A 70,257-nucleotide genomic window follows, 5' to 3' on the forward strand; every position below is an offset into this window, starting at 1 on the left:
GGTGCATGCGTGTCACTCTCCACCGGAACTCATACCTGACCCAGACCGAGCACTGCACCCGTGTCCAGCTGACAACCATTTCCTCAGAGTTGCAGGTGCCGACTTTAACCTCAAGTCTGTCAATGTGAGGTGGAGGTCGGTGCCTGATGATGCCAGCAGGACAAACAAGCAGAGATGCGGCGACCACAGAATCCTCCAATCTATGGCTACCACCCTCCGCCGGCGCGACACCCTGCCCCTTGCCTGTGCCTACAAATTGTGTCCATAAGGTTCTGAAGAGACTCCGGGAGCGAGTCCATTTACTGTAGGCAGTATAGGCCGATCGACCACTCCTCAGGGAGCATGCTCAGCAAAGTGCGAGCTTTTTCATCGCGAGCAGAAACATCTGAACCAGCATTTTCTGATCAAAACTGCGATTTCACACAACGCGATCGTGTATTCGCCAAAGCTGCGGTTTTCTGCAGCGTTCCTGACTGACCCGTACTACGAAGTTTGACTCGTGGGTGAACTCGGTACAAACAGGTAAAGACTCACCTGCTCTCATCTTCTCTGTTCCTCTTGGGGTGGTACTTCTTCGACAAACTTCTGGAGACACACAGGTGACACACACAGGTGAGACACACAGGTAGTGCAGACTTTTGGGGTTTCGGGTTTTATTGAAATGAGACATTAAGGTAACACTCAGGTAATCACAGTTTTACACACACATCATCTGCACTGTGAGTAAATCCAGGTACTAATGATAAACTGACTGATCAGGTATTGTTATTTATTTGAAGGAGTTTAAAGGGTTGTCTCCAAACCTCCTCACAGTTTGACTTTAACAAATGTGACAAAGTAATTTCAGGTTTTCCAGGAGTTTGACATGGTCGTGATGGTTCAGGTGTTGGTTTAAGGACTATACCTGATCTGTTTGGCGTAGCTCAGCTCAATGTCGGCGCGCTCTTTTACAAACTTAGTGTATCTCTCCAGGAAGTCGATCCCCCAGCTCGTGTGTTTCTCCAAGTTATCAAACTGATCCTGAAACAGCAGACTGATGTTAGTGTGACCTTTGACCTCTGACACTCACCTGAAGCACAGCATAAATAGCAGTTTACTCGCTGGACCCACTTCCTCATTTTATGTTTGACAGCGTTTTAGTAGGTAAAGGTGATGCTTGGACATGAGCTGAGCTGCGGTTTGGGGAAGGCTTTGGCCGATTACGACCGATTACGTCACAGCAACGCGCCGAAGGCTGTCCAAATTCGTCGACTCCTCCGAATGCAGCCGACAAATGCGTCCTCCTTTTCCCCGAATTTGAAAGATGGGTCGGGTGTGTCCTTCGTGGCCCACCATATCCCAGAATTCATAGCACGGCCCAGCCAAACTCCAGTTTCCAACAATGGCGGCCGCTACTAAGTTTTAAAATTACTCTTATTAATCTTTTTGGGTCACAAAATAAACTTTTAACATATTTTCAGGCGAGAGAGTAGCTGTGTAAACATCAAATATCTGCTCGTTTATCAAGATATCACATATTTGCAAAAGTGCTTCGCCGTTTTCGGAGACGTCTGTTACCCACCAGCTCGATAGCTCGCCGGGAGCTCGAGGGTCACTGAAGCCGCCGAGAACGGCACAACTCCCGACACATCATTTTCAGATCACCGCGGAGTTTCGCTGCTCGGGTTAAACGTGATATATAAGTCACTTAGACAACCTAAAAATGTTATTGTTGGGCTTTTTTCAGTGTTTTGTTTGTTCGTGAGTAAATCGGTTTGGCTGAGATTAAAGTTATTAGATTAGATTAAATAAAACTTTATTAATCCATCAGGTGGGTTCCTCCTTGGTTTTCACACAGCTGAGTAAACGTCAAACAGAAAACTGATTAAACAGAAGTGTGAGACAGTCGAGAATTTACGCCAGTGTCCTGTTATATTTTAGATAGCAAGGAGCAGACGGACGAGTTTATGAAACTCCACCGAGACAGTGGTGACGCTAATCTGAAGGCTGGACCGTCCAATTCCACAGCCGTTTACTTCCGGCCTACCCGACCTTCTGAGGACCCGGCCCACGTGAGGCCGGGTCCTCAGGAGGATGCAGCCCATGAATTTGGACACGACCAACGCCTTTATCCTGTCTTCCTTCTCTCACCCCAACCAATCACAGCAGATGGCCCCGCCCCTCCCTGAGCCTGGTTCTGCTGGAGGTTTCTTCCTGTTAAAAGGGAGTTTTTTCTTCCCACTGTCGCCAAAGTGCTTGCTCATAGGGGGTCATATGATTGTTGGGCTTTTCTCTGTATGTATTATTGTAGGGTCTACTGTACAATATAAAGCACCTTGAGGCGACTGTTGTTGTGATAAAACTGTGTAAATAAAACTGAATTGAACTGAGGCCACTTTATAAAACAGAAGGTCAGTCGGCTGCTTCTGGTGCAGCAGGAGGGGAGGCAGAACACCTGTCAGCAGGTTAGGTTCACAGATGCTGTTACCATGGTAACTCACTAGCAGAATCTGCTCCAAGGATCAGGACCGGACCCTCTCTAGAGTCTAGACTGTGTGTGTGTGTGTACTATGTTTACATATCTTTGTGGGGGCCAACAGTCACTTACGGGGACAAAGCAGCCGTCCCCACGAGTTTGAAGACATTTTTGAGACTGAAGATGTTTTAGCGTCAGAGTTATGTTTAGGGTGGGAAGCAGCTGGGAAAGCATTATGTCAATTAGATGTCCTCACTATGATATAAAAACGTGTGTGTCGCGAGTCGCGCGCTGCACCATCATGGAGGTTGTAGCTCGCGCTTCTGTCGTCACTCATCGTGTTGCTATGGCAGAGCAGACAGAAGAACGAGGCTGCGCGCGCGCGCACACACACACACACACATACACACACACAGACACACGCACACGGTTACAGGTTACCGGTGCGCAGCTCTCAGGTGCGGCTCGTGCACATACCCACAGCTCGGTGCCCCAGTTGCAGCTCATGGTTCTTCCTCTGGTCCTTCCTCGCGCTCTTCGTATCGGTACCGGTGATCAGCTGCTGCAGCCCACGGCACGCATCCTCCACCTCACCGACCTACACACACGGCGATCCGTCAGTCTCACCTCCACCTGTATGTCTCTGCTGCAACTGAGCAAGCAAAGAACGCGGTCACGCGCAGCACGTCCCCGGAGCACCCTTTGTCATCAGTGAGGAGATGCTCAGATTGCGAGAGTTGTGCGCATGCGTAGTAGCAGGCCCACCCTGCCTCTGCACAAAGCAAAGCGTGACGAAATTACCTGCAGCTGACGTTACATGTTCATGGTGATATTTGATCAGCAGGGGCGCTCTTCTTACAATAACTAAACTACACTTCCTGTTTGATGACGTCATGTCTTCCTTTTAGAGAAGAGGTTATTTTTTGCAGCACATGATGAGGTCAGACTGCAGGATTTCCAAAATAAGTTTATAACTCTCAAAACCCAGTGGGAAAAAAAAATGACAACACACACACACACACACACACACACGATCAAATCACATGCTGGGTTTGCAGAATGAAGAATTATTTAATACAGTTTTATTTATATAGCGCCAAATCACAACAACAATCCCTCAAGGCACTTTATTTTGTAAGGTAGACCGTACAATAATACACAGAGAGAAAAACCCAACAATCATATGAGCCCCTATGAGCAAGCACTTTGGCGACAGCGGGAAGGAAAAACTCCCTTTTAACAGGAAGAAACTTCCAGCAGAACCAGACTAAGGGAGGGGCGGGGCCATCTGCTGTGATTGGTTGGGGTGAGAGAAGGAAGACAGGATAAAGACATGCTGTGGAAGAGAGCAGAGAGGTCTATTAACCAGTGTTGGGAAGGTTACTTTTAACATGTACTCCACTATAAATTACAGATTACATGTCCCAAAATGTATTTTGTAACATATTCCATTACGTTACTCAATAAGAGTAATGTATTCTGAATACTTTGGATTACTTGATATATTATCATGCTTTTCACAACTACATGAATGTACTTTTGCTGTGTAATTTATTACTATTACTTAGAGTTGGATGTTGGAAGTTACAAGTATGAATTTTGACTCTATTTTTCTTCCTTTCATCTGATTGGTCAATGTCATGTCGATCACAAATGTAACAATCCAATCAGAGAACAGATGGGTTTGGCTGTCGGAGGGGCGCTTTTTTTTAACTGCAGGTCCTTGAAGGGAATAAATGCCCTTTTACACGCCAACCCAGCGTTTTCCTTCATCACCACGAAGGAAAACAGTCTGTGGTCGTCCGAGTTTGGTGATTTTTGTGTCACAGGTCTACGTGTTTAATACAGGGACTTCCACAGCCTTTTCAACAGCCCTGCGGACCGCGGGGTGGGGGCAGTGTTTTGGAAATGAGTCTTCATCACAAAGCTTTCTTCGTTATGAATTAGCATACATGTTTTTATTGAACATTTGAAGAACTAGCAAAGAAAACAGAAACTCTTGTAGAGGACATAAAGTCAGAGATAGAAACGACGAGGAGCAGGTGCATCTAGTGCAGGTAGAGCTGCTGCAAAAACCCACAGAGCTCAGCAGCCAGCGCAACAAACTCTGAATCCTTTGCTTTTAGTTAGCAGTTAGCATTAGCAGCACATCCTGCGTCTGATGTGAAAGGACTTTTATGCTGCGCACTGTGACTCACAGCCATGGTCCTGGGTCAGCCCTGACTTTGTGTTAAACTAATCCTAAAGTAATGATGTATTTCTAACCACTGATATAGCACAGCTTTATCCTTTCAACAGCTGCTGAAAGTTAGGGGACCTAGCTGCTATCGGATATTTATATAGAGATCCTCCAGCTTCAAACTGTATCACCCTTCAAGGACCTGCAGTTCAAAAAAGCGCCCCTCTGACAGCCAAACCCATCTGTTCTCTGATTGGATTGTTACATTTGTGATTGACATGTCATTGACCAATCAGATGAAAGGAACAAAAATAGGGTCAAAATTCTTACTTGTAACTTGCAGAGGTTTTTTTTGGCTAAGTCCACACACAAATCTTTTTTACACACACAAATTCTTTTTACACGTACAAAACTGATTTACAAGTACAAAATATTTATGACCACATTTTGAGCCCATATGTTTCTTCTTCATAAATGTACTCAAGTAAAAGTAAAAAGTATCGTGCAAAAAAGGTACTTTAAAAGTACATTTTTTCCAAAAACGTACTCAAGTAAATGTAACGGAGTAAATGTAACTCATTACTACCTACCTCTGCACTTCAGCAGACGTTTGTCACCAGAGCAAAATCACAAAGTGAAGCTGTTGTGAAAGCAAGTTTTATTGTAGCAGAGGAGCCAAATCAGCTGGTACCACTCTGAAGAGCTGCAGGATGAAGCTGTGCGACGTCGTGTGTCCAGACAAAACGCAGAGTTTGGCAAATGTGAGCCTGATTTAAGAACACAGTTGTGTGAAAGAAGCAAAAACTTCATAGCACACTCTCTTGCTGTGGATGAAAGTACAGACATGATGGACATTGCACAGCCGACCATCTTCATCCGTGGAGAGTAAATATTGGAAATTAAATTGATGCACGGGACAACGACAGGAAAAGACATTTCTGAAAAGTATTTCAAAGTGTAACCGACATGAAACTGCCCTGGGACAACAGATGGCGCACTGGTGTTGTGCAGGATGTAAGATCTAGTAAAGATGCAGGAGAACTGTACCGGTGAGTTAGCAGCAGATCACTGCATCACACACCAGGAAAGGCTGTGTGGTAAAAATGGAGCATGTAATGATCACCGTAACGCAGACCGTAAATTTGATCTGAGTTAAAGGTTTAAATCACCGTCAGTTTCAGTCTTTTATGTGGGAAATAGATTCAGAGTTTGCCAACATTCCTCATCATACAGAGGTCCGCTGGCTGAGTTGGGGAAAAGTTCTCAGTAGTTTTTGAGCTCAGCAAGGAAACCTGTCAGTTCATGGACATGTGTGATGCGGTGAAGGCGTTTCACATGAAGCTGTCACAAATGCACCAGTGCAGCCTGCCTCACTTTCCCTGTGGCAGTAATGTTGAACCAAGTCAGCGGACTTTGCTCCGTCTACATGCGGCTCCAACCTTGTGTTTGCTTTCATTTATTTTTTCTGGGGGTTTTGGCAGCATGTTCATATTTCTAACTTGCATAATGTTGACAGGATATATTTTTATGGAGAGCAAAATATTTAAAGTTAAAGTTTATTTTTTTAAGTTATTTATTCTGGAATAATATTTCTGTCTGTTTTTATTCATATTTATGTTTAAAAAACATTGATTTAGTGTGTTTAAAAAACGTTTATCTTGTTTGGCCCACGACCTAAAGTGTGCCTTGAGTTTTGGCCCCCTATTGAGTTTGACACCTCTGCTGTACACTATGCCGGGCACTTGGTTATGGCGCTCCATGTATGCCCTGCCTGCCAGCATCTTGCACCCTGCTGTTACGTGCTGGATTGTCTCATCTTTACACAGCCTGCACCTGGAGTCTTACTGGCAGTCAGGTTTCCCTGGGCAATATTATCAGAATTACCTTTATTTGGCCAAGTTTGTGCACAGAAATAAATTTGAGTCAACTTTGGGGGTTTTTGCATGCAGAAAGCAAACTTTGTAAAAATATATAAATAAATAAATTTAAGCCATGAACAGGCTCACGGCTCAGCAGACATCAATAACAGCTTCAATCACACATCTGTACAAAACAAACTTTATTGAAACACCTTTACATAAAGAAAAACTTTACAGATAAACAGGAAGTATCCTGTTACATGCGACAGGTGTCATGAAACGCCTCCAGGGTCCTAAAGTCCCTCCACGTGGGAGGAAGTCCGTCCTGCAGGAAACGGCCACAACGCTGACATGACGACTGGAAGAGCTTTATGTAGCTCCGCAGCCACGTCTGAGAGGGCGACACAAAGGGGTCAGAGACAGACAGGCAACGACAGAGGGTAATCAGATTACTCTGGTGCCCGATTACTCTCACCATGAAAGACCGCACAACGACGTCTGGCATCTGAGGCAGCTGGTAGTGCAGCAGGGCGGTGGTGGCGTGGTCTGTTACCTGCAAGCACCTGGCTGATCAGGCTCTGCATGCTAGGCCCACATATCAACTTCTATGCATCTGAGACTCTTACCTTCTGAAACACCTGGTACTGGGACTTGGTCCAGATATCCAGCTGACGAGGACAAAATAACAGGTTACCGTGGTTACCTGGGACACATAATCAGCTGTTACCTGTGAGGCGTTACCTCACCTTTCCATCCTCGTTGTAAACGTTTTCGTTGAATCCTCGAACGATGGTTCTGTCGATAAACAGCGACCGCATCACAACGATGGCCTTCAGCACCTTCCCCAGAGTCACCTGGGACGGAGACAGGTGAGACAGACACCTGTTACCTGATCTGAAAACACCTGTGGGCACAAAGTGTGTTTAAATGTGTATTCTACTACCAGCAGCACAGCCGACGTCCCGTTGGGTCTGAACAGCTCAATGGTCATATCAGGAAACAGCCTGCCGATGCGAGAGATGACATCATCCACATACCTGTGACAGGTGTGACAGGTGCCCGTGTGTTAGTGTGAAAACCAGGGGAACCGCTGCATAAAGGTGTGAAATAGTTTGCTGTAGCACTGTTGTAGTATTTTGTGCAATAGTACTCACTGTGGAGGCAGTACCAGAGTACTGGGTTGGACTTTGGGCCGTCTCTTGGCTGATGCTCCCATCTGATTGGCTGATCGCTTCAGCGACTGCTGGTTCAACAAGCTGGAGGCCAAGCTAGCGTGATACTGCAACTACACAAACACACAAACACACCGTGAGGTTTTGACGGTAGGCGGGGCCTCTAAACATGGATTAAACGTTTTCCTCACACTCAGACGCACACAGAGGCTTGTCACAACCACGTCTGTCTGCGGTCAACACTCGACTTTAACAAACCGAAACAAAACAAACAACTGAGGTTACAAAGGTCGTCCTTTGTGCTTATAACATGTGAAACAGTCGAATAAAAAACCTCACACGACAGAAGTCCAAACAGCGACGATAAAACCGACACAGCAGGTTTGTGTCCCATGGCATGTGGAGACGATCACACGCTGAGTTTAAACACTCGTCATTTTGCAGTGGGTGATTTTTCAGCTGGTTCGTGGTGCTGCCGCCTTCGTTGGGAAATCCAATCGACAGCGAGTCTCAAACTCCCACCGTCGCCATATTTCCCTATCTGGTATGATTGAAACACGCACGCTCAGCACGGTGTGTTAGGTAGAAGGTTTTCAGGTTGGGCGGGGGGATTAATGATGCATTCGCAGTGTGGGAGAAAAAAAAACGTGCAGACACCGTAATATTTCCATGGCAACCCATACTCGATGGTTACGATAAGGCCAATTTAACCATCGTATGTGGACAAACTCGTCAAGTATATTTGATATATGGCCCAGCCTTCACGCCAACATGTGTAAAAACAATTGTGTTGCTAGGCGAACCAGTGTGCCGTAGCTACCTTAATTTCTGTGGCTTCTCCGGTTCGAAGTAAAAGCGGTTATATTTCTTTTGATCCAACACGCCCCAAAAGCCAGTATTTGATGAATACAACAAAGTCATAAAATATGAGATGCACAGCGCTGATGGCACCGGGTCACCTGACTCAAACAGTCATCATGACGTGTCTGCAAACCCGCACATTACGGCGAACAAGAGGAACGTCCTGTTTCAGAGCAGCCAACAACAGAGCTACTCTCTGCTAAAGACAACGGACCGCTCATGAACGGCAGGGGACGGTGACCCCGCTACACTGACGCTCCGCTGTCGTCTCCTCCGCTCAGTTAGCTATGATGGTGCCAAACATGCCTTTCTTGAATTGTTAAATCTGTGACGGTGTGTTACAGCAGGGCTCCGTGTGGAAACACATGTCCAGGCTCAGGTCCACTTTGATCTCGCTGTGAACAGGGCGGTTGCTCTGAGGTCATCATCAGCAATGTTCCCTCTAAGCTGCGCGCGTGCGCACAGCTGCACGGTCTCTGCGCACAGAATAAAAAAATCTAACCTGAATTGAAATTAAAATTAAAACTTTAACAATTTTGTTTTGCAGTGTTAGTCAGTGACTGGCAGGGGTGTCCAAACTCCGGCCCGCGGGCCAACTGCGACCCGCGGGCTTCCTGAATTGTTCAAATAACTATAAAAAGTTAATGGTGAACTGGACTTACGAGTCCATTTTTAATTGGCCCGCAAGTAACTTTATAAATAGAATAGAATATGGCCGCACTTCAACTTTTGCTTGAGTGTATTGCACTTCTTAGTTTTAACACCAGGGGGAGCTACTGTTGATCAAGGCAGTTGCTCCACCAAAACGGACAATCACAGAAGAAATTTACCCCAAGTTACTAAACAGGTCAGAACCAAAGAAGCGAAAGAGTGAGTGCAGAAAATTTCAGACACGGTGGGAGAGTGAATATTTCTTCAAAGAATTCAAGGGGAAGTGTGTCTGTTTGATCTGCACTGAAACTGTGCCAGTTATGAAAGAGTATAATGTACGACGTCATTACGAAACCCAACATCAGGCCCATGCATCCGAGACTGGTGCTGAGCGAGAGCAGATGGCCTTTTTCAGATGGAGACCTCATAAAACACGGCCTCGTTAAAGTCACCGAAATAATGTGCCCTGAAAAAGTGCAGGACTTCAACAACGTCAGCGTGTCCAGAAATCCAGTCGTGCGACGCACTGAAGACTCGTCAGACAACATTAAACTGCAACTGTCTGATAAAGCTGTGCTTTTGATGTTACTCCATCGCATGCAATGAGAGCACCGACGCCACAGACGCTGCACAGCTGCTATTTTTTTGCGGGGAGTGGACGAGAGCACGAGTACTTTAGGTGAGTAAAAATATATCCCACAGTACCCGTGTGTTCATGTGCAGCTACACATGCTTCAAATATCAATAATGCGCATCAATTCTGTCACTACCCTGCTTTTGCGCACCACTTTCTTATATGCGTTTTCCTTGTTAACACACAGAGTACACACCGCTGTGCACAGCACACGTACACGCAAAGTCAGCTGATCTCATCTGATGCAGATCTGCTCCTTGATCAAGTGACATTTGTCCGGATTTTTGGCACGAGTGGCGTCGGATCAGCACCGCGGCTGGATGTCCCGATTTACATACCCAGCACAGCTGATACTCACCAGAATAATTTACTAAAATGATGCACTCCTGTTATTAAGTCCAGGTCAGTCTGTTAATGTTGATAACGGTTTCAAACAAACGTTAATAGATGTGTTGCTGAGCCTAATAACTTAAATAACAAACTTGAAATGTACCCGTCCCATCTTTATTGTTTTTCTCTGTGCTGTAAATCTTCTGTCCAAGAAGAAATCTGCTGTTGTGAGAATGAGCTACCAAAGCTTTTTCTGAATAAATCAATAAAGATCCATTTATGGAAAGCTGTGATGAAGGCAGTTTTGTCTTTAATTATATTCAACAATATAACATATTTGACCACTTTTAAGTGATTTTTCTAACTTTAATACACTAAAGTTAAGGTTATATACCTAATTTCTAGTAAGTGGCCCCTCCTATATTTTTATGTATGTGGCCCTCAGTGAAAAAAGTTTGGAACCCCTGCCGTATGTGTTCAGAACGATGCCACTGTATCCCAAAGTCCAGCCAACGATGCGATTCACATTCGTATATACGCAGCTAATCAACGTGGCTGACGGGCTATGACAGCGTCCTTATGTGCGACACCGGTGTTTTAGCAAAGCGGCTGATGTGGAGTGAAGTTAATGACAACGTGTACAACCATTGGAGATGTGAGCAGCACAGACGAACAACTGACGGACAAAGTGTGGACTTTATACCAGTTTTTAAATTGTGTTGATCGGCCACGTAAAACCAGAGTTATGATAAAATATCTGCAAGTGTCAGTGTGTAGTCAGCGTGTATCAGCGTGTAGTTAGCGTGTAGTGAGTGTGTAGTGAGCGTGTAGTCAGCGTGTAGTCAGCGTGTAGTGTAGTTAGCGTGTAGTCAGCGTGTAGTTAGCGTGTAGTTAGCGTGTAGTCAGCGTGTAGTCAGCGTGTAGTTAGCGTGTAGTCAGCGTGTAGTCAGCGTGTAGTCAGCGTGTAGTTAGCGTGTAGTCAGCGTGTAGTCAGCGTGTAGTCAGCGTGTAGTTAGCGTGTAGTGAGTGTGTAGTGAGCGTGTAGTCAGCGTGTAGTTAGCGTGTAGTCAGCGTGTAGTCAGCGTGTAGTCAGCGTGTAGTCAGCGTGTAGTCAGCGTGTAGTGAGCGTGTAGTCAGCGTGTAGTGAGCGTGTAGTGAGCGTGTAGTTAGCGTGTAGTTAGCGTGTAGTCAGTGTGTAGTCAGCGTGTAGTGAGCGTGTAGTCAGCGTGTAGTGAGCGTGTAGTCAGCGTGTAGTGAGCGTAGTCAGCATGTAGTGAGCGTGTAGTGAGCGTGTAGTCAGCGTGTAGTTAGTGTGTAGTCAGCGTGTAGTTAGTGTGTAGTCAGCGTGTAGTCAGCGTGTAGTGAGCGTGTAGTTAGTGTGTAGTGAGCGTGTAGTCAGCGTGTAGTCAGCGTGTAGTGAGCGTGTAGTCAGCGTGTAGTCAGCGTGTAGTTAGTGTGTAGTGTAGTCAATAGTTTTTGTTGTGTGTCAGAACAATGAGGCGACTGCTGAGTGTTACAGGTGTTACAGCAGTGACACATCTGCTGCTGTCAGGCCTGCAGGTATCAGGCTGTTGTTTCCTTCATCTCATAGTGACAAATTATTTGTGTGCATCAGATTTGATGCAGAACAGCTGATGTTCTGTAAATAGTTTGAAATGTTTGTTTAAAAACGCCTTGGCTGCATTTTTAGGTAAACAGCTGCAAAACACTTTGTTTGCATAACTCAGTTACTTTTTTGAAGTAGAACTATATAATTAATTACCCAAACATTGGTCATTATTTACTGTATTTGCAGACAGAGTTACAGACTCTCTCCCAGACCACAGACTCATCATACAGTCAGAGCTTTATAGAAACTAAATAAAGTTGTGTTTTCAAAACTGGAGTTGAAGTTATTTTTCCTTCCAATAGTGTGAACATACTGCACATGGACAAGATTGTTTTAATTTTCATTGTAAGTGGGAAAGCAGTTAATTAAAAGTAGTCTAACATAAATGCTGTAATTGTGATTACTTTAATAAACATGTAACTTGGATGGATTGGATGCTGGCGTGACCACAGTGCACACGTCTGCTGTTGCTCACAGTGGTCCAAGCTCAGGGAGTTTGTGTGTTCAGACACGTGAAACATTAGAGGGAACGTTGGTCATCAGTGAACAGGAAGTGCACGTTAGCGGTTACCTTGTTGGACCACTTGTATGCCTGCAGCAGCTGAGAGTACAGAGGAGTTTTATCCTGCACCGGGTCCAGACTCAGCAGACCGCTGTTATGGAGGGGGTGGGACTCTGAGGGGCGACCAACCAATCCGCTGAGACGCTCCAGCTCACTGACAGAGAGACAGAGAGACGGATTTTCAGTCACCAAAGAAAGTCAAACCGTAAAAACGTTTAGTGTTTAGGATTAAAAAGTCATAAAATAACAGTCAGAGGTCAGGCTCACTTCAGCCTGCTCGAGCATGGCTGATTACACTTAGACTCTCAGTAAACATGGACCTATAATCATCCTGACCATCAGCTGCTGTCTTGTCTCAAAAAAACTCCGAGTGTTGCTATGTGGCACGGAAAGTCGCCTTCAGTTTACGATGTATTCAGAAAATGAACTTTATATTTTAATAATTCCCGTGAGGAAGATGCATTTCTGCTCTGAAGATCCAAAATTCCTTTGGACAGTATTTCAACTTTCCACACCAACGACACAGAGACAGTAGGTGCTTGGCAGCTGTTAGAATCAGGAATCAGAATGCTTTATCAAGAAAAGAAAATTATGTATCTGAATGGACCCTTTTCTGTCAGCATGTCTTTGTGTATTAACTCTTAAATCAGCAGAAATATGAATGGACCCTGGTCTGTCAGCATGTCTTTGTGTATTAACTCTTAAATCAGCAGAAATATGAATGGACCCTGGTCTGTCAGCATGTCTTTGTGTATTAACTCTTAAATCAGCAGAAATATGAATGGACCCTGGTCTGTCAGCATGTCTTTGTGTATTAACTCTTAAATCAGCAGAAATATGAATGGACCCTGGTCTGTCAGCATGTCTTTGTGTATTAGCTCTTAAATCAGCAGAAATATGAATGAACCCTGGTCTGGGGGTTAGGGTGTTTTTCTGTAGGCTGGATCGTGACGGACAGTGTTTGGACTCACTTGAGGTCTCTGTTGACCGCCTCTAGGTTTTCCTGGAATTCGGATATAAACTGCTTCTCTCGGCCCTCCAGCGTCTCGCGGTTCTTCATGCCGTCCTTCAGGAACTCGAACACGCGGCTCACGCTGGAGCGCAGCGCCTGGATGCCGCTGATGGCGTGAGAAAACGCATCCAGGTTCACTCCGACATTCACCACGTCCGCCATCTTCTCTGCTTTTTCCCCCGGCTGCTGGCGCGCGTTGATGACGTTTAGGAAGTCGTTAAAAAAAACAAAAACAAAAAACGTGACTTTAACGTGACGTGGAAAGGCAATCTTACAGTCATTGGATGATGATGTAAATAAATGTAAAGATAGAAGGTTAAAGGTCACAGGTGTTTACATGCAGGGCTGGACTGGAACAAAAAATCGGCCCGGGCATTTTGACTAGAGACCAGGTATTATAGGAAAAACCATAAAGCCTTTGAATGAAAACAAACGCTGTTGTCACAGTGATGTACACTGTGTGTGGTACATGTATCAGTCTAATAAACTTAAACCTACACCATCCTCCCTATTCTGCTATTCTAAACAGTACCTGGAAGTAGACTGTTGGTCGTTAACCTCCTGAACACAACACATGGTGAAAACCTGAAATTAAGACAGAGACTAGAGGTGAGACATGATCATTACTGATGGACAGATTTAGATATATTTTCATAAAATTCATTTGCCACATCAATAAACAGCACGGCAGGGCAAAATATTTTTTCTAACATGGCAATCTTTAAAAGTGAAAGGAGACAGAAAGACAGGTGAGAAAGAAAAAACTTAATTGACTTTTTGATGGCATTTTACACACAGTACTGGGCAGTATCTAGAAAATGTGGGAAATACTGGCATCATACACACTACTTACTTCTGAAGAAATTATGATGGGACCCTAAAAAACTATGCACAATAATGGATTTCTATACATTTTACATCAGATGAAAACGTTTGTTGTAAGATTAGATAATTATTTTTAAAAGCGAGACATTTTAAATGAGAATAAGAAAGTATTCTTTGTGCCCCCCTCTCCTGTTAATGCCCTACCTGCCCCCTGGCAACACTTTGCTAGACCCGCCCCTGCACAGTTACCAGCTGTCAGCTACTTAGAAAAGGATCCTGGTGTTATTTGTCTCAGAAACAGATCATAACTTCAACTCATCCATGTCACCTAAAAGGTAAACCTGTTTCTCCATCACTGTTCAGCTCTGATGATTCAGTAAGGACATCTCCTGGTTTCATCTTCATGTTTCCCTCTCACCACATATCCAAACCCACATCATGACCAGCAGCTTTACAGCTGTGGCTCCAGCAAACATCAGCTGATACTAGAAATTAATGTTAAATAAATTCTAACAACAACTGATCAAGCTTAAACGTGCTGCTGTTGTTTAGCGCGACATCCACTGGTTTCCTGTTTCTGGCGCAAAGTGATAAACAAACAAGAGAGAAAAGCCGATCAGCTGATCATTGATCAGTTTCATGATTGAAGTAGCAACAGGAGAGAGAGGGGAGAGAATGAGAGGAGAAGAGGCAGCTGTGCAGCAAAGACAGAATAACTCCAGCTTTGTCTTTTTCATTGTAGCTGAAGTCCAGGACAAACTGTTCCTTTTCACCTCAATACGAAACGCGTAATATTTTCTCTGAATATGAGACGATTCCATTTTTTACGGGACGGTTGGAAACTCTACTAACTAACCTTATGAATAAAATAAGATAAAACAAGTTCAACATCAGTAACATCATAGCACCCGCCCAGCAGTATAGAAACTCCATCATGCTAGCTAGTAGCAGTACGAGTTATTGTAACTGACTGTAAAAAGTCAGCACAAGGAAAATAAACTAAACTTGGTTTATATCTGACCAGATAGACTGCAGGTCATAACTTCTTACCTGAAGTTCATTTCACCGCCTCGGGTCTCTGCTCCTCCTGCCTCCCCTTTCTCTCATCCACTCTGTGGAAGCTCCGCGATAGCCACCACCAAACAACTGAGTTATCTTTACACATCTCCCAGCATCTGGCCAATCCACCACCTTTCATTGTTTATACCGTTATGGAAAAAAGGAAAAAAAAAAACCATCGGCCCATAAAAACGAAAAATCACCATCGGGCATACCGGCCAGTCCAGCTATGTTTACATGTAACCGTGACCCTTGTTCATTCTGCTTCCCCGGAGACAAAAATCACCTGACCTCTGAGATTCTTAATGAGCACTGAAGGTCCGGGAACCGCCTTTTAACAGGAAGTCACCTCCAACTGGCCCAGGCTGAGGGAGTGGCAGTTGGTCAGGGGTAGGCCCAACCAATCTTCTGCCATCAGTTTTTAGTTTGTTTTCTTTTGCCTGTTTGATTTGGTTCTTTAGCCATCAGAATTATTGTCTGAAGGCCAAGATGCCCAACGGATTTACTTTACCAAGTGCATCATCACGGCCTTGCCATATCGGTCCATTGGATTGACCTTTGTTATTTATTTTATTTTATTTTCAGTAGTTAGAGACGGGACAGACATGACCTCAACAGGTGAAAAAAAGAAGAGAAAACAAGCAAAAAAGAGAGCAACATAATAAACACAACACCATTGCAATAATCTAGCTAAGTGTAAATAACAGTAAATACTAAATATTAAATGTTATTGTGCAGCACGCAGGGCTGACAGCGCACGTGCTTTGGCTTAGCAGCCGAGAAAGGTGCCTCAGTTGCTGCCCAGTGATGCCAGCCACGTGTGCAAGCTCAGCAGGTGAGTGAAACAACCCGTGGCTGAGAGCAGGAACTGGACTCCCAGGTGTTCCCACATTGACTACAATCTGGGATCTCTGGACTTCTGTGGAGCCCCCAACAGCTGTGTGAGGAGCAGGGTGGGGTTAGGTGTGGAGTCAGAATGGACTGGACGGAGCCGAGGTGGTGCAGGACGCCGTGTGCTCATATGTGGAGCCTCGCTGCAGGACAGTGGCCTTGATCCAGGTGTGCTGGAAGCACAGGGTGGGCTTGGGATGCATTCCTGCTGGGCGAAGCCTCAGAGGTCTCAGATATTATAAACTAAAACATGTGGCAGTCCTAAGGAGCCGACCGCACAGCAGTGATGCAAAGGAAGCGTAGCTCTAAAAATTCTCTTCAAACTAGCCAGTAAAAGCAGAAAGATTCCTGAGATTATAGGAAGTTTCCATCAGGATCTGACCCTGATGGTCGTTTTTGCTGTAATGCTCCAATCATACATTTGTTGCATATATTTTATAATTTAATCATCAGGGATCTTTTTACTGAGCAGCGATGTAACGTTTGGCTAAAAGGCTCTCACAGAGCTGCAGGTGGACCTGAACTAGAACCACCACATCATCAGCTCAAAGACTCCACCTCCTGTCAGACCGGGGGGCGTGGTCTCCGCCCATCGACCCATTCCTGGCCATTTCATTTATTTGTGACTGACACCTTTGTTTACCTGAGCAGGTGCAGAATATCATTTAACTCTCAGAGGAAAAAAGTTTGTTTCCTGTCAGGATCAGATGCCAGTCATGTGACGAGCGGGGTTATTCACCCCTCGCTATCAACCGTCAGATGAACCGTTTTACCACCTGATCCAGAGAGAGAGAGCGAGAGGGAGGGCTGAGCCATCAGAGCGACAGATCTCTGAGAGAGAAAAGAAGAGGGGACGAGGAGAGGGATTAGAGGAGAAACAGAAGGAGGCTCGCTGAGGAAGAGGAGGATTAACGAGAAGAGGAAGAGAACAAAAGGAAATACAGTAAGAAGAGAGGAGCTGAGGAGGAGGAATGTTTGATCGCCCGTTTAATCAGCTCATCAAGAATCAACTTGAAGACAGACAGGTGAGTGACTGTCACACAGACAGGTGAGTGACTGTCACACAGACAGGTGACTGTCACACAGACAGGTGTGCTTCCAGACAGACACACGGATGAAATAACCTGAGCAGGTGTGTACGAAGGTGTCTCAGGTGAAAACTGATCTGAAAGCTTCAGGTGATAAAATGATGATTTTCTGAAAGTAAACGAGACATTAGTGAGGAGGTGTTCCTAATGAAGTGGACGCTGAGCGTGTGTCAGGCATGGATCCCGCTCCGGTTTCATCAGCAGGAAGATTTTAATAAAGAGGAAGAGTCGGAGGACCGAGCGTCTCAGTTTAATCATCTCTGCCATCTCACAAACACAGACTCTGAGCCGAGCTCGGACCGTCTCACTTTATTTCTCCAGAGGCTGCAGGACGCTGAGCAACATCTACACACCTGCTCCTGCATGATGACGGCTGATTAAAGGCTTCAGGTAAACCGGCAGGTCACAAACATCTGGATGCTTTCAGTAGCTGGTCAGTGCTTCAGGGTCGCCGCTGGTTAGGGTGTTTATACTGGTAGGAAAAACTTGGCGACAAAGATCGTCACTTTGGAGGGGGGGGGGGGGGGGTCGTTGTCTGTGGGTTGTGGTACTTCCCTGCCTGAGGCTGAGAGATGGCACAATGCTCGGCTCCAGCTGTGGAACTGGACTCCAGGAAGGCGGGGCTGGATACTGCCCCGGTTTGCAGCTGTCCGCAGTGACAGGTGGTGGGCGAGGGGGAGCGGGTCTTCTTCTATCCCCAAGGTTCACGGCGTTTCTCTGGTGGATGTGAGCCTTGCTTCCCTGCGTGTTTGGGTGGGAGAACAGGTCTCGACTGGGGTTTGTGCGGACTTGTCCAATCACAGCTCAGAGTACTCAGGTCCTGTAGGGTTCGGTTGTCCTGCTGGGAGTCTTCAACGGTCACATGACCAGTAACAGTGAGATGTGACTGGGAGAAATGGCCTGCCCGGTCTCTGACTTCTTCACAGTTTGTCCATAATGAAGGGGCGCCTGGTTCCAGCTCAGCTCTGTGACCGATTCGTGCAGCTTCCTGTACTGTGCGTTGCTCCTTACGTTTCCAGGCCGAACAAAAGCAGCGCCTCCTTTATTAAAGGAGTAAAACACGTGAAAGCTCTCGGCTGAAGGCAACAACGTAGAAAATATTTATGAATAATTGGTGTGAATGCACAGGCGAGCTTCCAGAGACAACACAAGCCTGTGCCCAAAGGTGGCAGCTGCAAACAGGAAGTGAGGTCATTTTGAGCAGATTGTTTCCTGTCTGCGAACATGTTTGGTTCAAGTTCACATCGTACTCAACATTTGATGCTCTGTTTCTGTTCTTCCACTGCAGGCCTGTGGGCGGCGAGCAAAACCTTTAGCACACCATGACAACCACACAGAAAGCAGATGGTTGCCATGGTAGCCACCTGTTTGAAGTAGGCCTGGCAAAGCTGTAACTATGGCATGACCTTCAGCTGAACTTCCTGTTTGCCTGACAGTTCATCATGTCCCTCTCACACGCCCTCGCCCTCCTCGCCCTCCTGCTGCCGTGTGGACGGTGTCAGTTTGATGTCTGTCGATCTCTGCGTGGCTCAAAGGCGGGGCCTGAGTTTTACGCCTGTCAGCCGCCCCCCAACCAACATGAAGGAGGTGATGCAGATCAGAGTTGACCCCCCTGGGATCACCTGCGGAAACCCACCTGAGAGATTCTGTACACTGGTCAGTCTGACGCACCTGAACACACACACCTGATCACAAACCTGAACACACACACCTGATCACAAACCTGAACACACAGGTGACTCTGAGCCGACTTCCTGTCGCCTGTGTCACAGACAGACATTGTAGCTCCTTACTCTGCTCTCTTCATCATTTTCACAAACTTCAGTTTGTCAGATGAACTCCGTCCACAGGTTTCACTTCACACAGAGCTCGTGATTGGTGCAGCAGCATCTGAATTGTTTGCTGATGAAATTATTTTAAAGTTCTCCGACTACATTTAAATTGTTGGTGTTTCACTCATTTTAAACGTGAGCAGCTCGTTATCTTTCACCAAAACAAGGAAGAGTAGACGATCACCTGCCAAGTCATTGTATGACCTCCTGCAGGCGCCTCGAGCCACAGTTTGGGACCCCTCCGCAAACACACAGAGGACACGGTGATCCCGCTGGCTCTCTAATTGTTCCTTTGGGAAGCTGAAGTCCTGCCTGAATTATTGATAAATGTAACAGCTGTAATGAAGCAAAGACTAAAATGCTAATTGATTTCATTTGTGTCAGTGAAAAGACCCCGAGAGTCGGGACAGGAAGCGTCTCACAACATACGTGAAACACGCTAAGTTCAGTGGGTTACACAGGTGCAGTAACGTGATCAGAACAGGAACCTGGACGTTCAGACTGTGCAGCAGATGGACACTGGCTCCACTGAAAAACAGACTCAGCTGTAATCACATTGGGTGGAACAGTGGTTATGCCTCCAAGCAAGAAGGTTCCTGGTTTGAATCCCGGCTGTACCTGCACGGCTTTTCGCCAGCTTCCTCCTGAGACTTGCATGACTCACTGATCTGAAATCAGCTATGAAGTGTGGGAACAACTCATGCTAGTGTTTAGTTGACATGCTCAACTGGTTCAAAGTGTCGACGGAGCTGTTTACAGTTTTTAAAGTGAAGAGTGGAGTGTAGATACCTGCTATCTGTGCAGGTATCTACACTCCCCCAACATTCAATGACATCACACAGGATCAATAATGAGTTTACATTCAGACCACCACACGTGCTTTGAGTCAGACTACTGTAACAGTCTGTTAACGGGAATTAATACGCTTTGCAATCCAAACTTTCCAGGAACCCTGAACATGTTGCTCCAGCTTGCTGCTCTGCAGATTTGACTCACCCAGGTGATCGAGTGTTGGCTGTTTTTCACACTCAGCTCTGGAGTGAGCGGCCCGAGGAGCTCTGGCATGCTTCGTCAGGGTTTTCTATAAACTGGTCAATTTGAATGTAGGTTTGATGTTTTTGACATTCTTAGTTGAACTCAGTATTGTTTGTAACTTCCTTAAAGTTATTCATTACATTTGGAATAACAGTCAGTTAACTTTGGAGTCTAATTGGCTTATATTACATTGTGGTCACGCTGACAACTAAATACACAAGGATTCATTTTAAAAAACCTTTTATTTGGAACAAATTAGGTGATATTACTGAGACGTAGTAGTGAGTTTACTTCTGTCGTTGTCACTGGTGCTGATGTCAAAAACTACATCTAGTCAGGTGACCAAGAAAGTTAGCGACAGATCGAACAGTTTACCCAATTCCTTAAAACTCCAGAGAGGCCTGTAAGACTGCACCTCTGCTTCCTGGTCCCAACTCGGGATAGTCACGTTTTGGGGGGGTTGATAAATTTGGTGGGAGCTGCTCCATCCACAGCAGGATGGATGCCGTCTCTTCTAACAAGACCAGGGTCCTTCCAAATGTTTCCTAGTTATCTGATGTTGGACTCTGAGTTTGGATATTTTGGTGGAAACTACATGAAAATTTAAACACTTTCATGATCATCTGACAGGAACGAGTCTAACACATCTCCTTCAGCATGTATTTCAGGCTTTCGGCCCTCTTCGTGTGATTAGTTAGTGCTGGTTAGTTAAAGCCACTTCTCCTGCACACGGCAGCTGGAGTTAAAGGATAAACCTCAAACCCTAATCACATTAGCATCAGTGTTAATCCCTCTCTGCACATGTTAGAGTCTCTGTAAAGGTACAGCATACTGACCTTTAATGACTACACAAAGTATGTGTAAGTATGAGGCCAAGGTTAAAGGTCAACATTAATTAAACACAGGCAAACAGAAGCTGTGAGAACACCGCACAGTTTGTGTTTGCAAACGTCATCGGTATTAACCGCCTACAAACAGCATGTCAGACCAAATCAGGAAGCACCCGCAACAATAAAACTACAAACACTGGCCATGAAAAGCCACACCGGTGCTGGTCCATGTTCACCATTAATACTAGCACTTCTGCGCTGAAGTTAGGGTCTTTCCTCATCTCAGTCCACTCTGACTACCTCGAACAGCACATTTTTTAATCTCAGTTCATCTATGGTCTGTAACGAGCTTGGAAAGAAAAGCGTCTGGACTTCTTTGAGTTACTTGAAGACGTTTCACCTCTCGTACGAGAAGCTTCTTCAGTTCTAAGGTCAAATGGTGGAGAGTCCCAGAGGAGTGAAAGAAGCCGTCTATGTCCACTGTGAGCGACCATCTTTGAACAGAGGCGGTGGTTTACGACACCAACTGTCTGCCATCTATAATCCAGTTCTAAGATCCCTCCCAGACGCCTTAAAGCCCACTCACATCCTGGGCCATCTGACCTCAGGACATCACATGATAAGGTGGGGCCAGGTTTCACAACGAGCTCACCTGAAACCCTGGCTGATTGTGACCCACACCCAGTTTCACACCTCGGCTCAGGCGATTAGAGGATCATCAGGGGGTCAACGTCCCTCTGTGGGGGGAAACTCCCACTGGGTTTAAATCTGGGACTCTCCACCTTTGACCTTAGAACTGAAGAAGCTTCTCGGATGAAACGTCTTCAAGCAACTTAAAGAAGTCCAGACGCTTTTCTTTGCAAGCTCCTTAGACTACGATGACCTGGAGGACTGAGAACCTTCACAGACATGTGGTGTGTAACAGCAAATCTTTTATTAAACAGCTGCTGTCTGTATTTACTAAAGAGGCACAGTGTCAGCTCTTAATGGTGTGACTGGTGATGGAGCAACCTGTGGGAATAATGATTGCACAAACATGAAGGTTGCAGCAGCCACTTTAATGGAAAATGCACGTCTTATTTTATGATGCGTTTGTGACAATCGGTCCTAGGAGTGTTCGATTATTTGGAACGAGAAGGGGAGGTTTCGACATTTCTCCAACTCGGTAATAATAATGCTGGAGTTTTAAACTGCAAGCCACACACAAAAATGTGTCTTACTACAAGCAACAAAGTTTGTTGTTAAGCTGAGCTGATGGTTTGGAGTGTTTCAGGCTTTTAGGCATATTTACGTCTGTGCGTAAAAGCAAAGCTCTCGATTTCCCTACCCTCACCTATGTTCATGGGCTATGGGTAGTGACTGAAAGAACAAGAGTTCAAATAAAGAAGCAGAAATGAGCTTTCAGGGGGGCTGGCCTCTCCCTTACAGATAGGGTGAGGAGTTCAGCCATCCGGGAGGGACTCAGAGCAGAGCTGCTGCTCCACATCGAAAGGAGCCAGTTGAGCTGGATTGCGCATCTGGCAAGCATAATTACGCCTATTACAGCATAACCAAAGGAAGATTCAGGGTCAGCTGATCCAGCCCTAACTATATGTTTAAGTTTGAAGCCTAATCTTAAAAGTACAGTAGGAAGGCATGATGAGGTCATTAAGATAAGATGGGGCCTGATTATTTAAGACCTTGTATGTGAGGAGCAGGATTTTGAATTCTGGATTTAACAGGAAGCCAAAACAGGAGAAATCTGCTCTCTCTTTCTAGTCCCTGTCAGGACTCTTGCTGCAGCATTTTGGATTACAGTTTTTCTCCATTGGTTTGGCTCATTTCTTGAAACAGAAATTACATTCTCAAAATAACATGGACAAACCTCCAAACCTCTTGGCAAATGTTCACAACAGAATGGCATTTCTCATTCATTTTATCAAATGGCAAATGCGTTAGTACATGTCTCAATTGTCTCAGTGCATCTTTGCAAATGATTAAGTACAAGTAGCCTACAGTTATACAGTTAGCCCACATGTAGCACATTTTCCAAATGAATAGATCTTGTAGATCTAAACTGATTAGTTGATTCTCAGTCTAATGATCATTCTCTCCAAAACATGTCAGCATGATTTCATTGTATAAGTACTCGCATGCACAACCGTCTGTTCAATTGTCAAAATTGGTCAAGAACATAATACCATGAATACCATATATGAATTTCTTTGAATATTTGATAAACTGATGACAGTCATTGACAGTCAGGTGAAACTAGGTGTCACACACAGGTGTGTTCCATGTTTGTGTGCTGCCAAACACAGATATATAGAGCTTGACCAGAGCCAGTCCGATCTCTGAACATGGATAGACAAGGCCAAGCAAACAGACAAGGGGAAGTTCTTCCTCAAGGAAGAGGAGGAAGAAGAAGAAGAAGAGGAGGACTGAGAATGCGTGGTGGAGGTATAGGGGGAAGAGGAGGCCGAGGAGCGCGAAGACACTGTGCTGTCCCGAATGAAATTCGGGCCACGATTATAGACCATGTCATAAACCATGGCCTCATGGTTTATGACATGAGGCCATGATTTATGACATGAGGCCTAATGTGCCTTGCTCTACAGTCTCCTCCATTATCCAAACCTTTCGCAGGGAAAACAGGCATGTACTCTATGTAATCTATGATGGAATTATATGTTGTATAGGACAGGGCACTGTGCGTGAGGCAAAAAATGTATAACTTACTGTAGAGATTTTGTGTGCATCTGCCTACAGCGGTAGGTCTATACTAGCAGGTGGAGAGGACTAGTGGAATGTTTTGATACTAAATATGACAAGAAGTATATTGTACAAATTACTGTAAACTATGGAATTACATAATTTATACAGTTTAGAGAAGTATTCCAGTCACTGTGCAGCGGGAGAATGAGTACAGCGACCACTGAATAAGTCCTTGTTTTTTGATTTTGTGTTCATACAATTTACTACTGTAATGTACATTTTCTTTTTACATATGTATGAAACTTTCTTTTGCATGTGAATAAAAAATGGTTATCATTTCCTTGGTAGTGTGAGTGCAATCTGTGATGTCAAACCTTGGAGGCTACTCTTTTCTGTGGTATATTGTTGGTCCTCTGCCATAGTGACAAAACATCTAAACATTTTGTATGGCAGTACTCACACAATGCCAAAGGGATGATGCATTTTGGGGGCACTGACTATTCAGATTAGAAAGAAATGTAGTTTTGACACATGAGTGAACTGTTTTAGGGGAGATATGAGCTTTTGCAGGTGGACCATGTTGTTGTGATCAACCATCCAGGTTTATTTTGACAAAAGCACCAAGAATGATGAGAATGTCCGATCTGTGTCGAGGAATGAGCCAAAGCTATTGAGAAGGATCTTTGCCATTTTGGAGACACTGACTGTTTAAATGAGAAAGGGATTTAGATTGAAGCCTGAGTGAACAGTTTTGGAAGAGATATGAGCTTTTGCAGGTGAGCTATAGTGTTGTGCTAAACTGTAAGAGTGTTTTGCCAAATGATCTTAGAGTTTTAAGAATGTAATTTCTGTTTAAAAAAATGAGCCAAACCAATGGAGAAAAACTGTAACTGAAGGCTTTTCAGGGAGTTTTTAGGACTTCCTGATAATAATGAATTACAGTCGTCCAGCCTGGAAGTAATAAATGCATGAACTAGTTTTTCAGCGTCACTCTGAGACAGGATATTTCTAACTTTAGAGATGTTGCACAAATGGAAGAAAGCAGTCTTACATATTTGTTTAATATGTGCGTTGAAGGACATGTCCTGGTCAAAAATGACTCCAAGGTTCCTCACACTGTTACTGGAGGCCAAGGTAATGCCATCCAGAGTAAGAATCTGGTTAGATACCATATTTCTAAGCTTTTCAGCGCCGAGTACAATGACCTCAGTTTGATCTGAATTAAGAAGCAGAAAGTTAGCGGCCATCCAGGTCTTTATGTCTTTAAGACATTCCTGCAGTTTAACTCATTGGTGTGTGTTATCTGGCTTCATGGACAGATAGAGCTGGGTGTCATCTGCATAGCAGTGTAAATGTATGCTATGTCTTCTAATGATGCTGCCTAAGGGAAGCATGTATAATGTATGAGGTAAAAGTAAAAAGAACACAAATTCCTGATAAAATGTCTGTTTTCTGTGGACTTCCATCACACTCACCCTCTTTTCTCTCAATCAACCTTTGTCTTCGAGGGGCTCCTGCAACACCATGCCTGGGATTATAACGACTGTAATATCACTGAAATGTGCAGAGTCGCTGCTTTGAAGAGGCGTTGGAATTCTTTCAATTTTTCAGGAGTTACAGGAGCTACAGATGTTAATGTGACAATGACATTCTTGATTGCTTATAAACTTACAGCCCGTGTTCGTGTTTTATCAAATATTGGTGCTCAATGTGGTCTTTCCTCAGGAGAACCCGTACCTGTGCAGCGATGAGTGCGACGCCTCTAGCCCAGACCTGTCTCACCCTCCTCAGCTCATGGGAGACAGGGAGAGGGGTGGGCTCATCACTTACTGGCAGACAATCACATGGTCCAGGTTTCCTGAGCCCCTATTGGCCAACATCACCCTTACCTGGAACAAGAGTCTGGAGGTGGTCGATGACATTGTTGTTACCTTCGAATATGGCCGTCCAACCAGCATGGTGCTGGAGAAATCCATCGACAAAGGTGACTGGAAACCTGTTAAACACCTGTTCTGACTAATGTTTGAGAGATTTCCCTGAAACATTCTGCTGATCAACGTCACTGAAGAGTAATTAGCTGAGAGCAGAGTCTGAGGGGTATCATTCAGAAACCCTTGTCTCCTCTGATCCGTGGATGTGGGTGAAACAAAGTCATTTATGAAGCTTTTACAGATGGATTTTGTCTGGAGATGATTCTGAAACCAGGAAACAGGAAGTCACAAACACCGTGAACTGTCAAATAATCAGCGTTTGTGTTTCAGGTGTCACTTGGCAGCCGTATCAGTATTATGCCGACGACTGTCTCGAGGCGTTCGGCATGTCGCCCAAACGAGTCTCTGATTTAGCACCAAGTAACATTACCCGGGTCATCTGCACCGAGCAGTACTCCCGCTGGGTCGGCGCTAAGGTCTGTAACTGGACCCTGATGCTGGTCCTGCACAGTATGCAGAACACATTTGTACAGCTTATATTTATTTGTGGTTATCTGAAACTTCTCCTCACCAACAGGAAGAGAAATCTGTGGTGTTTGAGGTGCGAGCTCGGTTCGGGGTGTTTGCTGGTCCAAAGCTGATCAACATGGACGCTCTGTACACTCGGATGGAGACCACAAAGGGACTCAGAGATTTCTTCACTTTCACCAACCTCCGACTGAGGCTCCTCCGCCCAGCACTGGGAGGAACCTACGTCCAGAGAGACAACCTGCTGAAATACTTCTATGCTATTTCCAACATTGATGTTTTTGCCAGGTAACCAACAAAGACCTACCATAATCGAACTATAACTCAGCAACAACTGGCTACATTCACAAATGAGACAAACACGTCCTTGCCCTGCAAAGACCAACATCCCTACTGGGTAACAAACTAAACAACCACAAACAAACACTAACGTACCATTTCAATGCCAAAACCAGTTAACCAACCTCTATATTACAACCAAGACGAGCCAAAAGCCAGCCATCATCATCAGGCGTTCCCCAACATTACAGCCAATCACAAAAAGTCATGTAGGGGGGCAGAACAGAGCAGGGAGGCCAGTTTAAGAGGATTAGGATTTGAGATTTTGGAAAGAAATTGGACTACATTCAGAAGAATTTTCTTTAAAAGCTTACCTGACATCAGGGGGTTTTCAGCAAGTTTAGACATACACAGATGATCCATGGTCAAGCTGAACACTGTCACCATCTTGACATGACAAGCAACTCAACCAGTCCCACTGTAGCCCCGCCCTAAATCCTGGCCTGCTTCGAGCAGGACAAACTGTTGTATTCAGTCAGACCTGAAAGTACTCACTGCTCAAGGCTCGTACACTTCTGTCCAGTCAGACTCCTTCACAGCCAAGAGGAGTCACGCCCTGCTGGACATTAGAAAGAATGCAGGTTTAAGGAGCAGCGTCCATCTTAGTGGTTTAGTTTCAGGAGGAGGTTTCATATGAGTTGGTAAAAGTTCAGGTGAAGCTAAGCCCTTCTTTGTGTGTGATTCTCAGGTGTAAGTGCAACCTGCATGCATCTCAGTGTGCGCTGCGCGATGCGACACTGCAGTGTGAATGTGACCACAATACGGCTGGACAGGACTGTCAGAGCTGCAGCCGAGAGTTCACATCTCGCACCTGGAGACCAGGATCATACCTGCCCCTGCCCAAAGGCACTGCCAATGCCTGTATGTAGCTACACATGCACACAGACACGCACCTGCAAAGAGCAATATAAACGCTATACCTGTTTCCATTCATGTCCTTCTCAGGTGAAGCAACAGAACCTGCAGCCAGTAAGTACAGCTCAGCTGATTAGCTGCCTTAACTGTCTGTCTGCTCACCTGTCTGTGTTGCATCATGGCACTTTACACTTGTAAGCAACTGTGTGTTTCTGTGCAGCTTGTCTAAGGTGAGCTTTTAGCAGCTGAATTCACTTCACATTACATCTTCCCCGTCAGTCACATGATAGCAGTCTACAAGGAAAACTGGGATGTTAATTATGTAGTTAACAGATGAGCCGCTCATGCTCTTAGTCTGTGTAAGTTGTTTTAAGTTGCTAGTTGTCACACACACACTCATCCTAGGAGATGCAACCCTGGCTGAATAGAAGATCAGCAGATAAGCTATATAGATCAGTAGATCAGCTAGTGACTGACTTTTTTAGATCCGAGGAGTCAGCAGCTGAATTCTCAGATTTCTGGACAAACGTGATTCAAAGTTTCTGAGACTAAAGCACAGGGTGGAAACAGTCTGGGCTAAAGAGAGGATTTGTCCAGCAGTCTGTGGATTTAGCTGCATTAGAAATTGTTAGTGTCCATAAAGCCTCTGCAGGACACAGACCGGGTGTTTCTTACAATCACAGGAGATGAGATGTGGCTGGAGGGGGTGCAACAGACTCCAAACTAAACCCAGTGTTATGGCCTCAGCACCCTAAGCAGGCAGGACCAGAGATAATAACCCCATATCTGTTGACTGCTGATGAGCCATGGCAGAGATCAGGTGACTGAGGATGAGCTAGATGCATAAAACCCAAACTGTACGAACCTTGAGATCCAGGTTCAGTTGCAAAAGGAGCCTCTGAGCTGTGGTTCATTGTACAATGTTGACCTGTTGATGGTGTAAACAAATCTGTATAATTTCTAAAATAGCGCTGCTGTTCAGACTGTTAGGGGACAGGTATAAACATGTTGAGATTTGGGGTGCTGAGAAGGAGGTTTAGTCTCAGATTTAAAGATAGGACTTGAAGAAAATAAGCATCAAGACTAGAAGATTAATGACTCAAATGGTTTCTGTTGTTGGTTAGGGATTGCATGAGGGATGGGGGTTGATTGCAGTTCCACTAAGACCAGGTTTTGGTGTCCAGGGAGGCCTTTGAGAGCAGGTGGTTTACTCTGGAGTCTGTCAGCCTGACCATCTGCGTGGCTGTTATGAATATGTTCATTTATTGCACTCCCTTTCATTAAAACCTCCCTGGAGTCTCTTAGCTGTAAAAAGATCTTGTTTTCATTCTTTTTTCTGGTCTGGCTTCATGGTGGGACACACACAGCTCACCAGTTTATTTTTACAGCCAGAGAATTAGACTGGAAAGCCCCAGTACCCTGTTCTGCAGACTGTAGAGAAAAGATTACTAAAGAGACGTAACTCTTCTTCTCTGACAGCAGGTGGTGACTCTAACTCTGAAGCATCTGATAGACCTGCCACATCAGATGGAGTGACTGACAGTACTACTACTGCTACTATTACTGCTGTACCTGAGAGCAGGACGCCAACCGACACAAATACTGCTGTTGGCATTACTACAGCTACAACTGACAGAACTACTACAGCTACTGTTCCTACTAAAACTGACTTTGGTACCCCAGCTGACAGTACTACTACTACAACAATCAGTGACAGTAGTACAGCCACTTATACTGTAACTGACAGTACTACTACTACAACTAGCAGTGACAGTACTACAGCCACTTATACTGTAACTGACAGTACTACTACTACAACTAGCAGTGACAGTACTACAGCCACTTATACTGTAACTGACAGTACTACTAAAACTGATAGTAATACAGCTTTGAGTACTACTAACCGCATGACTGATAAGACTTTGAATGACCCAACTTCTCCTAAAGACATTCCTTTGACTACATTCATGTACACATTAATGTCTGATAACAGCACAGAGGGTCCTCTTATGGTTTCAGCTGATAGTTCTACTAATACTGGAGGCAATTCAAGTACCAGTACATACATGACTGACTCTAGTACTGTGACTTACTTTACTAGTAGTAAGGATTCAGCTGACCTTCCTTTAACTGCTATTGACTCTACCTCAACACTCACAACTGGTACAGTAGTTCTTACTGCTGTCCGTAGTACTATTAGTACTACAGGTTCTGTTGCCTTTACAGACTCATTCAGTACAGCTGGACCTACCACAGACACAGCTCCACCCAACACTCCACGTCTGAAGACTGGAGAAAAACCACCTCCCAGAGTACTAGACAGTACCACCAGCCGTCCTACCAGTACCACCCCCACTGTCCAAGGCAGCAGTACTGACACTGGAGGGTCTATCTCTGACCCACTGGGTCCACCCTATAACTCCACTTCAGACTTTGGTGTGCTTGGGACTGATATATCGAAGGTGGTGACCAGTGCTGTGTCACCTACTGTCGCAACACCATCAGCTGGAATTCTGCCTCTAACAACCATCCCAGAAACGTTTTCCCCAGGTGACGGGTCTCAATCTGAAGACTTTCTCCCCACTGGATCTGTTCGTATCAGTCAGGCTGGAGATACTCTCTTTACAACAAAACGTGATGGAATTTCTCTTCGTCCTGATATACCTCCTCTGGCTGTACCTCCTCCAGATCTACCACTGGAAGCTCCCTCTGTGGATATACCTTCTGCTCTTAATGAAGCCCTTCCTGATGTAATTTCTCCTGATGTTTTACTGGATGTACTATCTCCGGATACACTTTCTCCTGATGCATCATCTCCGGTTACACTTACTAATAATGTACAGCTACCAGAAATGCCCCCTCTTGATCTATCATCTCCAGATACACTCACTCCTGATGAAATAGTTCCTTTTGTTCCAACCCCCAATGTACTGTTTCCAGATGCACCATCTCCTCCTGCTTTATCTTCCCTCAATGTTCCAGCTCCTGATGGAGCTCCTACTGATATATCTTTCCTTGAGGTACCTACTCAAGAACTTCCTCGTCCTGATCTCTCTCTGGAAGGACCACCTCCTGACATACCTGCTCCTGATGTACCTCTTCCCGACCCGCCTTCTCGTAATGTATTTCCTCCCGATACACCTCCTCCTGACCTACCTTTTCCTGATCCACCTTCTCCAGATGTACTTCCAGATGGGCCATCCACTAAGACACCAGATACTTCAGTAGATTTTTCTCCTTCTGATGTACCTTCTCCTGATGGGGCATCTCCAGAAATACGTCCTCCTGATGCTACCCCTCCAGCTCCAGATATTCCTGTGGACTCCGTGTTGCCTCCCTATGGAGGTGGTCCTGTATCAGACACAAAGTCCGCTACTATAGATCAGTCTGACCCTGCTGGTGATTTAGCACCTGTTGACTTTACCTTCCCAGTTCCAGAAAACCCAAAGTCAGTTGGCCCTGGACAAGATTCAGGATCCGATTCTCAGCCCATGCCTGTGGTTGAACCTGGCAATGTTTCAAGTGACAATATTGAAACGCCTGGATCTAATTCTATCAATGCTGGACAGGAATCTTTTGCAGTAAAGCAAGACAGAGGAGAGACAGGAAATGAAAAATCTGAATCAAGTGGTCCAGATTCTTCTGTGCCATACAGAAACATTCCTAATGTGGATCCAAAAGTGGATCCAGGCAGTGAGAATCCTGCAGTAGATTCTACAGCAAACAAAAAGGAAAGAACGTCTTCTGGAGAGGAATCTGTTGAACCATCAGGAGGGTTGAAGTTTGAGGAAAAGACAGACTCGAAACAAGAAATGACAAGAGAGGCAACAAAGGAAAAAGGTACAAAAACAACAGATTAGGATTCACAGTCAACAGATATTAGTGTAGAAAGTATCCTTGTTGTTAATAGATTACTCCATCCATCAACCCATCAACCCATCCATCCATGGTAAATGGACTGATTCTTATATAGCGCTTTTCTACTTTCCCGGAGTACTCAAAGCGCTCTATACAACATGTCACATTCACCCAATCACACCCATTCTCACAAGCACTGACTCTAAACTTAGTGCTTTCTAAGTACATGCACACAAATTCATACTCTGATGGAGCAACTTGGGGTTAGTATCTTGCCCAAGGGGAAGGTACTGTTTCCATGGCTGAAAGTTTCAGTGATTAAGTGGAACCTTTAGAGATTTCTCCATCATGGCATGATTGGTCAGATTACTGACACTGGGCGGATTGTAGGTTTATGCAAATTTTGAAACCATTTTCTATTGAAGCATTAATGGCAGGTTTTTAGTGTGTTTTAGAAGAAATGTAAACAGAAAACATCAAAATTCTCATACAAATTAAGTATTTTATTTCCTTTTTGAACCAAGCAGTGCCTGAAGCCAAAGAGGAAACTAATGAAAAATCTAAAGCCGAAGGAGAGAAGGAGAAAGAGGACAAAGGCTATGAGAAGAAAGGTACAGAATGCAGTCACTGTACTGCCATACTGCCACCTACTGGCAGGTAGTAGTAATGTAACCCTCATGGTAAAAATCCTAACAGGATGAATAGATCCAGTAAACGTTGTGCTGATCCCTGATTGGTAGATCATGCAGTGGTGACCCTGACTTCATATTGCCATGCTTACTGGTTACGCACCTGGTTTTGTGTCTGAAGCAACCCAGAAGATCCTGATTCCAGGAGGACCAAAGTTCAGTCAGCTGTCCAAAATTGCCTATGTGAGCTTCCAGGGTAAGACCTCTGTTCCACCCATTGACTGTAGAAAACATGGACGAGCGTCAGCTCCCCAAAAATGAAGCCAAAACGTCTCTATCGCCCCCTGGTGTCTGGCTGCAGTATAGGTCATAAACCCCGCCTCCTCCATGTTAGCGGATGGGACTGGGGTCAGACTAAAATAAATTAATTCTCCTCAGATAATTTTTTTCCAAAGATTCTTTCTTTTGTTTTCAATAGTTGCTCATTTATGTCCAAGCAGTCTCCTTTCCCATAGGTTTGATTCTAATTCCTACCGCGGTGATGTTAAATTGGGGTGAAACGTCATCATAACAGCTTTGACTGGCAGCTGCAGTCACGGAGAAACTTGCGTATCTCTGTTCGGGAATAGCAGATAGAGCGTAGGCTCTGAGAGGACGCCCAGCGTTTACGCTACGAAAACACGACCGAGTGTTTTAACCTGACAGCCTGAGGTGTTCTTCAGTAAACTGGACTACCCGACAGAAGGACCCGAGGCCCCGCTGCACTGTTTCGGTAAGTTAAACGTGTTTGTAAGCTACTCCGTAACTACCGTCCTTAGCTAGCTCCTGAGACCTAGCTAGCTAAGATGTCAGGGTTCGTTTAGCTAATCCGTGCAGGTGAATGAATTTACTAAAGAAATCAAAAGAAACGCTCCGGGCTGCTCAGTCACTAATTATCGTTACTGTACTTTCATTACAAGTATTATACTGTAAAAGCAACAGGCTGCACCCTGCTGCAGCTCCTGTGCAGAGCTGAATATTAAAGATGTGCAAACAACAGCATGTTTTCAGTCTCCACATGTGTAAAGACAATAACGCCATTTTTTTAAGCTTGTACTTCAGTAACTCCTCATTAATCTGTAACTATGGATTAAACTGTAGAGCTGAAAAAAATGTAAGAGAAGAACTTCAGATCCTGAGTGTGTGAGGACAGAAGAATCAGCTTTATTTCAGATGTAAGAGATAAACTTTATAATTCAGTTTGTGATGGTTCTGTTGTCTTTGTGATTACAGGAGCTGCCCTCAGATTCAGACCTCAGCACCACCCAGTGACAGCAGACAGATCATCCAACATGTTCACATGTTAACTGTAAAATGAACTGATGAAAACAGTAGAAAGGTTAAAGTACCACACGTGCTGTAGTGAAAGCTGCAGCTGTTTTATTGATAAAGTTAAAGACAAAAAAAACAAAAGGATTAATCACTCATGTAACTGTGTCACTATATATCAGCATTAACAGGACCTCAGTTTGGTGTTTCACAAAGCTGCTGATCTCAGACCTGCACAGCTTCTGTTTTAAACACTTGATGTACTCAGCTGCATGAAGAGCATATGAGATTTTCTCTAACACAATTAAATAAAACCTGATGAAGGTCAAAGGTCGTCACTTGTATGTTGAACTACAAACTTGTGATCTTGAATTCTTTCACAGTTTTTTGCAGATAGTGTGTTATTTACCATAAAGTGATTCAGAGTTATTCATACCAGAGTAACCAGAGAGGATCACATATTTTTAAATATATAACTTTCTACAGGACTGAATATAATATCTTTATGTAAAAGTCTGGAGCCTCTGGGGAGTATCTGAGTATTTATAACATTACACAAACCAAAGGTCTCATCACAGTGTTGATGAAATGCTGGGTTTATCCATCTCCTGGGGCGGGCCTACGGAGGAGTGCTGAAGATTTCCCTGTGAGGGAGCTGCTGGTGAAGATCATGAGTCCTGCTTGATCAATGCCATGAGCTTCAGTCTTCCTGGTGTTTCTTAAATGATGCCTCTTACAGCGGGTCAACAGAACATCTGGCACAGGACAGCTGTGATGAAAGAAAGGGAAGAAGTTTCTCCAAACCTCTGGACCCAGAAACCCAGCTTGGTGCTGATGGTCTCCCTCACTAGTTTCTCTCCAGGGTGAATGTAGCTGTTGATATAATATGGACTCTATTATTAAATGAAAAGAACAAATTAGACTACACTACTGAAACCTGCTGCTGTTTTTAAAGTCTCCATGTTACCAGGCTGTAGAGATTTAAACAGTTTTAGATCCATTACACTCACAGTCTTATGTTAAAATCTCAAAGAACAGCATTGTATTTTTGATATTAACAGTAACTCTGGGCCTCTGTCGAGTGTGCAGCTGATCTCATCGCTGTCTAAAAATGGAAACAAAACCTAAGAAGTGCTGAATCCTTCAATAACACAGACTATTAAGAGTAGCAGGTGTGTAGCATCGCTAACTAGCTAGCAACAAGCCTCCAACACAGTGCGTATGCTAGCGGCTAATCTAGCAAACAAATTAATAACAGAGTGATTTTAGATGTTGTAGAACTATAAGATGATGAGCTGTGTGTCTTTTTTATAACAGTGACATGGTTGTATTTACCTTAATTTAACAAGTCGTCAGTCGCGGTAAACCAGCTAAAAACTGGAGCAGCCGGGCTACGTAAAAAGTGTAGGGGGCGTGTTTCCGGCCATGTACAGCGGGTGTGTGGGCGGGAGCGTGGCGCACTCCACCTCAAGTCACTAGTGCGCAGACTCTGGCTCCAAAAATGCAAGATGGCAGCCTCCACAAGTGGGATATTTTGGCTTCATTTTTGCACAATGGGAGGAGGCGGGGTCGCGTCGTCCATGTTTTATGGTTTTATACAGTCATTGGTCCCACCCTATACCTGACCCCACCCACCAAACAGACCTGGCACTGAAATAGACTCCTCCCCTAACCACCTCCAGATACACTGATGGTGTCCAGAATTTTTTTTTCACAAACTTAAGTAGACATTGACTCCTTCCTATCAGCACTGGTCATTGCTCTAACTCCTCCCCCTCTATTTCACTACGTGCCATGATGAGCACTAATAAAACAATGTCTCCCCATCAAAGTTCATCTTGTGTCATCAATCTATGTTTGATGTCCGGGGGGTGTGGGTGGGGCTGTGGGTGGTCCTTCTCTGAACACAGGTGTGTGTGTGTGTGTGTGTGTGTGTGTTTCCTTCAGACTGTGAGTGTAATGGTCACTCCAACCGCTGCAGCTACATCGACTTCATCAACGTGGTCACATGTGTGAGCTGTAAACACAACACGCGGGGGCAGAATTGTCAGTACTGTCGCCTTGGTTACTACCGAAACGCCTCGCTGCCGCTGACTGACGAGAACGTCTGTGTTGGTCTGTAACATGCACACAAACGCACAGACAGCTCACTGTGAAGTTAGAAACCTGTAAACATCTAAAAGTTGAACCGTAGCTCTGGTCTCGAGCTCTTCTATGACAACCAGGACGAACATGTAAAACTGAGACATCTCCTCAGATGTCTTCACACAGCTCTGACTTTATAAGATACCAAAGTGCATTCTCATCAAACGGCAGCACAATGTCCCACAGGTCAGAAGTTGTGTCATCACATTAGTTTATGTTGATATCTCACAGTGAGTAACCCATCTGAGCCAGAAGGTAGAATGGAGATCATTTATCTTTCAGGAGCAGGACCACACCTCTGCACACGCCCCGCCCTGTCTATAAATGACCAACCCCACTGCCGCACTGCGGCACTACGAGCTATTCATACGCATTTTTGTCAGTATGTGGGGATCTGCACAGGAGCCGCTGCCAGTTCCCAAACCACAGCTCAATTCATGCTCACGCCATCCACTGTTATCTACAAAAACACAATCTGTTACGTCCTGGTCTAGGAATACAGGAGCGCAACATGAGGGTTAAAAGGAAAGTGACCCCGCCCCGCCCCCCAGAGCCATATCCAGAAGCCAGTTTACAGGTTAAGGTGCTTTCATTGCTACGGAAAACTGAAAACTTTAACTCTGGGGTGAACACAGGCCAAAATAACAAACAAAGCAAGCTATTCCAAAAAGGGAGGTGCTACCTAAACCCTGGGAGAAACAAAAACCAACTCCCTGATTTAATAAACAAGAGCAAAAAGTACAGAAATAATAAGGCAGCTTCAGTGCAGTATCTACAACCTACACACAAAACTTAATGATTCTCACACACGGACGTTTATCAAAGATGAAGCCGAGGATGGTCTGCTGCTGGAGAGGGTTTTTAAAGCAGGCACTTGGCACAGGACACACGGAACAAAGTCCAAACACCGTGATCCAAAATATGGGCGGGGCCGTAACACTGTCCCACCTGAGGATGTGGTCCCAGCTAGTGAATAGATAGATGCTCTATTGATCCCACATGCTGTTACAGCAGCATGACAAAGAGGGAAAATGGTCCACTCCACAATAAACAATAACACAGTTGGAGTGCCACAGGTGAGGCCTTAGACTATGACAGAGCACAGGAATTTATATTTTTATATTTGCAACAGCGACACAAACAAAAGTAAGAGTGAAGTCAGAAGCAGGAAGAGTCAGACTGACGTTGTGCAAACTGCATGAATACGTCCTGTTTACACTGCACATGTGACGTGTTTGGGATGTTGTGTCCTCAGAGTGCGAGTGCCACGCAGACGGCAGCGTGTCTCCTAGATGCTTGGACTCGGGTCTTTGTCAGTGTAAAGACGGCGCCACGGGGAGGCGCTGTGACTCCTGTTTACCTGGATACACCTGGAGAGGAGGCGGGGCCGGCTGCACAGGTACACAGAGGGGCTGAATATGATGCGCCTCATTTTATCGATGAGCTAATTGGTGATCGATGATCTTTCACCATCAGCAAACGTGTGCGACAGTGAGCGTTTGGTCTGTCGGAATGGAGGAACCTGCGTCGACTTCCTGCGCTGCATCTGTCCTGAAAACTTCACAGGTAAACACAGCTCAGGTGGTGCAGGTGGGTTGGGAGATGCAATGATGTCACAGAACAACTTGATGATGCCACGTGCCCCTTCAGGTTTATTCTGCGAGCAGAGTGTGTGTCTGAAGAAGAACGGCTGCCTGGAGAACGCTGAGGACTCCGCCTCCTCTCTGGCGTCACACCTTTACCTGCTGACCTTCGCTCTGATCACCGCCACTTTCTGCTGACCCCACCCCCAGGCACAATGTCCCGTAATGACATCACCTGGGACGATGCGATTGCAACCAAATGTCTTTCACTGAACTTCATGTTTTTTTACGTTGTCGTACAGGATATTACATCACAATCTTATGACATCACATAAGGCCCTGCACGCTAAGACGATCATCACATTATAATTTTAGGAGATCAACAACAGGTCACTTTAACCTGACAAATCAGAGACAGCCGAACTCTGCAGGGACAGAGCTGCCTCAACCCTGCTCTCCCTCCAGCCCGTCCTCTCCACCCCGTCTTCTCCACCTCGTCCTCTCCACCTCATCCTCTCCACCTCGTCCTCTCCACCTCGTCCTCTGAATAATAAAGGTTTATCTTATCTCCCCCTCCTCCTCCTCAAGGACTCTAATTTGTACGGATGAAGCTCTACAAAAACATCGTCACCCATACTGCACTTGGAGCTCTGACTGGTGCATACGTCTGAAGATCAAACTGGGTGAAATCAGCTGATCAATAAAGTCACGTGTCCTCTCTGTTTCATGCAGAAATGTGATGAAGATTATTGACAAAGCTGCTGATCGCTCGCCCAGCTGCAGCATTGATAAATGGTGATTCTTTTTCATACCTTTTTAAAAAATATATATTTATGTTTTATATTCCCAAAGGTTGATTCTGTTCATCAGTGGGAGAAACGTTTCGTCACTCATCCAGGTGACGTCTTCAGTCTCAGCTGACTGCAGACAGTCAAACCTCCCCAAACCTTATAAACAGTACATTTGCATAATGACTGGAACTAAAAAACTAAACTAATACCAAAAACTGGTCCACCCCAAGGGTCGGGTCTCCCGACACAAACAGTGTAACATAGTGTACGCTGTTAAGTGCAGGAGGATTGCCAGGATTTATACATCGGGGAAACCAAACAACCCCTGGCTGAGAGGATGGCACAACAGAAGAGCCACCTCGTCAGGCCAGGACTCTGCAGTCTGTTCACACCTACAGGCCAGTGGACACTCTTTCAATGATGAGGATGTAACATCCTGGACAGGGAGGAACGCTGGTTTGAGGGCGGAGTCTTTCCCTTTCATTTACGTGAAAAGGGAAAGACCATCTCTGAATCGAGGAGGGGGCCTAAGGGTACATCTGTCACCATCTTACAATGCTGTGGTTGCAGCCAGATTTAAACCCAGTGGGAGTTTTAAATCTGGGACTCCCCACCAATTGACCTTAGAACTGAAGAAGCTTCTCGGATGAGAGGTGAAACGTCTTCAAGCAACTCAAGAAGTCCAGACGCTTTTCTTTGCAAGCTCCTTAGACGACGATGACCTGGATGACTGAGAACCTTCACAGACATACCTGGATGATTGAGCATGCATTAATGTGTTTTCTATTGTGTTATATTTTATTATTTGTTTTAATACTGACATGTTTAACTATATGAAACCCATTATGGTGAAGCTCAGGGATAGATAAGATAGTAATTACAGGTAGTTTTCTTAAACATGGCCTCTGATTGTGTTCCACCCTGTTAGGGACGTTTACATATAGACCAGAAATAAACATGTAAATATTGATCAATAGTGACTTTAGACAAAGTATGTCCCTTTTGGTAATATAATGTTTTATTCTCTGTAACAAGTTATTTAATAACATATACCACAGGTCTGTATTATACAAAAACCAATTTATTTTAACCCATGTTTCCCGACAGCGTGGAAAATAATTGCAGTTTTAAAAACATACATATTTGTGCATTTAATGTTCCCGTCTTCTCAACTTGGTACAAACATTTTCACAACGCTTATTGGTACTGTTCAGAGCAGACTATAACAGGATGGAACAGACTATAACAGGGTGGAGCAGACTATAACAGGATGGAACAGACTATAACAGGGTGGAGCAGACTATAACAGGGTGGAGCAGACTATAACAGGGTGGAGCAGACTATAACAGGATGGAACAGACTATAACAGGATGGAACAGACTATAACAGGGTGGAGCAGACTATAACAGGGTGGAGCAGACTATAACAGGATGGAGCAGACTATAACAGGATGGAACAGACTATAACAGGATGGAACAGACTATAACAGGGTGGAGCAGACTATAACAGGATGGAACAGACTATAACAGGATGGAGCAGACTATAACAGGATGGAACAGACTATAACAGGATGGAACAGACTATAACAGGATGGAGCAGACTATAACAGGATGGAACAGACTATAACAGGGTGGAGCAGACTATAACAGGGTGGAGCAGACTATAACAGGATGGAGCAGACTATAACAGGATGGAACAGACTATAACAGGATGGAACAGACTATAACAGGGTGGAGCAGACTATAACAGGGTGGAGCAGACTATAACAGGATGGAGCAGACTATAACAGGATGGAACAGACTATAACAGGATGGAGCAGACTATAACAGGATGGAACAGACTATAACAGGATGGAGCAGACTATAACAGGATGGAACAGACTATAACAGGGTGGAACAGACTATAACAGGATGGAACAGACTATAACAGGGTGGAGCAGACTATAACAGGATGGAGCAGACTATAACAGGATGGAGCAGACTATAACAGGATGGAACAGACTATAACAGGATGGAGCAGACTATAACAGGATGGAACAGACTATAACAGGATGGAACAGACTATAACAGGGTGGAGCAGACTATAACAGGGTGGAGCAGACTATAACAGGATGGAACAGACTATAACAGGATGGAACAGACTATAACAGGGTGGAGCAGACTATAACAGGGTGGAGCAGACTATAACAGGATGGAGCAGACTATAACAGGATGGAACAGACTATAACAGGATGGAGCAGACTATAACAGGATGGAACAGACTATAACAGGATGGAACAGACTATAACAGGGTGGAGCAGACTATAACAGGGTGGAGCAGACTATAACAGGATGGAACAGACTATAACAGGATGGAACAGACTATAAGAATAATAAAGAAAACACATTAGTTCTTATGGAGTCTTTTATTAGGTTTATTTTGACGATTAAATTTACAGCTTGTGAAGGTGGAGAGACGGGGGGGCTGGCCATCCTACCGGTGTCGGAGAAGAGCCAAAGTTAGAGCTGTTTACAGTTAATCATTTGTCAATAACCTAAATATGTGTGAAATGAGAACATAAAGGTACTCACCTTTCCTGGTTGCTTCTTGCAGGATGAGGAGCAAAAGCGTGAAAGCGGCTCAATCACCTGTTTAAGAGCTCCTGGAGCAGGCCAGTGTGCCAGGTTAGGGAGTGTGGATAAAGAGGTTTTAATTTAGATAGTGATGGGTGAAGCTTATGTTATTGGTTTGTTTATAGTACGTGTTGGAAATATGTATATGTTTGTTGTGTGCTTTAATGTTATTGTATGTTTATTTGTGTGGAGGGTTATGTTTTCATGTTAATTAGTTAAGCCCCACACTTGGGCTCACCTGAAAAGGTAGAGTATAAAAGGAAGCCATTTTGTTTAGTTGTAGTTAGTGTTTGTGCTGTTGTCATACTCCTTCATTAATAAAGTGCCAATCCATGGATGTCTTTTACTCCAGTCTCGCGTCATATTATTGGACAGAACCTCAGTAAACATCTACGGTTCATCTTTGCTTCTTATATATTTGTTCATTAAAAAGTACGTCAGAAACAAGAAACAAAATCATTAACAAAAAAAATAAAACATGCAAGCAGCTGTAAAATACCAGAATGGAACACACAACATCAAACATGAACAAGGACCAGTAACATAATTCAATACGCCACCTTTTTATGAAAGCACAGGTTGAAAAGTGGAACAAACCATTTAGGAATAGGTCCATACCATTAGCTTAGCACAGTTAGCAAGTTGTTTGCAAAAGTGAACCAAAAATATCCTGAAAAAAAAAGTAAAGTGAGAGTGACAGTTGAATCTTACCTCATTTTCCACAGTTGAATTCCCTCCAAAAACAAATGATGTCACTTCCTGTGTTCTCCCACAGGGGCTGTAGTTTCTTTAAGGCAATAAAGCACATGCTAACAGGGTGTAAAATTACTACTGGGACAAGTACTGTATGAAGAAAGAAGTAAATAAATTTTACCAGATTCAATTGCATAATAAAATAAAGTTTAGTATAGTCATCAAATGTGTGTGTGTATATAATAGAGAGAGAGAATAAATTATCCTCTCACCCCTGTGGGTGGTCAGCTTGAGGGTCCTGCAGTATCTTAGCTGTTCCCAGGACTGTGCTCTTCTGGACAGAGATCTCCGATGTTGTTCCCGGGATCTGCTGGAGCCACTCGCCTAGTTTGGGAGTCACCGCACCGAGTGCTCCGATTACCACGGGGACCACCGTTACCTTCACCCTCCACATCTTCTCCAGCTTCTCGTGTTCCTTCTTCCTGATGTTGCTGTCATTGGGAACCGCTACATCGATCACTACGGCCGTCTTCTCTGTTTGTCTACTACCACTATGTCCGGTTGGTTAGCCACCACCATTTTGTCCGTCTGTATCTGGAAGTCCCACAGGATCTTAGCTCGGTCATTCTCCACCACCCCTGGGGGCGTCTCCCATTTTGACCTCGGCACTTCCAGGTTATACTCGGCACAGATGTTCCTGTACACTATGCCGGCCACTTGGTTATGGCGTTCCATGTATGCCTTGCCTGCTAGCATCTTGCACCCTGCTGTTATGTGCTGGATTGTCTCTGGGGCATCTTTACACAGCCTGCACCTGGGGTCTTGCTTGGTGTGATAGACCCCAGCCTCTATGGATCTTGTACTCAGAGCTTGTTCTTGTGCTGCCATGATTAGCGCCTCTGTGCTATCTTTCAGTCCAGCTTTGTCCAGCCACTGGTAGGATTCTGGATATCAGCCACCTCCTCTATCTGCCGGTGGTACATACCGTGCAGCGGCCTGTCCTTCCATGATGCACTCAGAGCTTTGGGGGTGCTGAGCACCCAGACAGCTGCCCAGCCAGTCAAGATAAACTTCTTCCCTCTGTCAGTCCCTGCATCCTTAAATGTCTCCAGTTGTCCCAAGTTCTCTCTGACTGTCTCCTTGGTGCATTTAAAGCCCTGTTCCTCCCTGTTCCTCCCTGTCCTCGTCGCCTGTTGTCTTTGTCTCCGTTATCAGTCATCATAATTTTACCATCTCTGTACAAGTCCTCAAACGTCTTTATTAAATCATAAGATTCTTAAATTCATCAAGTCTCTCTGTGCCTGGGTCCTCGTCACAAAACATGACGTCACTGTTTTGTACATTTTAACACAATTTAATCCCACATTTGTGAAAGAAAAGCAAAACACTTTTTGAAAAGTTTGTAACAAAACCATCAAATCTGATAAAGGTTATTTAAATGCTGCAAAAGAAGAACGGATTGGGATAAAAAAAATACACATCCTAACCTTAATTAGTGGGGAAGAATAATGAATGATGCTCACAGTGAGTAAAAAAGCAAACTGAGTGCATGTTTGGACAGGGATTCACTTTTAATGTGTGTGTTTAATATAATACAGACACATAAAAATACACTCCAAAAATAGAGGAGTCCTTATGATATACAAATGTACAAAATATTAATATTAATATAAATTATAGAGAGAGACAACAGGAGTTATAAGGCTAATTAGCATCCAGTCAGTTAGCTAGTTAGTACCTTGGGCTTAATATCAGCACATGCAAATAAGCAGCTTCTCTCCGCTCTTACTACGCTCCGAACCGTAGTAAGGGGACCTCTGGCTAATATGGTGGGTTCGTGTCGGGCTCGTAGCTGAAAACTAGCTTTACTTTGTTGTCTGGGTCAACTTTGCTAGCAGAGACAGAGAGGGGCGTTGAAAGGCTGCTCCAACAGAACTTATTGTTTCAGAGGAAAACACGAACACGGTGTACAGTCGAGTCTTAACAGCTTACTTACAGCTGGACTACACTACCCACGAGGCTTCAGGGCGATGCCTGTGACACTTTGCCTGTTGCCTTCTTATTAAGTCATTTTTTGAACAATAATTTTTAAAAATATTTCTTCATGTCAGTATGCGGGCTGCAGATAGAGGTGACGTGGGCCGTTAGACTGAGACACAGACATCAGAGCCTCTTAATGCGTGTTTTGTTTGGTTTCCACCGGCGTGGAAAGCAAAAACAGAGAGGGCATAGCCAAACATATGAAACAGGAAAAGACCGCCGTGTAATCCCTTTATTTCAGCAAAGTAACTGTATTCTGAATACCACCTTTTTAAAAGGTAACAGAATACAGTTACTCATATTTTGTATTTTAAATAGGTAACGGCGGTTCGTGTACTCTGTTACTTTCCAACACTGACTGTGGGACGCAATGAAATTGAAATTGAGGGTGTGTCAACAAAAAGGTGTGTAATAAATAATATTTGAAATGCATTTGATTTATGTTTAAAGAATGGCAAACAATCACATAATTTATGACTTTGTTGTACATATTTGGCACGTTTTAGAAAAAAATCCCTGTGAGTGAAATATGTGGACACGAAACGTTGCTGCACACATACAGACAGGTAGACGCGCATGCGCCGTGTTACGCCGCACAGGCCACAGTTATTGCTTATTAAATACATTCCTGTGACGTCATCACAGCGCGTCACCAGCAGCTGACCCGGCAGCATGTGGCGGACCGGGGCGACCTTGGTGTTCGGAGCGGGACTCGGAGCGGCGGCGAGCCGTCTGTTGAGCGCCGGAGGCTGGCGTGAGGAGGGGGGAGCCGGCCTGATGAGCCGGGTCCCGGTCATCCCGGTACCGGGAGTCCCGACGGTGCAGGCATCAGAGCTGCAGGTGAGTGTGCGTGAGGTCATAGACTTCCGGCCATTTGCTTGTGTGTGTGTGCTCCAAAAGTGTCTTCTATCTAGTTTTCCTAACGTCGTCTCCTTGACCCGATGAGGAAGTTAGGAGACGCTTAAAGTCTCTGCTTAACGACGTGACGCCGGATCTCCGAAGTGTTAAAAACTACAACTTGCAGGAGACGGACTACAAAGCGCGCATCTCACTGTAGCTGTTTGTGAGACCCACAGCAGCCCGGTTCTCCAGCAGCCTCCTCTCATTGATCTGAGCTGCTGTTTTCACAGGGAACCTGCGCTCCCGCTGGAGCCGCTGCTGCTCACTGAACAGACCCTGCTGCTGTATGTAACAGCCAGTGGCGGTTCTACCTGTATTGCGCCCCGGGCGAACACTCCCTCTGGTATCTGCTTTGGACAGTGCTATCCTCTATGCTGCTGTATGCAGAGGCAGCAGGTTGAGTTAACCACTGAACCACAAGGCCAGTAATGTTGTGAGGAGGATGGAGCTGGACTCCGTTAGGGTGGTGTCAGATGTTGTCCAAGATAAGGACAATCATAGATAACACCTCCCACCCACTCCATGACATGCTGGCTAGTGACAGGAGCACGCTCAGCGAGAGACTGAGATTACCCACAATGCACCACTGACCGACTCAGGAATCATTCCTGCCTGTGGCTCCCTGCACAACTCCTGCACCTAACAGCCTGTGAACACTGCAATACTTACAGCCTTTTTACACTCTTTTCTACTCTGGAATATTCTTGTCAATTTTCTTGATATTTATTTATCATCACCTCTGTTGATCCTTGATATTTATAACTGAGTGATCTGTGTATATTAGTGCTGTTTCTTAAACGTGTAAAATCTGTAACATAATTTATTGTTTGGAGTTTAGTTTGTTACTGTTACTATATTTAAAATTACTTCTTGGAGCAACTGTAACACACATAATTTCCTTAGGCATTAATAAAGTATTCTGATTGGTTCAGGATGACCTGCCATTATCCAATCACACATCTGCTTACCTGCATCTGTTGCTCGTTTCTCTTCTTTTCTCTATTTTCTAAACTGAGCTCCTGATGGCTTTGAACGTTTCTTGTCCATCTTGGTTTTAATGTTGCACTCCAGTATGAACACAAATCCCCCAACCCGAGGATCACCACAACATAACCAAACACACCTACACCTTAGTTCACAGATTCACTTTGTCTAAGGTTTATTTCTGGGATTTCACACAACCCAGGATTCAAATCATGAATCCATGATGGGCTTGGATTTACAACATTATAAATGAAATGCGCTCTATTTGGAAGCCCCTCCCCTTTCGACGGCTTGTGTGAGAGACTTTAAATCATCAAACTGTAAATTATAAATGTTAAATTGTTATTGATCCTTTACCCCGAGTCCTAAAGTGTGTATTTATTTTCTTACTCTTCTTATATTTATTGTTTGTTTACTTGCACTGCTGTAACTGGAGCCTCGTCGTCTCGTCTCTCTATACTGGACTGTATGTAGCGGAGATGACAATAAAGTTTACTTTGACTTCAGCAGCGAGCAGGCGCACCGAGGGCTCGCGCTCACTTTTCATGTACAGAATTTCAAAAAAACATCGGTGCAGATTATAAGTCTGTATCATGATGTCTGGTGTTTCCGTGTTTGTTGCTTTGTTTTTATTTAATTTTATTTTGGTTGGTTATTAGACGCTGCTCCAGCCCCCGCCGCCCCGCCCTCTCCTCCCTGTGCCGCAAGCAGCAGGCGCACCTCGCAAACGGAGGCGCCCTTACTCCCAGCAAATGGGCGATAGAAAGCCGATCGGTGCCTCTGACATTCCCAGTATGTGCGGGCTGATGTCGGGGCAGCATCAGTACGAGCAACTTTATTTTTTCTTTTTTGCCGATGCCCGTGATGCCGCCGCGGGCTACTGCTGACAGCACATCCTCCTGTGACTGTGATGAAATGTGTTTGACGAGCAGCAGTCACTCAGCAGCATGATACAGTACAGAAAATATAGTAAAATATAATAAAATAAAATATAAAAATAGTAAGGAGCTAAATATTAGAGAGACATGGTAAAAGAGAAAAGATGACTAAATATATATGTATCTATAAATATAAATATATGTACACTAGTGATTAAATAAGAAAATCTTGAAAAGAAATATGACGGGAGGGCAGATGGGATATTGCACAGGAATGAGCAGCAGAAAATTACAGTATTGCACTTTAAATATAAATATCAATGACAATAAAGTGAAATGACCAGTGCAGATTAAACAGAGTACTTGTGAAGCTGCAGGGTAGCTTCTGAGTGCTGTGTTGTGTGTGTTTAAGTGTTGTGGTTGAGGTGTCGTACGGCTTGGTGGTAAAAACTGAGGAAGAAGATGTTCATATACTCTGGATTATTGGTCAATTAGTGGGAGGAGTCTCTGTGTTCCCGATGGGCTGATTGAGTGTGTCTCTGTGTCTAGGTGAGTCCAGGTAGCTCAGGAGCTGTGATGAAGTATGGCTTCCCCTCACTGGGCAACATCAAGACCAGAGAATCCTACGTCACCTCCTACGACCCCCGCACGCGCACTGCATCCTGGGTAATAGAGCGGCTAAACCCAGCCTCCCTGAGCGGACTGTCAGACAGGAAGTACTGCGAGTTCAAAGAGGATGACAGGTGCGACAGGAACAGGGCAGGTAAAGTTCATGTTCACATCAGAGTTCTCCCACCGGGCTGTGAAACACGGGGCACGTGGGCCAGAGCCGGCCCTCATGAGGTGCGAACTGGACTCTTTCTGCAGCTCCTGCTGAGATGCTGTAACAATCCAGCTGTGCGAGCAGAGCTGCAGATAAACACCGTGACCTCAACTGTGGTCCGTGCAGGTTAACGACAGGTTCTTCTCTACCTGTGAAGTTTGAATCCTAACGTGTAACATCTGTTTTCATTCATTGGCAGCGTTCACGCTTTCCACCGAGCGACCAACGACGACTACAAGGGGAGCGGGTTCGACAGGGGCCACCTGGCCGCAGCAGCCAACCACAAGTGGAGCCAGAAAGCCATGGACGACACGTTCTACCTGAGCAACGTGGCTCCACAGGTGAGACTTTTTACCTGCTCATCCAGAGTATTGATTACCTGATTGGTTCTATGGATCTCTGGTGTTTGTGAGCAGAACCCTCACCTGAACCAGAACACCTGGAACAACCTGGAGAAACTCTGCCGCTCCCTCACCAAACGCTACCTCAACGTCTATGTCTGCACTGGCCCGCTCTACCTGCCCAGGTAACCTGCTGCCCATCCTTCTGTGATGACTGAGGGGAGGGGCTTGGGAATGACATTGTCAGGTGCGTGTTTCAGGCAAGAGGCTGACGGGAAACTCTACGTTCGATATCAAGTGATAGGACGAAACCACGTCGCCGTGCCGACACACTTCTTTAAGGTGAGGCTCACCCGCCGGATGATGTCAGCACTCTTGCCCGTCAGCTGGCGATAAGCTCACCTGTCCCATGTGCCCTCAGGTGCTGATCCTGGAGCAAGCAGACGGCAAGGGGGTGGAGCTCCGTTCGTACGTGTTACCAAACGAACCTATCAGCGAGCAGGTTCCTCTGGAGCGTTTCCTGGTTCCCATAGAAACCATCGAGCGCACGTCAGGACTCCTGTTTGTGCCAAACATCATGAAGAGGACCAGCGGCGGCGTACGGGCCATCGCTGACAGATGAGCTGCGTTACCCACAATCCTCTGCTTCAGACTTCCTGTGATCACAGATCAATAACGTTCGAACGTGTTTATGGACTTAATTATGTGAACGATCGGTGTGAGCATTGCTTCTGATCGAACAAACACACAACATACCAAAACAATTTTATTTCATGTTACAAAGCACCTTCAAAATAAAAGTCTTTTTTTAACCCACTCCCCGTCCCAATTTCAAAGTGTGTCTATAAAGTCTGTCCACGGGGACGCCGCATGTTGATTGGCTGCAGGTCAGCTGTTGTCCAGCTCCACGTCGTCACTGAGCTCTGAGAAGATGTCGGAGAGCTGATAAAGCCTCTCCTTCTCCTCCTCTTCCTGCGCCTCCTTGGGCTCGCACTTCTTCAGTCTCTCCTCCAGGACAGGGACGGCTCTGCTCTGCAGGAAGTCGATGATCTCTGAGACAGACGATTACAGATTACTGCAGGCTCACCTGAACACGACACTGAAACCTGAATTACCCTGAACAACTGAACCTGAGAGCTTGCATGCTGCATTCAGGTGCTCAATGAAAACTGGGAAATCTGAGGGGTGTACTAATGCAAGGACCACACATCCAGGCTTTGTTTGAGCCCCAGTCTGAGTAACGCCTGGGATGCTCACCGCCTGTCTGTCCGCTCAGTTTGAGCTGCTCTACAGCTCAGCTGCTCCTGACCAGGTGAGCAGTTTAGTTACCAGTGAGATCGAACAGGTAAGAAGACTTCAGAGGGGTCGGGCTGTCTCAGGTGCGCTCCGGTTCGATGCTCGACATGACTCGTTTGTGTGGTTTGGTTTTGGAGAACAGATTCGGCGTGCCCTCGTGTTTGTGTGGACGGAAACAGGTGAGGTCACGTGACCCGACACTCGGGTCACATGATCGAAACTACACTCGGGTTTAATCTGACAGCGCGACACAAACAGGAAGTGGAACCAAGCTCGAGCTGCTCACCTGCGTACGACAAACTCGTCCAGTTTGGAACTCTGGAAACCTTCAACCTGTAAAACATCTTCTGAACACACATCGGCGTCACAGTCCTGAAACACACACACACACACAGGTGTGACAACACCGCCTGGACTACAGTCTATTGTGTACTTAATGCTAGTTTGACCTCACCCGATGATTCCAGCCACCTCGTCCCAGTCGATGTCCGCCGCGTCGTCCACATGCATGTTATAGAGCCTGAACACACACACACACACACAGTGACATCATGACCGGAGGTTTGTCCTGCATTCTCATTGGCTGCTCAGCGAATGATGGGTTCACTCACGTGTTGATGAGCTGGATTTTTGCGGCGTACCCCTCGGCACCGCGGTTGAACACTCTTCCCTTTGAGGACAGCTTAAACTTCAGCAGGGAGAACCTGGAAAACACCAACACCTGAGTTACACCTGAGGATCCGCTGCTGGCGTGGAACGTACCGGGTCTGGTTCACGTGAGCAGCGGAGCACCGACCACTTGAGACGGCACTGGATCCAGGACCGGGTCTCCACCTGCTCGCTGATCCTCTTCCAGGGCAGGTTGTTGCACAGCTGGTGTCTGCTCAGACCTGCAGGGCTCTGCTGGAACAGCATCTCCAGGTGAGCCCTGACAGCCTGCCAAAGGCGGAGCTTTTCCTCTGCAGTCCAGGTACCGCGACCCTGAGCTGGGTGTGAGCGCACAGACAGGTGAGTGTTTTCATGGCTGAGCAGAGGAATCTGTTCTACAGATCAATAACCTGCTCTGTCTCAGGTCACAATGAGCAGCTGGAACAAACCTGCAGGATTCTGGCTCGGCGCCACGACAGCAACCAGATCAGCCCAACAAATGGACTTTCAGAATAAGCATGGGGGTCGTTTGTCCCCTTGCTTTAAGTCACTAAAGATATCTGACCAAGTCGTCTAAGTACAGTCTGTGACTGACCACAGTGGAGTTCAGAGGTTAGGGGTCACAGGGAAGCTCACCGATGGTGTTAAAGCGTTTCTCCAGCGAGTAGATGCTACGGTCCATCTTCTCTGAGATCCTCTTCCAGTCGTTGCCGTGGAGCTTCTGCAACTTTGTGAGAGAGCATAGCTCATCCTCAGAAAACCTGAATGAACACGCCCACATTGTGTCAGGTGACCGTCAGGTTAACGAGTCAAACATAAACCCATGAACATGCAAAGTGACCTCTGACCTTCCCATGTTATTCCTTTCATCAAAAATCTTCTTGGCTCTGACGTAAACCTGATCACATGTCCGAGGAATCCCCTCAGCTGCAGACAGACAAGAAGATCAAAGGTCACACTGGGGTCACTGATTTTAAATCACAGCAAGACTTAATTATGGAGTTCCACAGGGTTCAGTGCTAGGACCAATTCTGTTTACATTATACATGCTTCCCTTAGGCAGCATCATTAGAAGACATAGCATACATTTACACTGCTATGCAGATGACACCCAGCTCTATCTGTCCATGAAGCCAGATAACACACACCAATTAGTTAAACTGCAGGAATGTCTTAAAGACATAAAGACCTGGATGGCCGCTAACTTTCTGCTTCTTAATTCAGATCAAACTGAGGTCATTGTACTCGGCCCTGAAAAGCTTAGAAATATGGTATCTAACCAGATTCTTACTCTGGATGGCATTACCTTGGCCTCCAGTAACACTGTGAGGAACCTTGGAGTCATTTTTGACCAGGACATGTCCTTCAACGCACATATTAAACAAATATGTAAGACTGCTTTCTTCCATTTGTGCAACATCTCTAAAATTAGAAATATCCTGTCTCAGAGTGACGCTGAAAAACTAGTTCATGCATTTATTACTTCCAGGCTGGACGACTGTAATTCATTATTATCAGGAAGTCCAAAAAACTCCCTGAAAAGCCTTCAGCTAATCCAAAATGCTGCAGCAAGAGTCCTGACAGGGACTAGAAAGGGAGAGCAGATTTCTCCTGTTTTGGCTTCCTGTTAAATCCAGAATTCAAAATCCTGCTCCTCACATACAAGGTCTTAAATAATCAGGCCCCATCTTATCTTAATGACCTTGTAGTACCATATCACCCTATTAGAGCACTTCGCTCCCGCTCTGCAGGCCTACTTGTTGTTCCTAGAGTATTTAAAAGTAGAATGGGAGGCAGAGCCTTCAGTTTTCAGGCCCCTCTTCTGTGGAACCAGCTTCCAGTTTGGATTCAGGAGACAGACACTATCTCTACTTTCAAGATTAGGCTTCAAACTTTCCTTTTTGCTAAAGCATATAGTTAGGGCTGGACCAGGTGACCCTGAATCCTCCCTTAGTTATGCTGCAATAGACGTAGGCTGCCGGGGATTCCCATGATGCACTGAGTGTTTCTTCTTCACTCACTATGTGTTAACAGACCTCTCTGCTGAATCATACTTGTTATTTTATTTTATTGCTTACTCTATTTAATTTGTAAAATATGTACACACACACACGTAGAAAAACATATTTAGTATACACATCCAGTGATGCATATACTATTATATATTGTACGTATGTTTATTAGTCTCAGATTTAGCCATTCTTATATTTTGCTTGTTTTATGTTATTGTATTTTTGCACAACCCTGCTGCTTGTGAAGCTCGCACACAAGAATTTCACTCGCATGTACTGTACCAGTGTACCTGCACATGTGATGTGACAATAAAAGTGATTTGATTTGATTTATTAATCTGTAGCTGTGTCCAAATTCATGGGCTGCATCCTCCTGAGGACCCGGCCTTCGCCGTCTACATGGGCCGGGTCCTCAGAAGGTCGGGTAGGCCGGAAGTAAACGGCTGTGAAATGTGACGGTCGAGCCTTCTGATTAGCGTCACCGCTGTCTCGGTGGAGTTTAATAAACTCGTCCGTCTGCTCCTTGCTATCTAAAATATAACAGGACACTGGAGGAAACTCTCGACCGTCTCACACTTCTGTTTAATCAGTTTTCTGTTTGACGTTTAGTCAGCTGTGTGAAAACCAAGGAGGAACCCACCCGATTAATAAAGTTTTATCTAATCTAATAACTTTGATCTCAGCCAAACCGATTTACTCACGAACAAACAAAACACTGAAAAAAGCCCAACAATAACATTTTTAGGTTGTCTAAGTGACTTATATATCACGTTTAACCAGAGTAGCGAAACTCCGCGGTGATCTGAAAATGATGTGTCGGGAGTTGTGCCGTTCTCGGCGGCTTCAGTGACCCTCGAGCTCCCGGCGAGCTATCGAGCTGGTGGGTAACAGACGTCTCCGAAAACGTCGCAGCACTTTTGCAAATATGCGATATCTCGATAAACCGAGCAGATATTTGATGTTTACACAGCTACTTTCTCGCCTGAAAATATGTTAAAAGTTTATTTTGTGACCCAGAAAGATTAGTAAGAGTAATTTTAAAACTTAGTAGCGGCCGCCATTGTTGGAAACTGGAGTTTGGCTGGGCCGCGCTATGAATTCTGGGATATGGTGGGCCACGAAGGACACACCCGACCCATCCTTCAAATTCAGGGAAAAGGAGGACGCATTTGTCGGCTGCATTCGGAGGAGTCGACGAATTTGGACAGCCTTCGGCACGTCGCTGTGACGTAATCGGTCTACAAATGCGACCTCAGGAGGAAGCAGCCCATGAATTTGGACACAGCTTTTGTCTCTCTTCCACAGCATGTCTTTATCCTGTCTCCCTTCTCTCACCCCAACCAATCACACAAAATTCACGGTTCGGTTCGGTACTTTGGTGTCACGGTTCGATATTTTTTCAATATAAAAAAAAATGTTCATGCCTTTTTATTAATTTGTCATTTATTAAATTTTCACAGCACATTCTGCACCACATCTCTGTGCGTTCATCATTTGTTTGAAGCCAGCTCGCCTCCTGCAACCACTTTTCCGAGAATATGCGCTTCTTTTGTGGTTCGGACTCCTGACGTTTCTTTGGAGGTGGAGGAACACCAAAGTAATTGCTTTGGTGTTCCTCCACCTCCAAACACCAAAGGAGCTTCTTCGACATCTTTAAGAGTTCTAAACAAATGTCTGTCCTCCTCCAGAAAATCTTATGGACGCAAACACGCGTTGCAACTTCTTATCTTGTGCGCGTTTTTTATTTTGACAGCGAATGCGCACCTGCGGACCACTTATGTGCAGCCCTGGTTATTTAGCTCGTCATATTGCAGCCACAGAAATTCTTTTGTCCATGAAACCATAAAGCTGCACTTTCTTTTTGCCTTATAGTCTGATTTGTCATAACTTTTCCATTTTGTGGTAAGCTTTGCTTTGGCTGTCACTTCTTCACGCTGACCTGTCTTATTTGGCTCAGCAGAACTAAAATATATATCCTGCTGCTTTTACACACGCACTAACATAACGCTCAGCGAGTCTCTGCGCGATCAACCTCTCACATGTTTAAGCTGCGGGAGATTTCACTTGTCATGTTTGCATAGTAAGCTAACGACTGATAAGATGACGTCAGAGGAATTGGTGCAAATTATCATCACTCACCAATCAGTGCTGTCGCTCTCTATACACAGTTCACGCGATTGCAAAGTGAAAGCAAAAAACAAGCGCAAATTCAAACGTGATTTCAATATGTCACATATTGACAGTGGCTCACCGATGCCAATGACATAATTACCCAGCTACATTTCCGAAAGAATGCAAAAGCATTGACATAGATTTTTCCTTCCTACGATAGCCTGATGGGCAGGGCAGAGATAGATTTTGGTAGCCCGACTGGAAAAATCGCTAGCCCCGGGACGTCGGGCTAGTGATTTTGCGAGCCCTGTATCTGATTGAGGAATCACTCATCTTTGGAAAAGAGAGTTTATTACAGAGAAATGTCTCTTTCCAAAATAAAAGCTCTACTATACGCTTCTTCTGGGCTATATTCTCAGCAGCATATTAAACATATCAGGTCCCCATAAGGAGAATCATGTGCTAACGGCTGTCTAAATGACTCGGCTAAAGTTTGTAGCATGCGTGCTTGTTGTTTTTGTCTGCTTCCACTTGTCTTTGCACTAGGATGATGTCAGAGTAAATGTGCAGTCATATTCGTTGTGTTCCCACTAGTGCTGTCAGCGTTAATCTGAAATGACGTTAACGCCACAACACGGCAAATCTCCGTTAATGAGCTACCGCGGATCGCCCCGTGCGTGGGGCTGGACGGCCAACACGTTAACGAGCTAACTGCGCTAACACACTAGTTCCCACCAATGTAATTGAGCATTGCTGGCACATCCAACATACTGTTTTACTTTAGTCCATGACGCGCTTACCTTCAGGGTCATACGTCACATGAAGACCAAAATAGTTCCAAACGCCAGATCTGAATGAGGGTGGGGGAGGTTCAATTTGACATGTTGCAACGAGCTTAGCTTCTGTCTGCTAGCTTGCCCTGCGCTCAGTGGATCTGCGCTCGACTACTCCGCCTAGGCTGCACTGTCGAGCGCAGATCCACTGAGCGCTCAACACAGACAGCATCGTCAGAAGGAAAGTTGATCAAATAAATTAAAAATGTTGTATTGTTCATACATATGCGTACCGAACCGAAAGCACTGTATCGAACAGTTCAATATCGATACGAGTATCGTTGCACCCCTAATATATATATATATATATGTACACACACATATATGAAACGCGCCCTGAGGTGACTGTTGTTGAATTAGGCACTGTATAAATAAAAGTGAACCCGACGTCGTTGTGCATTGGTTACGTACCGATGTTCTCCAGGAAGTGATGCTGTGCTTTCAGCCTCCTGACCTCCAGCTCCTGCTCTTTGAACCTGTGAGGAAACAGAAGCTGCTCCGCTGAGCTGATTCCCGTCAGAGCCAAGAAGTCGGCCACGTTCTGTTCGATTTGCTGGTTCTCAAGCTGAGAGTACCGCCCCCAGCGCAGAGACACACCTGGAGGAAGACAGGCGTTCACAGGGTTAGTGCGCAGTGCTCGTACCTTCCTGCTGGTGGCGTCTGCAGCGGCGTTACCTTTCTTTTTGAAGGCCTTGAAGCGTGCCAAGTCGTACCGCAGCAGCTTGTTGATCTGATCGGCAGATTTCTTCTTCACATGAGGAACAAATTCCTGAAGTTCCTCCAACAACTTATGGTCAAACCTGAAGCACATGACATTATCAGCTGACATCATCATTTCATCATAAAAGCAGAGACAACAAAGATGGACGCCGCATGAGGAGTCCACGCTGCTTCCTGTCTGAGCGTGCGGAGCCGCAGGTGTTAAGGTGCGCGTCACCCCAGCTTTGTTCAGTCTCTGATGTTTCTGTGTTGTGTTCACTGACATCTCGTTAACATGAACTTTATGAACTCACTCTTCAGGATCAGCTGCCGCCTCCGTTCTCCTCTTCTTCTCCTCCTCCTCCCCGTGACCCCCCGCTGCACCTCTCTGCCTCTTTGCAGGATTTACATTCTTCGTTGCCTTCTCTCCATTGCATGATGTCACTTCCTGCACACTTTCACTTTTCCTCTCCTCCTTCAACCTGTTCTTGACGGTTTGAACCGACACTGTTGCTGTGGCTACGCTCGCCATGCGCGCCGCCTTCTTCTTTTGTTTAGTCTCGCTGTAAGGCTCCCTTTCCTGTGATGTCACTTCCTCTTTCTTTTTCTTCTTTCCTCCCTCACTGCTCTTCTCCTCTTTTCTGCTCACCTGTCCATGAGGAGAACAGAACACCTCCTTCTCCTCCTTTCTCTTCTCTGGCTCTTTGTCCTCCTGTCTTTTCTTCCTTTTCTTCTCCCTGCTCACCTTTTCATCCCCAGTAGGAGGTGAGGGAGGAGCCAACAGTTCTTCCTCTTCTCTCCTCTTTTTTCTCTTTTTCTTCTTCTCCTTCCTGCTCAGCTGTTCACCCAGACCAGGAGAAGAGGGACCCAGTCCCTCCTCTGCCTCGCTGGTTTCCTCCTGTTTGTCCCCCCTCTGCTCTTTCTCCTCCTTCTCCCCGTTCACATGTGCATCTTCAGCAGAAGAAAAAGCAGAACTGAACACCTCCTCTTCCTCCGCTCTTCTCTTATTTTTCTTCTTCTTCTTCTTCTTCCTCCCCTCGCTGGTTTCCTCCTCCTCCCCGTTCACCTGTCCATCTTCAGCAGGTGAGCTGAACACCTCCTCCTCCTCCGCTCTTCTCTTCTTCTTCTTCTTCTTCCCCTCGCTGGTTTCCTCCTCCTCCCTGTTCACCTGTCCATCTTCAGCAGGCGAGCTGAACACCTCCTCCTCCTCTCGTCTCTTCTTTTTCTTCTCCTTCCTGCTCACCCGTTCCTCTTCAGCGGGAGGACTGAACAGTTCCTGCTCCTCCTCCTCTCCTCTCTCAGGAGTGTCGATGTCGATGGGAGCAGGAGACTCCTCGCCCTCTGCGCGCCTCCTCTTCTTCTCATGTGATGATGGAGGTGTCATGATGGGAGGAGCAACAGGAGGAGGCGATGGTCAGTTTGTGACAGAAGCTGCAGAAGAAGAAGAGGAAGGTCAGGTGTGCCAATCAGGACAAATAAACAGGACACGGGTGTGAGCTGACCGCCTGGCACAGGCGAGGCTTCGGTGTACCCGGCCACTTCACTTAACGCCCGCTGCCAGGGCGCAGGAAGCCGCTGCAGGATTCTCCTGCCGCTCAGACAACACATTTTGAAACGGCTCCAACATCACCTGTGCGTCTCGGCCCAGCCATCATTCATTATCAAAGTGTCCAAGCTCACGTGTGACAGCGATCAGGTGTGCTTCACCTGTGATATGATCTCCTCACCCCAGGAAGAGAAGCTCGTCTGTCTGACTTCAGATCACATGACTTCATTAGAGAGGGTGTGTGCACGTCGTCAGGCCGTGACAGCGATCAGAAACATTCTCGATCAGCAGAAAACCCGATAACGAGTCAGAGCTTCACGTATCACCACCCCCAGGACGGCCCCCACCTGTGGCTTCCCCCCAGAAAGACTCAATCAGCTCCAACCGACGGTCGGGACACATCTAGACCCCCTTCAGCTGGTTTAAGGTGGCGTCAGACAGGCGGATGTTGTCCGAGCTGGCCAGTCAGAGGAGCGTGCTCAGTGAGAGACGAGATTGCCCATAATGCACCACAGAACGACAGCGTGCACACTGCAGCAGTTACAGCCTTTGGCACGTCGTCCACACCAAAGTGCAGCTCAGTGTGAGCGGTTCAATCTGTGACGTGTGTCGTCGATTCACAACCACCAGGATTCAGGGTGCTTTTATTCAGCTGTGACATCACGTCCTCTGAGATTAACCACACAGCTCTCTGTACTCCTCACTGTGCTCCTTCACCTCTGCAACTCCCTCTATTCTTCCTCTCAATGCTTTCCTATTCTTCCTCATTTCTCCATCAAGCCTCCTTCTCCTGTGCAGAGGAAACAACTTCTCAGCTGGTTCCCTCAGCACCCAACCTGTAGGTAACTCCTCCCACAACCAGGAGCCCTTCAGCCTTCCTCCTCTTCCTCCTCTCCCCTAACCCCTTTTCCTCAAGCCCAGTGAGAAAAAGAGAAAAGTGGCCTTCAGTTCAAAGGAGAAGCAGGTAGGGTCAGATGACGTCACAGAGCACAAACACGTGATCTGTCACTGCAGACGCTCATAGTGGGCCCGTGCTCACAGCTGTGACACGCGTGTACATGTTTACAACAGTCACACAAACTGCTGCGCTGTGGCTGCGTGTAATCGGCTCACGGGTCAAACTCAGCCGTGGTATCGGCCGGTAGCTAGCGTTCTTCCTAAACTCACTCAGGTGTGACCAAAGGATCGATCGGGAGTAACGATCCCAGCAGCGCGTGGAACACGACCAGCTGACCAGCTGCCGTCTACCTGAGAGGAGACTACAGCGGGGTCAGGGGTCAACCCGCCTCAGACAAAGACGAGCTCGCGCTCCATCGCGAAGTCGCCGCTGAAACCAACCTGGCGCTCATATGTGACGTCACTAAAGAGCTCTTACCCAACGGCTTCTGTAAAAACCGAACCGGTCACACTGAGGGTCAGGGGTCAGGGCGAGTTCAGTTTAACGCTAACCTTAAAGAAAACGGAAGTGCTCCTACCTGATCAGGTGTGATCGATCTTTCTCGCGCTCTTACAGCCGTTAAACTTTGATTCTCGCCGACTCGCGCTCTTTGGCGGATGCACGCGGACGGCGGAACTCCCGCTACTTGTTTACGTCCTGTGTTGCAGCCGCGCATGCGCAGTGATGGACATGCTCAGTGGAGGAAGTGAAGCGGTCCCTCTGACCGAGTTTCCGGATTCGTTTGAGGGTTTATTTTTTCTATTGGTGCACGAAGAAGAGCTGATGGGAGCAGGCGCTCCATACAATACATGTGCGCTTCCATAAAAATAAAAATAAATAAAAACTACAATCAAACAAAAGCAAAGGGCACATTAGAGTTTACTAACAAACCAGTGGTTTAGCAGTGTGGGTGTGATCAAGTTCCTTTGAATACATGTGAAACAGAGCTGGAGACTGATTTAGTCAAAGATTAAAAGTGTCAAAAGCGCCAAATGTGAATTTTTCATCTGATGAAATACAGCCATTAATATCTCCTAGGAGTAACACTGACCTCTGTCCATCCGCTCCTTGTTATACTGTGATACAGTGAGTAAACTTATGATTACACAGCAGTTTCCAATGTATGAGGACCTGCCGAAGAAAAAGTGGATAGCTTAATTGGGATGTTTGTAAAACTAGAATCGCATCTAAGAAAAAAAAAACACTACACGCCTAACTTCTCAAACAGTACTCGAGGAACATGATTCCCAAACGTCTTTAGTAGAATTACCTCTAACCCGTCTCACTGTCACTTTCCGAAAACTTAGACCAAACAGTATGTTTGGTCTCTCCAATGAGGTCGTGCCCAGACCTCTACATTGGAGAGACCAAACATACTGTTTGTTATAATAATAATAATAATAATAATTATTATTATTATTATTATTATTATTATTATAATAATAATACCCACTTCATAAACTCATGGCACAACATAGAAGAGCTCTACATCTAAAGGTCAAAGGTCACTCTTTCGAGGATGCCAATGTTCACATTTTGGACAGAGAGGACAGATGGTTTGAAAGAGGAGTGAAAGAAGCATCTATGTCCACTGTGAGTGACCATCTTTGAACAGAGGGCGGGGCTTACGACACCAACTGTCTGCCATCTATAATCCAGTGTTGAGTTCCCTCCCAGACGCCTTAACGCCCACTCACATCCTGGGCCATCTGACCTCAGGACATCACATGATCGGGCGGGGCCAGGTTTCACAATGAGCTCACCTGAAACCCTGGCTGATTGTGACCTACACCCGTTTTCACACCTTGGCTCAGGTGATTAGTTAGAGGATCAAGAGGGGGTCCATTATGCCTCTCGGGTGGGACATTTCCACAGGGCTTAAATCTGGGACTCTCCACCATTTGACCTTAGAACTGAAGAAGCTTCTCGGATGAAGGTGAAACATCTTCAAGCAACTTAAAGAAGTCCAGACGCTTTTCTTTCCACGCTCCTTAGACTACGATGACCTGGATGACGGAGAACCTTCACAGACATATTTCAACAGGAAGTAGTTTTTACTCGCTCAGTGTCCTGTTGTGGCTTTAGCAGCTGCTCATAAAACAGCAGGTTAGGATGAAATGGAAATGGGAACATTTACACGATCTGCTCCACTTTGTTCACTATGTCGCTGGTCGGTTGTTATGAATTATGGGGCAGTGTTTTCGGCTCCCCCTTTCATGAAGGACGCTCCAGTTTGACCTTTGCTAAGGGAAGGGAGCAATAAAACAAGTATTGAAGCTCCTTTTCTTAGCTTCCTTCTGTTCTTCCAGCTCACGTCTCTCAGCGAGGAACCTTCCTGAGCAGAAAGGACTTTTGGCACACAGCTCTTTTTACCTGCACACACCTGTTCACCTGTCAGTTGTTTAACACCTGCTGCTGGTTCAGAAAAAGGACTCAGTATAACTAAACACCGTCATCTTTGGTCAGCTCGGCTGAGATGCTGATGAGTTTAGGTCAAAGTGACTTTATGATTAAAAATGAATAGACAGGATTTTAGAGGCGGCACAAACTGGAATAATGAGTTTGCAGCAGGCTGTGAGAAAGTTTATTTCAGCATGAAACACATTTGTTGTTTCAACACTTGGAGCTGATCAAAGTCTTAAAATAAGCTGCAGAGGAAAAAAAATAACCAATGCATTTATGTTGTGTTGAAGCTGGAACAACCAGTTTATTTCAGAGTTACTGAAACAACACATTTATCAAAACGTCCTTTAAAAAGCTCAAATGACACAACAGTGTGTTTGTTTTATTATTATTATTTTTATACTTAGTCTTTAGATTAGTCTTTAGCGTCGGCTGTCTCAGCCGGTCAGCAGCTGCGTGTTTCATGATCACAGTGTCCAGATCTACATCTTGTTAATAATTTTACCTCCTCACTACGTACGACTCTGGATACTGTAGCTCCGGTGAAAACTAAGGGCTAAATAATACTAAATAATCAGGCCCCATCTTATCTTAATGACCTTGTAGTACCATATCACCCTATTAGAGCACTTCGCTCTCGCTCTGCAGGCCTACTTGTTGTTCCTAGAGTATTTAAAAGTAGAATGGGAGGCAGAGCCTTCAGTTTTCAGGCCCCTCTTCTGTGGAACCAGCTTCCAGTTTGGATTCAGGAGACAGACACTATCTCTACTTTTAAGATTAGACTTCAAACTTTCCTTTTTGCTAAAGCATATAGTTAGGGCTGGACCAGGTGACCCTGAATCCTCCCTTAGTTATGCTGCAATAGATGTAGGCTGCTGGGGATTCCCATGATGCACTGGGTGTTTCTTCTTCACTCACTATGTGTTAACAGACCTCTCTGCACTGAATATCTGTTATTAATCTCTGTCTCTCTTCCACAGCATGTCTTTATCCTGTCTTCCTTCTCTCACCCCAACCAATCACAGCAGATGGCCCCGCCCCTCCCTGAGCCTGGTTCTGCTGGAGGTTTCTTCCTGTTAAAAGGGAGTTTTTCCTTCCCACTGTCGCCAAAGTGCTTGTTCATAGGGGGTCATATGATTGCTGGGTTTTTCTCTGTGTGTATTATTGTACGATCTACTGTACAATATAAAGCACCTTAAGGAGATTTGATGCTGTGTAAATAAAATTGAATTGAAATCTACGTCGCTGTCGCACCACTCCGAACAAATCCAGGTATTCTGGATCGATGTGTGGTCCTGATCAAAGGTCGCCTGCAGACAGCAACAGGAGGCGGCTTCGTTTGTCTGCAGTCAGCTGAATCTCTGGTCAGATTTGAACCATCGTCGCTTTTATGAGTGGGAGGGTGAGAAAGGTGTTACCAGGCAACAAGGAGGACAAACAGGATCAAGCCTGATGAAACTTTATTCAAGCCTCCAACACAGGAAGTGACACTTCTCTTTGCGATCAGACTTTTCCAGCTTACAGAGGTCAGAGGTCACAGAGAGGCTTCAGCTCCAGACGGACACCTGTGATTGGTGAACATGTCAGGTGTTTACAGGTGGAAGAGCCTGACATCACGTCTGTGAGCTGCATGTTTGAATAAAGTTTGACAGTGAAAAACAAGCTGAGATGTTTGTTAGAGAGATTATTTAAATCAGCACCACGAGGTTAAAGGTCACATTTCTGCAGTTACTACAGACTCAGGTGAGTACAGGTGAACACAGATCAGGTCACAGGTTCACAGGTCCAGGGTGACGTTCACAGTGTTTATCATGCGGTCAGTGAGTGCATCGTCAGCGTGTCTGCATTAGTTAGTTTGGGTTAGGGACCACAGAACAGACAGGAAGTAAACAGCTGCTTCCTGTACGGCATTGTGGTGGGAGGAGCAACAGCTGATGGATATGATGACCTCATTAAGGCTGTGTCCTTTTAAAGCTGAAAGTATGGGTTACTAAACTTCACTACATCTACCAGAATGCTTTGCATCCCCCCCCCCAGTCATGTGACTTAATGAGTCGTGTCCTGCGCCCCCAAGGGTCTCACAGTCTCTTAACCTCGACCACCTCTCGTTAACTTGTTAACCATCACTACACCCCTCACACTGACACGCGAGCTTCACGCCTCAGACCCACCCCTCACACCAAGGACCGTACACCCACACCTACGCCTCAGACCCACACCCACCCCTACGCCTCAGACCCACACCCACCCCTACGCCTCAGACCCACACCCACCCCTCACACTGACACGCGAGCTTCACACCTCAGACCCACACCCACCCCTCACACCATGGACCCACACCCACCCCTCACACCTCAGACCCACACCCACCCCTACGCCTCAGACCCACACCCACCCCTCACACTGACACGCGAGCTTCACGCCTCAGACCCACCCCTCACACCAAGGACCGTACACCCACCCCTACGCCTCAGACCCACACCCACACCTCACACTGACACGCGAGCTTCACACCTCAGACCCACACCCACCCCTCACACCATGGACCCACACCCACCCCTCACACCTCAGACCCACACCCACACCAAGGACCGTACACCCACACCTACGCCTCAGACCCACACCCACCCCTCACACCAAGGACCCACACCCACACCTCACACTGACACGCGAGCTTCACACCTCAGACCCACACCCACCCCTCACACCATGGACCCACACCCACCCCTCACACCTCAGACCCACACCCACACCAAGGACCGTACACCCACACCTACGCCTCAGACCCACACCCACCCCTCACACCAAGGACCCACACCCACCCCTCACACCTCAGACCCACACCAAGGACCGTACACCCACACCTACGCCTCAGACCCACACCCACCCCTCACACCAAGGACCTTACACCCACACCCACGCCTACGCCTCAGACCCACACCCACACCCACCCCTCACACCAAGGACCTTACACCCACACCCACGCCTACGCCTCAGACCCACACCCACCCCTCACACCAAGGACCTTACACCCACACCCACGCCTACGCCTCAGACCTCACACCCACCCCTCACACCAAGGACCGTACACCCACACCTCACGCCCTACTACACCTTCCCTACTCCAGCATCACAGGGATGCCCATGTTCACCTTCTAATGCAGTCAAACCTCAGCTTGCCCCACCAAACATGCCTCTCTTGGCCACTAACGTGGGTTTCCTGTGGGAAAGCCCACACCGGCATCCCCACTAGCCTTGAAGGGCAAATATGCTGCGGGCGCTGTGTGAGATAAATACCCACCCACACAGCCCCACTTACCCATCCACACAGAAGTTTGATTAAAACAAACTTCCAAACATCACATCAAACCTCAGAGTCCATCCAAGCATTCGTACAGAAACCAACCTGTGATTCCTGGTCATGTGACATGTGTTACAGGTGTGTTAGTAAAAATTAAGGTTATTTCTGACAGCAGTTTGTCCTACGTGCAGACGAAAACCCTCATGGCCCCACGTCCAGGATCACTGGTCCTGGTTTCAGTCTGAGGAGCCACACTCAACAACAAATGCTACTCCTTAAAGGGAACTAGTTCAGTCGCTCCACCCGATCACACTTGGGGCTTCATCAGTGATGATGATGATGACGATGGAGGGAGGAGCTAGCAGATTGTGCGTCCGGGTCCTCCTCGCTGTTCCTCAGCAGCAGTGAAGCTCGCTGCTCATTCATCCTCCTGGACTGGACCCTCTGGACCAAAGAGAAGAAGTTCTCCTGACCGTCAGGAACCGGAGTGAGCACGTCATCCAGGTCCGGGAGGGAACACCTCTGGTCCTCCATCCTGTCAGACTGCAGACAGAGAGACAGGTGAGGGCTGTTCTATCCTGATGACGAGATCAGCGTTGATCCATCCCTGACCAGTCGCACTCTTGTGACATACTGACAGAAAGTACTTGTTTGCACCTTACAGAGAGCCATCTTGTCATGGGGGGAGGTCAGTAAGTGGGAGTGGACCCAATGCAGACACAGACAGAAGCTCACATGGGTCATAACCCGTCTGGTAGCTAATGTAACACTACAAACATGGATAAAATCTTTTTATCCCCATCATCATCTGTTCTGATGAGCTTCTCTTCCATCCTTCAGGTAAAGTGTCGATTTGACTGAAACTGCTAAAGTCCCGCCCACGTCACCTTTACTGATTAATGTTAAAACAAGGTGTACAGATAGTGAGGTGCAAACGAATTCTTCTTGTTGTTCATTCGGACACATGCAGGAGCTGCACTATCATATTGCTCATAGATCAGAGTGAACTAGTGAAACGGTCGGATACGTCAGACAGGGCTGACATTCTGACCGCTGACAGGTGAATACAGTCACACCACCTGTTAGTGGGTGGATATATCAGGGAGCAGGTGTGCATTTTGTCCTCAGACGTGATGTTAAAAGCAGGAAAAATGCACAAGAGGATTTGAATGTGTCTGACAGTTTGGGTCAGAGTGTCTCCAAAGCTGCAGCCCTTCGGTTGTTCTTGGTCTGCAGGGCTCAGTAACCTATCAAAGAACCAACGACACGGCACCAGGTTCACTGAAGGGTGGACCGGGTGGCCCATTCTGATAGAAAGGTGTCAGCATACACATCATGTGGATGCCCAGGTGCATGCGTACTGCTTACCTGGGGAACACCTGGAACCAGAAGGCCAGATTGGAAGAAGATGAGCCGAGGAGGCGGCACGATGTTTTGGGTGATGTTCAGCTGGGAAAAGTTGTGTCCTGCATCCATGTGGATGTTACTGTGACAGGCCTGCCTGAGCACTGTTACAGGCCGTGTCCACCTTTCAGAGAAATGGTGCTCCCTGATGGTCGTGGCCCTTCAGCAGGATAAGCCACGCTGCTAAACAGGTTCAGAAGTGTTTTAAAGAGCACATCAAGTCTGCTTTGAGGTGCGGACTTGGCCTTTGATCAGGGATCTGTGTGATCTCCCCGACTAAACAAATCCAGTCTAGGAAGCCTCAGCTTACAGGATCTGTTGCTAACATGTTGCTGCTAACCCCAAACCAAAACTAACCCAAAGGCTTTATTATTTACCTTTTCTCTTTGCTTTAGTCAAGAACAACACTAACTTGGGGAGGTCTCTGTTTTCAAAATCAGAGGTAAGAAACGCTGTGACATCACAAGAATCTGATTGGTCGGGAGCATTGATACTCCCACACCAACCAACCACACCAGTGTGTCCAATCTTTAGTTACCAGTTAACCCAGTAAAGATACAGACCTGGTAGTGTATGAGCATGTAGTAAAAGTCCAGGCTGGGCACAGGGGGTTGATCTGGACTGCAGGCCCCACAAAGAGCAGCTGGTCCCGGATCGGGCAGCAGGCTGACGCTGGCTCTCTGGTCGTCCAGCCTCTGACACTGAGACTCCAGGATCAGGTCCAACAGGGCCTCTGGCTCCCCCTGCTGGCTGCTCCTACGCTGCACCAACAACACAGGTGTTACAGGTGGTTAACAGGAGTCTGAGTTAAAGGTTTGAGTTGCAACACACCTAATGTGACAGCATCTGAACGCCACGATGTCACCATCTGTCCTCACCGCTCTTTCCAAAATCACCAAAACTCTTTACTGCATGTTGAGTTTCACTTTGATCTGCAGTTTCACAGTTGTCAAATACTGCAGAGCAGAAGAGTCTGCACCACACTGAGAACAGAGTCTGAGGCAGCTTGTGTCAGCGTGTTGCTTCTGACTGTCTGCAGATTTGATTGGAGTTCATCCAGGTGCAGAACTTCAGACAGGTGATGACTCTTTATAAGCTAAAAGGCTGTTTGATCATCAGGGTCTCCCCTGAATCTGTGACCTCTCTTAATTATTCAGGCTGTTATTAAAATCACATGAGGTAACTCTGACCACACGTGTGGTCCATCCAGATGTTTAGGTTCTAACTCGTCTCATCAGACCTCTGTCTGATCAGAGCTACCCAAAGACTGATCAACACCTCCCTTCAGATTTGACTCCACCTGGGAGCTCCTGTCTCTCCTGGACTCGTGGGACCAGCTCAGGTGTGTCTTTCACTGCAGGTGAGAGTTACCTTGCTTCGGGGGGTCGTGATTCTCATTCTGGAGCTGAGTGCAGAGCTAAGGCTCTGTCCCCGAGGTCTGACGCTGCCGCCTTCAGGACTGGGACCTGCTGGACTCACGAGGCCTCCGAGAGTCCTGAGGGTCCTCAGGGGTGAGGTGGAGGTCAGCGTCCTGCTGCTGACTTTACTGGGATTGTGGGATCCCGGTCCTGGATCCAGACTACCATTTTGATCAGGGGTCATGGGACTTTTTGGCACCGCCCCCCCAATCCTGCCGTTGTGGTGAACATTTGAAGAGAGCGAGGGGGAAGGCACGCCTGGGTGTTGTCTGTCCGTCATGATGGAGGTGCTGAGGGAGGAGTTCTCCTCAGGCTGTCGCGGTGAACCTGGACACAGAGGAAGTGACAGATAGTACTCTGTAGTATTCTGTATACTGCATTTCATTTTTCAGACTTAAAGGCTCAAACGTCAGGTCAGAGTTGGCCTGCAGCCTTTTTTACTATGTGTGAATTAATCCTTACCTCCATCTCCACCTTTCCCTCCACCCCTCACATCAAACAGTGTGACACATATACCATCCCCCTCGTGTTTTCGGACACTAACAGCTAACCTCCCAAACACCTGCACAGGTTCTCTAATGACATGAAGGTGATGCTCAGACGTTTCCACCCACTCATTGTCAGCACCACCGTCTGTGATTTGGGGCTTTTAATCGCTCCTTTGAAATGTTTGTTTTTACCAGGGTGGAGTGATTGTACAGAAATACTATTTTTTTAAAATTGCACTTTCTCTGCACTGACATTTGGTTCAACGTCCCTCAGCAAGCTTCAGCCTGACCCGATGCTTTGGATGTTTGACCACTCCTCGAGGTCCGGGCTCTGCAGAGGCTGATCCGCCGTATGTTTCTATTCAGGATGCTTTCACTGGCAGTGTGTTTGAAGACCTACATCACCTCTGGCTGACATGCATCTGGAACCACGATGGAGACTCCGCCATGCTTCACACAGAGCTGCAGACTCACTGTTGCACCTCTTCTGACCTCCTCCTACATGCTGACCATGACGTGGGCAGTTCCTCTGATCTCCAGTTCCGGTGGGATTTTTATACCCCAGCTTTCAGCAACAGTATGTCCTGGTTTAAAACCTTCGTGAGATCAGAATCAGAATAGTTTAAGGAAATTATGTACATGTAGATTTGTATATATGAAGGTTTGTGTTGTTTGCAGTGTTTAAACTCTGACTTATCTTTAAAATGTTGCCTGCACATGAGAATGAAGCTGAGCAGTTGGGTTGCTTCCACATGAAGCAGAAACAGTAAAGTTAGCCGAGTGCGCCCTCGGAGACGATTTCAGGTTAAAGTGAAGCTACAGAAGTAGGTCAACAACAACAGGAGCAGAGCTGCCAGTGTCTAATCGCATTTACAACACAAAGACAGCCACACACACGAATGCATTCATGAGCAGTGTCACTGCGTTCATCTGCCCCAGGCTGCAGCTCCACCCAGAGACTGACAGGGGAACTGCAGCAGCCCACAATAACACGGCAGAGAAAACCAGAGAAGAAGTCAGAGGTGGTTCAATCTGGACTCTGAAAACGTCACGAAGGGGCCACACACTCCCCGAAGAACAAAAGCTCCTGTTCCCTCACCTCTACATTACAGACTTCCTCCAACTTCCAGCTTCCTGTCTTCGACCCCGTCAGTCGTCACGCCGCTCTGCTGCTGCGATCTTCGTCTTACTCCTCCATCGAGTGAGGTCTCTCTACCAGCCGGTCCACACAAACTTTAAAGCAAGCACAAAAGGACATACACACACTCACACAATGAAAGGAGAAGAGCCCCGCCCCCTCACCCTTACATCATGTTTCTATGGAAACCAAAGAGAGTCGTCCAAATCCCCCGCCTCACACACACACACACACACACACACATTCCTGCATTGTTAAACTCCATTCAGCTGAACTCAGAGGACGCTCTTCATCAGGGGGCCTCACACACACACACACACACACACACACACACACACACACTCACACAGACACACACACACACACACACACACACTGTTGGCACAGACTTTTGCACAGTTGAACCAACAGTTCCAGGATAAAGCTTCTGTACCTGTGCCCAAACATCATTAATGCACGAGCATAATTGTAAAAAGAACCCAAAGACAGTGATGTCATCATGTGACTGACACATCTTTAGCCAATCAGTGAGCAGCATTCTTCAGTCAGTCATCGTGTTCTGTTAAAAACAAAAGTCTGTGATTCCTCAGCTCTGCTCAGGAGATCAGAGGCTGCTGGGGATTCCCATGATGCACTGGGTGTTTCCTCTTCACTCACATGTGTTTATGCACCTCTCTGCACTGAATCAGTATCTGGCTTTCACAGTGTGTCTTTGTCCCGTCTTCCTCCCTGAACCCCACCAGGCAGCAGCTGCGAGCTGAGGCTCATGTGTGGGTTCGCTCCAGGTACTTTGGCTCGAATGGAAGTAGTGGGGTTGGGTTAATGAACGGTGCGAATGGTTGTCGGTCTCTGTGTGTCAGCCTGTCCAGGCCGGACCTGTCCAGGATGTCCCCCAGCTCCTCCCGGGGCCCCCTCTTGTCCGATGGTAGCTGGGACAGACTCCAGCGAGCGTTTCTGAGAGCTCGAAGCAAAGCTGTTAAATCTGTGGATCCTGCAGCTTATAGGAAGGAAGAACCCGTCACAGGGATCAGAGAAGCGAAGAGGCTGAAACTTCATGTGTAACAAGGATCCACAGTGTCTGTGCAGGGCTGACTACAAGCCCCTCCCCCGACGATAAGCCGGGACAACAGCTCTCTACCATTGAACTGAACAACGTCTTTCTACAGTTTGAGGTTAACAACACCACCCGGGCACAAACAGCTCCACTGCCACCGGGCGGGGGTCTCCAACAGCTGAGGTGAGAAAGGTCAGGGTCAACCCACGCAGGCAGCAGGGCCGGACAACATCTGTGGGCATGTTTTATTGAACTGCACAGAGAAAGATGTGTTTGCAGACATTCTTCACACATCACTCGGCCAGTTTGCCTCTAGAGCGCCATCATAACTCACGACCCAAAGAAAACAAACCAGCTTACAGGACTTTAGGCCCACGGCCATCACACCGGGAGGGAGTAAAAGTTTGGAGAGGCTGATTTTGAAGCACACCAAGAACCGTCTCTGGGTAACCTGGATCCCCTCTGTCTCTCTAAAAATCTGGTTTCTTCATTATTCGCTTGCTTGTTACGCACGAGTCTGCCGTTGTTTACAGGCTGTCGGCCTGTTTACTTACTTCCAAAAACAAAACCTCTGCCGTTCAATACTGAACAAATTTAAACTTTTTAAAATTATGTAAATTACTTAGAGTACTTGGATCAGTTGGACCTTCCTTCTATTGGGACAACTCAAAATGAATTTTTAACTAAACCAATCACTAAGGAAGAACTGGATAAGGCAATAAGGAGATTGAAATCTAATAAAAGTCCAGGGAGTGATGGGTATCCCAATGAGTGGTATAAGACTTTTAAAGAGGTTTTGGCTCCTATTTTGATAGATTCCTTTAACTGGACATTGAAACATGCTAAAACTCCACCCTCTTGGAAAGAGGCGATTATATCAGTCTTACCAAAAGAAGGTAAAAACAAGGAAAACTGTGACTCTTATCGCCCAATCTCTATTTTAAATGTGGATTATAAATTATTTACATCCATAATCACAAGACGCTTAGAGCTGTTTCTCCCAGATCTGGTGGATGAAGACCAGACAGGGTTCATTAAGGGGCGACAGACACAAGATAATATACGACGCACATTGCATATAATTAATGAAGTTAATAAAGAGAAAATCCCAACAGCCTTAGTGAGCTTAGATGCTGAAAAGGCCTTTGATAGAGTCTCTTGGATATTTCTTTTTGCTGTTTTGAAGAGAATGGGCTTTAACAGTATCTTCATCGAGTGTATACAATCCTTGTACCACAGGCCATTGGCTAGAGTTAAAATAAATGGGGACCTGACAGACAGTTTTGAGCTCTTCAGAGGAACCAGGCAGGGTTGCTGCCTGAGTCCAGCCCTTTTTGCTCTGTATATCGAGCCTTTGGCTCAGTATATACGGCAAAGTGCAGACTTAAAAGGGGTTTTAGTTTCTAAAATTGAACAACGAATAGGTCTTTTTGCAGATGATATAATTATATACCTACAGGATCCTGACATGACTTTTCCTTGGTTGATTAAAGCATTAAAATATTTTGGCAAAAACTCAGGATATAAATTAAATATCGTAAAGACTCAAGTACTCTGTCTGAATTATTTCCCCAAAGAATCAATTCAAAATGAATATAAACTAAAATGGGACTCAAATAAGATCAAATATTTAGGTGTCTATCTAACTAGTGAAATAAGTACACTATACGAGGCAAATTATGTAAAGATTAGTAATACAATCCAAAAAGATTTGATTAAATGGGCTCCGCTTGTCATGGACCTCAGCTCAAGAATAGAGGTAATAAAAATGAATGTGCTTCCCCGACTACTGCATCTATTCACTTCATTGCCAGTCCATATACCAGATGCACAATTTGGTAGATGGGATAAATTAGTTAGTAGATTTATTTGGAAAGGGACAAAGCCAAGAATAAGATATAAAATACTCCAATTAAGAAACGAAAAAGGAGGACTTGCCCTCCCGAATTTCAAGGAATATTTCTATGCAGCCCAGCTGAGATATATTGTTTACTGGTGTTCACCGGATTACACCTCAAAATGGAAGCATATGGAGATAAATTATTGCTTATCATGTCATCCACAAGCAAGATTGGGAGAAGAAACTATCCAGTCTACGAACACAAATCTCATTACTGAATTCACTATTAAACTCTGGTGGACTATAGTGAAG

At 45.9% G+C, this 70,257-nt stretch overlaps 6 protein-coding genes across 11 annotated transcripts in view; 2 read left to right on the forward strand and 4 right to left on the reverse strand.

The window, feature by feature from the left end:
* Window positions 1–3,240, reverse strand: part of LOC146505992 (formin-binding protein 1-like) — a 4,963-nt gene extending 1,723 nt beyond the window's left edge. The window contains exons 1-3 of the mRNA XM_085180866.1: window positions 2,933–3,240; window positions 905–1,020; window positions 535–585 (exon numbers count right to left, since the gene is read on the reverse strand). Coding sequence (XP_085036992.1) covers window positions 535–585; window positions 905–1,020; window positions 2,933–2,962 — 197 coding nt within the window. The 5' untranslated portion in view covers window positions 2,963–3,240. The remainder of the gene's footprint in view (window positions 1–534; window positions 586–904; window positions 1,021–2,932) is intronic.
* Window positions 3,241–6,680: 3,440 nt separating this feature from the next.
* On the reverse strand, window positions 6,681–13,528 carry med27 (mediator complex subunit 27). Its single transcript, XM_085180865.1, has 8 exons — window positions 13,284–13,528; window positions 12,322–12,466; window positions 7,648–7,778; window positions 7,437–7,530; window positions 7,240–7,347; window positions 7,120–7,161; window positions 6,969–7,046; window positions 6,681–6,884 (listed from the first exon to the last, which is right to left on the reverse strand). The coding sequence occupies exons 1-8, from the start codon at window positions 13,484–13,486 to the stop codon at window positions 6,750–6,752; spliced, it is 936 nt and encodes a 311-aa protein (XP_085036991.1). The 5' UTR covers window positions 13,487–13,528; the 3' UTR covers window positions 6,681–6,749.
* Window positions 13,529–16,482: 2,954 nt separating this feature from the next.
* On the forward strand, window positions 16,483–38,897 carry ntng2a (netrin g2a). Its single transcript, XM_085180787.1, is given in 15 exon segments — window positions 16,483–17,124; window positions 18,476–18,752; window positions 18,754–18,843; window positions 25,304–25,562; window positions 25,840–25,985; window positions 26,087–26,325; window positions 27,065–27,237; window positions 27,322–27,345; window positions 28,711–31,071; window positions 31,617–31,700; window positions 31,900–31,974; window positions 34,974–35,141; window positions 36,427–36,570; window positions 36,648–36,737; window positions 36,822–38,897. Coding segments are annotated over 14 exon segments (4,107 nt in total). The 5' UTR covers window positions 16,483–17,124; window positions 18,476–18,629; the 3' UTR covers window positions 36,953–38,897.
* Window positions 38,898–43,517: 4,620 nt separating this feature from the next.
* Window positions 43,518–47,633, forward strand: endog (endonuclease G). Its single transcript, XM_085180766.1, has 6 exons — window positions 43,518–43,730; window positions 46,202–46,395; window positions 46,675–46,816; window positions 46,892–47,001; window positions 47,077–47,158; window positions 47,238–47,633. The coding sequence occupies exons 1-6, from the start codon at window positions 43,563–43,565 to the stop codon at window positions 47,436–47,438; spliced, it is 897 nt and encodes a 298-aa protein (XP_085036892.1). The 5' UTR covers window positions 43,518–43,562; the 3' UTR covers window positions 47,439–47,633.
* Window positions 46,646–57,698, reverse strand: LOC146505996 (uncharacterized). Of its 6 annotated transcripts, none has more exons than XM_085180765.1 (12): window positions 57,438–57,693; window positions 55,513–55,847; window positions 54,731–55,398; window positions 54,393–54,517; window positions 54,129–54,314; window positions 49,609–49,687; window positions 49,397–49,521; window positions 48,909–49,098; window positions 48,724–48,816; window positions 48,567–48,632; window positions 48,399–48,484; window positions 46,646–47,868 (listed from the first exon to the last, which is right to left on the reverse strand). In XM_085180765.1, the coding sequence occupies exons 2-12, from the start codon at window positions 55,798–55,800 to the stop codon at window positions 47,705–47,707; spliced, it is 2,070 nt and encodes a 689-aa protein (XP_085036891.1). In that variant the 5' UTR covers window positions 55,801–55,847; window positions 57,438–57,693; the 3' UTR covers window positions 46,646–47,704. The 6 variants fall into 6 exon arrangements, with proteins under 6 accessions (XP_085036891.1, XP_085036890.1, XP_085036885.1 ...); XM_085180764.1 differs by having other exon boundaries at window positions 54,731–55,039; window positions 55,088–55,847; XM_085180759.1 differs by having other exon boundaries at window positions 54,731–55,847; window positions 57,438–57,698.
* A 4,995-nt stretch (window positions 57,699–62,693) lies between these two features.
* Window positions 62,694–67,416, reverse strand: LOC146505997 (uncharacterized). Its single transcript, XM_085181152.1, has 4 exons — window positions 67,013–67,416; window positions 65,379–65,752; window positions 64,571–64,768; window positions 62,694–63,146 (listed from the first exon to the last, which is right to left on the reverse strand). Exons 2-4 carry the CDS (start codon window positions 65,703–65,705, stop codon window positions 62,928–62,930), a joined length of 744 nt encoding a protein of 247 aa, XP_085037278.1. The 5' UTR covers window positions 65,706–65,752; window positions 67,013–67,416; the 3' UTR covers window positions 62,694–62,927.
* Between the last annotated feature and the right edge of the window lie 2,841 nt (window positions 67,417–70,257).

The sequence above is a fragment of the Neolamprologus multifasciatus genome, chromosome 12, assembly GCF_963576455.1.
Source record: "Neolamprologus multifasciatus chromosome 12, fNeoMul1.2, whole genome shotgun sequence".
NCBI classification, from domain to species: Eukaryota; Metazoa; Chordata; class Actinopteri; order Cichliformes; family Cichlidae; genus Neolamprologus; species Neolamprologus multifasciatus.

Coding starts and splice junctions, on each gene's coding strand:
- med27 (XM_085180865.1), bottom strand. CDS start 13,486: ATGGCGGACGTGGTGAATGTCGGAGTGAACCTGGATGCGTTTTCTCAC. Junction 7,779..12,321: donor CATACAAGTGGTCCAACAAG/GTAACCGCTAAC, acceptor GTGTTTGTGTAG/TTGCAGTATCACGCTAGCTT. Junction 7,047..7,119: donor AGTACCAGGTGTTTCAGAAG/GTAAGAGTCTCA, acceptor AGGTGCTTGCAG/GTAACAGACCACGCCACCAC.
- endog (XM_085180766.1), top strand. CDS start 43,563: ATGTGGCGGACCGGGGCGACCTTGGTGTTCGGAGCGGGACTCGGAGCG. Junction 46,396..46,674: donor GAGTTCAAAGAGGATGACAG/GTGCGACAGGAA, acceptor ATTCATTGGCAG/CGTTCACGCTTTCCACCGAG. Junction 46,817..46,891: donor TGAGCAACGTGGCTCCACAG/GTGAGACTTTTT, acceptor GTTTGTGAGCAG/AACCCTCACCTGAACCAGAA.
- LOC146505996 (XM_085180759.1), bottom strand. CDS start 55,800: ATGACACCTCCATCATCACATGAGAAGAAGAGGAGGCGCGCAGAGGGC. Junction 49,688..54,128: donor TCACTTCCTGGAGAACATCG/GTACGTAACCAA, acceptor GTCTGTCTGCAG/CTGAGGGGATTCCTCGGACA. Junction 48,485..48,566: donor GAGGTGGCTGGAATCATCGG/GTGAGGTCAAAC, acceptor TGTGTGTTTCAG/GACTGTGACGCCGATGTGTG.
- LOC146505997 (XM_085181152.1), bottom strand. CDS start 65,705: ATGACGGACAGACAACACCCAGGCGTGCCTTCCCCCTCGCTCTCTTCA. Junction 64,769..65,378: donor TCACGACCCCCCGAAGCAAG/GTAACTCTCACC, acceptor TTGTTGGTGCAG/CGTAGGAGCAGCCAGCAGGG. Junction 63,147..64,570: donor ACATGCTCATACACTACCAG/GTCTGTATCTTT, acceptor CTCTGTCTGCAG/TCTGACAGGATGGAGGACCA.